Source organism: Peromyscus californicus, unplaced genomic scaffold (assembly GCF_007827085.1).
Source record: "Peromyscus californicus insignis strain IS unplaced genomic scaffold, ASM782708v3 Scaffold_18__1_contigs__length_77618521, whole genome shotgun sequence".
In the NCBI taxonomy this organism is placed as follows: Eukaryota; Metazoa; Chordata; class Mammalia; order Rodentia; family Cricetidae; genus Peromyscus; species Peromyscus californicus.
The window spans coordinates 36,141,462-36,213,550 of NW_026294480.1; positions in this window are offsets into that span (position 1 = coordinate 36,141,462).

The following is a 72,089-nucleotide window of genomic DNA, read 5'->3' on the forward strand; positions in this document are numbered from 1 at the left end:
GCCAAGTGAGTACTTGTCATAAACAGCAAGAGAGGAATTGGCATGCACATCTGTATCAAATGACACCAGGATGTAGTTGTTTCTGTAGCATATGTGTCTAGGTATGGGGCTGCTGGCTTTAAATGCGCATTTTCAGCTCAAGTACTTATTTTTATGTTTTCTATCTCCAAAGTAGTTGTACCAATTATGTCTAATTTAAGTCTTTTCCTTATGGATTTACAAGAGTTATTTATATATTCTCAGTGAGATCTCTTTCAGCCATATTGCTACAAATAAATTATCCATTATATGGATTGTTTTTAACAGTCTTAGTAATGCTTTTGGTAAAATGGAATATTTAATTTTATGGAATCTTCACAATCAGTCACTTAATTTATGATCATTGTAGTCTACATCCTACTTACTCAGTCTTACCATTCTTGAAGTCAAGAAGATGTTTATACTTCTCAAAAATTTGTTTCATCTCTCAAGTTCTACCTGGTTCTGTTTCTGAGTATGGTATGAGTAAGGAAGTAAATTTTAACTTCTGAGTATTTAAATGTTTCAACTCCATCAAAATAGTTATATTTTTAGTTGCAAAATAACTGGACTATACATCAACAATGCATAAAGCAATCATGAGATTTTTCCAACTGGATATTATTCAACAATTAAAAAAAATCTATTACGTGCAACAGTATGGATGGCTCCCTTCCACATGTTGATCCACAGAAGCTAGATTGTGAGGAGTGCACACTGTTAACTGGTGAAGCATCTATATGCTGGGCTTAGTAATACTATGACCTAAGAAAGGAAGTGATTAAAGGTTGCCGTGCCAGTAGGAAAACTTAACAGAGAAAAGACACTGAAGGTTCAGTAGAGAAAGGAGTAGTGAATATCATTAAATACTTTTAACCATAGGGAAAGTGAACCTAAATGTAAAATGAAGACTTCGACATGTAGTTTCAGAGGTACCAGATCAACAGAAAAGGCTACACAGCATGGAGGCATGCACACATATGCTGATACATCAGTCAACATGTCTTTTAGTTCTTTGGTTATTTTTGGGATATCCATGTACTGCCTATATAGTGTTTAAAAACTATTATATATTATATGTATATTAGAACTTTAGCAAACAAATATATGGGGATGATTAGAACTGAATTTATAAATGGTTACATCTGGAAAGGGAAAAATTGGAATGAGACCATTAGGGGTGTAAAAAGAATTTCAAATGTCTAAAATGGTTGATAGATATCAGAAATATTTATTTTTTAAAAGAGAAATCCATGTTCCAAGCTTCTAAAACATTAAAATGAAAAGATACCAGGTGAGTGTTGTGTGAGTTTTTGTCAAGTTAATTCCTTTGCTGTGGTATTTTTTAATATTTTTTAAGACCACAGAAATGCTAATTCAGAGCATTGAACTGTGGTGTCGACTTCAATGCTCCTGTCTGATCTGAAATACATTGCTTACCTTCTCTGTTCTCAAACAACTCTGTCAGTAAAATGCAGATGTTAACATCTCTGCTTCCCCACTTTACACAGATGGTAATTTGCTATAAGGGACAATAACGATAAAGCGCCTCAACTTCTGTGTAGAACTAAAACTCGTAAATCAAGAAAAAGAACTTTCCTCCCTCCAGGAAAGAAAAACCTCTCTCATCTGTCAGAACAGGGAGAAAAATCAATGGAACACCATATAAGTTCAAAGTAATTCACTTTGGCTTTTGTTACTGTTCTCTTTGTTAAATGAAGTGAAACGAACATTCTGCTTATTGATTTTTTTTAATTAAGAAGAAGCATAAAATGCTATCCAGTAAATAAAACTGAAAAATAAATTTCCATTTTGTATTATTTCTAGATAAGAGAAACAGCAAGAAGAGAAAGAGATGATGAAAGGGAATAAGAGGGAAGTGTGAATAGAAAGCAACGGGGGGTGGAATATGTCAGGTAGAACAGCAAGATGATGACACAAAATGGGAATTGTGCACAGATCTGTTCCCATGCACACTCACAGAAGCACCTATCAAAGTAATCACAGGTGTGAGAGGCAAGTCTTTCCCCTCAATAATAACAAATTCAAGAGACTTGCTAAAGTGAGGCACTTTTTGTCTTATGATCGTGCAGGATCAGGTGTCAGTCTAGGCAAAAAGCAAAACTGGCTGGGGCATTAATTTTACGCAAAGCAATTCTCCTATTGGCAGGGTACTTTAGAGAGTTATAATCTGGCCAAGTCCCCACTCCAAACTCCCCAACCTCCTGGAGCTGGAGATCTTCCCACACCCTTTTGTCTGAAATATGGGTTCAGTCATGTACCATCTGTAACTTTTCAAACCTAAAATATTAACTAAAATAATCCCAGGCAAGCAGAAATCAGCTTCTAACTAGAAAGATAAGCACCTATGACCTCTTGCTTACTTGTGATCTTTGGTGGGTTCTAAACACATCTTATATAGAAAATGGATCATAATGATTGTTTCTTATACGGGGAATAATGCACAGAGACTCATGGTTTCCACAGTTAGAAAACATGAATCACAGAAAGTCCTCAGATTGTTTGTAGTGTCCCTTCCAGGGTCCCTTCAATAAAAACTTCCCTTTGCTAATCCACAGGCCAAATCTGCTCCTGTTTTCCTCGACCAACCATAGCTTGAAGTATTAAAGATTAAACAGATTTTGCAGCCTTGACCTCAACAACCAGGCACATTTACCATGTCCTCTATGTAATTTACTGGGATGCTACCCTTCCTAAAAGTTCAGCTTTTGTTTTAACAGCATAGCTCTGACTGCGACATTTGTTATGAAGTGCATTTTATACCGATCTATCTATTTATTGTCAACTATTACTCATCTGCACTTCTCAATTCTGTTTTCCAGTCATGTGTTTTAGAAGTTAATACTTTATATTAGTCTCTTACCATCCATGATCTCTTTGCATAGGAAATATTATTGCTTCACTATCTAGATGTTATACTTTGCTTGTCAAACTGATACTTTATCTCCTCAACTAAGGCTGAACTCTGAATTAGTGCATAATCTGATCCTGGATCTTCCCAGACAAGGCCAAGCATGTCCTGAGGCAGAGGAAAATACAACCAGATGTTTAGGAAGTAGATTTTATATAGGGAACCTTTACATAGGTTCCTTCAATCTGATTTTTCTGAGACTATCCCAAAGGAATTATCAATACTAACTCCCTCTCACTATCAGAGGCATCATGATTTAGACAATAAATTATCATGTGTTCTAGAGCTGTTGCCACTTAAAATTTCTAAGTCTATGTTTCATTTTTACAACTATAAGTGAGCTATCCGTTTGCAACTATACTTGGATAACAGATTAATAAAACTATGTAGCATAATTGACTAAAGATTTATTGATGAATTTCAGAATGAAATAAGAAAATTGGAAGGAAGCTACTGAAGGAAGACAAAAGCAGTTGAAATGACAGTAACAAAAGGAAGAAGTATTAGTCACAATAGAGGAAATAAAATTAGAATTAGTGTGTGCATTAACACCCAAATACAACCCTTTCACAGGGCCTTGATGCACTTATTTCATTGGATTAGCCTATATCAAGATCTTCTTCCTGTCTAGTACATGACTCCAAGGTGCCAACACAATTTCATCCATACATAGAAATTGTGGCAATACCTAACATAAGTTTACAAAAACTTCTGTCATATATCAACTGACATCTGTCTGCATCTACGATATTTAGGAGATGCCTTTCCTACCACAATAAACCTCTTAAGAACATTCATGTTCTACCTAAAGATATTAGCTCCAGAGGTTCAGTGATGCAAACACAAACTCTCTAAGCATTGTTATAGCATTCAGATTATTCAATGCACACAATTCATATTTTGAACAAACAAATTTGGGGGAAATGTTCATTTTTTGTCATACTTTTTTGACAAATTTTTATTGTTGATGTACTGTGCTGGCCACAAGGGGCACAGTGGCACAGTTTACAAACAGTAATAACTACTCACAATACAATGGCAGTTTATTGAGAAAAAAAATATCTACACACACACACACACACACACACACACATATATATATATATATATATATATATATATATATATATATATATATAAAATCTGGAAGACTTTACCTGCATGTTCTCTTTTATCATTACTAGAGTAAGAAATAGGTGCAGGAGTCTGTGCAACCAGCATGGCCAGCAGAGTAACAATCTGTGGGAGGCAAAGGGTAGTTCAGCTCAACATCACTAAGTACTTAGTGTTGGTTCAAATTTTGGGAGTCTGACACAAGTATTTTACTTTATGAATATTTAATAATAGCACAATTTGGTGAAAATTTTTCCTGGAGATAATTAACTCAATCCCATGTACACAATAAAACTTATGGCATGACTACACTAAAACTCTTTGTAAAGTACATCTGACATCTTCCATAAAGATAGGTTCTATAGACTGACAAGCTGATGTTAAGGATGAGGGTGGGGATCTATTGTGGTCTCAGACACACAGATAGAGCAAAGGTCACCAGGGTATTAACCCCACCCACTTCCACTCCCAGCCCTCTGGGCCAAAAACAGGTTATGCATCCCTCACTTTGAATGGACAACCCTGTGTATTTAATATTCCTGGTACCCCTAGTGCTTGTCTGTGAGCACAAGGACCTCTGTGCCTCCCGTAAATGGGCATTTTTATTGCCATAATTTCATTGGGTGTTGTGGTAGGCTGAATAATAGTCAGTCAAGGATACCATTTCCTAATCCCTGAAGCCCAAAGTGTTATATTTAATAAAGAAATATTTAATAAAGAAAAGCAATCTTTGTAGATATGATTCACTCAAGGATCTTGACATAGAGAGAGTACCCTAGATTATCTGAGTGGATCCTAAATCAAACCACAATAGAAGAGAGAGGCAAATGAAGGAATAAAGAGAAGGGGGAGAAAGGGGAAAGGATGTAAAACAGAGGCAGAAATTAGTGAATCAGCTGAAAGTCAAGGAGATACAAGAAATACAAGTAGCCATCAGGTGCTGGAAGAGTTAAGAAAGTCTCACTCACAGTCTATAGTCATGGTGTCTCTTCACAGCAATAGAACAGTAACTAAGACAGAAATCTAAGTACTTCTCTTTGCAGATAGAGTATTTCTACACACAAGAACCCTAAACATAACACCCAGAATCTTTAGAACTGCTAAACATTTTCAACAAAGTAGCAGAATACAAAATTAGCACACAAAATATCAGTAGTTTTCCAATATGCTGATGATAAACACACTGAAAAAGAAATCAGGGAAATAATCTCATCTACAATAACCTAAAAAAACACCATGGAATAAACCTAACCAAGGATGTGAAAGAGCTCTACAATGAAAACATGAGAACACAGAAGACAGAAATTGAGGAGAGTACTGGAAGATGGACTTTCCACACTCATGGGAGAGAATCAATATTGTGAAAATGACCATCCTACTCAGTCTATAGATTCAATGAAATCTTAATCAATGTTACAGTAGCATTCTTCAAAGATACAGAAAAAATTTCAAAATTCAGATGGACGAAAAAAAAAACTGAGAGAAGCAAATACTACTGGAAGTACTACCATACATGATTCCAAATTATACTGCATAGTAGCCAAAACAGTATGGTGCTGGCACAAAAACTGATGCATAAATAATGGAATACAGGACCCCGACTTTATCCATCTGAGTTTTGACAAAGATTCCAAAAGTAGACATTGTATTAAAAAAGCAGTATCTTCAACAAATAGTGGTCTGAAAACTGGATATCTACAGGTAGATGAATGAAATAAGATTTTTGTTTCTCATCCTGCACAAATATCAACTCCAAATGATCAAGGACCTCAACATACACCTGAAACTCCAAATCTGCTAAAGGAAATAATTAGGAAGTACACTTCAAGATGCGAGCATATTTTTTGAATAGGACTCTGATCACTCAGGGGAAAAGATCAGTAGCGGACAAATGGAATCTCATGAAACTAAAACTCTTCTGCACAGCAAAGGAAATTGTTGATCAAGTGAACTAAAAGATTAAAACTACTTTGGAACATTATCTCATCCTGGTCAGAATGAATGTCATCAAGAAAACAAACAACAAATACTGGCATAGATGTGGGGGAAGGGAAATCCTGATCCACTATTGATAGGAGTGCAAATTGGTGCAGCCATTTTGGAAATCAGTGTTAATGTCTCTCAGCAAAGCTACAAGTAGATCTACCATATGGTCCCGCTATGCCACTCTAGGGCTTAGTCCCATAAGACTCACTTGTACATTCATTGACAATAGCTAAGAAAAGGAATCAGCCCAGATGTCCATCACAGATAAATGGATAACAAAAATCTAGTACATATACACAAAGGAATTTTATTTCCCTTTAAAGAAAATTAAATTATTAAATTTTCAGCAACATGAATGGATCTGGAAAAACTATGCAAAATAATAGGCTGAGAAGACAAATGTTTTTGCTTTTTTGGCTCATATGTAGATGTTGACTTTGAATGTTTGGATTTGGGTGTTTCATTTGGAGTATCTGTAGAGTCCATAAAGCTGGAAAGGTCTATTAGAGGAAAAAGGAAAAGAAGCTTGAAAGGATAGGGGGATAGTAGATTATATGTGATGTGGAAGTAAAGTGAAGGATTCTGGGAGCTAAAGGTTTAAGTGGAGATGGAAGTAACAGGATGGAGGAGAACAGGGACTGGGGATGGGTTCATTACAACTAAGAATGTATGTAAAGGGCTTATTCAAACCCATTGCTTTGCAGTTTAACTTAATAATATGAGTAAAACAAAAAAGTTTGAACAGAGGTACTCTGTGAGGGTAGACAGTACTTCTCAGAAGACATGGGTTATTAAATAAAAATCTCAGTGGTAGGCAAGAGATACCTCCCTATAAGTTATTGGTTAAGTAGACCCAAAAGTATCCCCACAAAATAGTGCAATATATTGTTATCAGTTCCCACAACTAAATTTTTAGATCTTAGTATGGAATTGAGAACTACTTACATTGTAGCACATAAAAAAAAAAAAGAGTTGGAACTGACCTAGTAGTTTTCATTGTGTTGAAAAGTCCTAGGAAAGCCATTGGGAGAGAAAAGTTATCAATGGACTTACCCAGCAGTGAACTCTGAGTGCCACAGTACTAACCCGCATAAGTAAGATGTACTCACTGATGCAATAGTTGTATGATTTTGATGGAGGTAACCAACCACTCATTGATTGGATTTAAGGACTGTTCCATGGGAGAAAATTCATGTCTGTTACTGTAAACCTCTTTGAAAGTTCATGGTCTTAAGAGAGGTCTTAAGTGATAGGCATGAACCTATTACTGTCATTTTGCTAAATGGATATGCTTTAAAACTCCTTTAAACAAATGTTAATGCTTCTACTCATAGATTAATGCTGTTCTCAAAACTGGCCAAAAAAACAACTTCTTTCTTGTAGTGGGCATCAGTCAGTGTTAAGGCTCATAAATAGTCAAGGTGTTGAGAATAAGTGGCTAAAAAAGTGGCTTAGTACTAAATGTGACATCTATATTGATCTCCTGTCCCTAAGACTCATAGGACACCATGGGAGAGGGATGGGGAATGAATCATGGATACAATTGCAAAATTCAAATCCTTTAACAGTTCCTACAGATAACACAGCAGAAAATAGTTGTGATCCACTATTTGGGTTCTGGGAATCGAGCCCACATCCTCTGCAGGGGCAACAAGTGCTCTTAACCACTGAGCCACCTCTCCAACCCCACTAAGTTTAATATTACATGATGGATCTTATACATCCCTAAGAAAATACTAGCAACTTTAGAAAAATCAGCAAATAATGCATTCTTTTCCTAAGAGAATATATTTTATACCTGAGTCAAAAAAATTATTCATAAATTTCAGGAATTACTTTATCTTGCTAATTAGAGCACAGATGTATGGATGAATTTGGATCAGCATCTATGAAAACTACAGATACACTGAACATGTGGCACAGGCCACAATATTAGCACTTAAGAGGCTGGAGGCTGCCAGATCACAAGTTCAAGGCCAGCCTCGACCATACAGTGGGACCCTATGCTACCAGGGTTGTTAGGGTCAGAGCTTCATCTCTAGAACTTCTAAAACTCTATGCTCAGCCACACTAGAGGTTCAAAGACCCCATGCTACCTCTATCACCAAGTTCAGCTTTCTGTGTGAGGTTTAGGTTTAAATAGAAGGGAAGAGGTATGCATAGATATGCCATCCCTGTTCAAGTGTGGCCCTGCCCATCATTATTGTCTCAGCTTGTCTCTCCTGCAAGGTGGATTGACAAGTTGCCAGAATGGTATAAAATCTCTTTCTGGGAGGGAAGCCCCCCATTCTACCTAGCACCAGGCTCCCAGACTTTTCCTTCTCTCAGCATGGGATTCCTAGGGACATTCCAATTCCTTGGGAGCTATCCTTTCCATAGGATAGTCAGAAGGATGGGACTCTTTAGAAGAGCTTCATTCCTGCCAGGGCTAGTTACAGTAGCTCAAAAAGCAAGTGAACAAAAGGCACAAGTGCACTTGTCCTTCAGTAAAGCAATTTCAGTTTTAGAAAATGATTCCATATAAATACAAAAACTCTACACGCAAATGCATAGTCTACAGATATACTTATGCAAAGCCGCAGTTATGTATTTCAATATTTTTTGAAACAGCACCAGAACAAAGCAATGCAAATGTCATCAGAGAGAACTGGATGAATAAATAGCAGAGTAATATGAAGCTGTAAGAGTAGTATAACAAAATGGCTTTTTATGTACTGATAGAAATTGATACAAGTCTATGTTAAGTGGTAAAATTGGCACAGAATGGTATAGACAGCGAGTTTCTGTTTGTGTCAGTGGGGAAAGGGTAATAAAGGTTTGACTGTACTGAAAATATTTCTATAATCACGAACAAAACAAGATGAAATTCTGTCTTTGGGAAACTGGAGACAGCATGAACAATGTTTCCTCTTTACCTGTTGTTCTGTATACAGATGGAGTCATGTGTATTTATAATCTACTCCAAAAAGTAAACAAACTACCACACTTCACAACAGAGGTTGCTGGATGGGAAAACCGCTTCCCAAATCCTTAGCCTCGTGTTAGTTTCTGTTCTGCCTTTTCTGTCCATTTAAAGAGTGTGGGGCAGGGACAATTAATGAGAAGACATGCAGCTGGGATGATGAGGGTCCTGGTACAGCTGGGGCACATGTGATTCTCATAGATGCCATGGACTCAGAAGGCAGCTTTCCAATAAATAGACAGCAGTCGACAAGCATCTGAAAAAGGAGAGATCAGAGGCTGTCCGCATCTTCAGAGAATTGTGCCAAGGGACAGCTCAGGCTGCCCACACAGGGTCCCAATCACAAAGCAACCTCTAAAGAGAGTAACGATGACAGTCTGTCCATCTTAGTCTGTGAGCAGCAACGGTTACAAAAGACCCAAGTGCCTGGCTAAGTCAAAGATACTTTCTTTCCACCCTTTGCAGTATGACACCCTGAGGAAAGATGGTAAAAAAAAAGGGAGCAGTGAGAGATGAATGTCTCTCTCCATTTCTGACCCTTCAGGCATGAAAGTTCAAAGCTGTATCACTCTTTGTATCCTTCTCCTCTCCCCTTCCGAGTCTCTACCTCCAAGAAATCAAATTTAGCTTCCATAGCTAATGAGAACGTGCAGTGTTTGTCCTCCTGTGCTGGCTTACTTTGGTTAGTTTAAGACGCATGAATTTTTCATAAACCTTTTATTATCATTTTCAATATATTTTATACCTTTTTGGTAATAACAGTTAATAATACAACAAATACTTGTTGAGTCGCTATCCAATTCAAGAATAAAAAGCTAAGAACAGCATTTTTAAGTGCAGTAAACTACAAATAACACAATTTCTACCAGCCATTTTCAATCATGATCTTGGGTACCCATCACCATTGATCTCCAGAATTTCTTCATTTTACAAAGTCAGTTCCTGGTATATAACAACCCCCTACCTCTCTCTCTATTTCTGATGCTGGCAATAACCTTTGTATGTTATTTCTCCACGATTTACTATTTCAGATTCCTCCATTCAGGGAGCTCCTGTAACATGTGTGACCTTTTGTGGCTGCCCTTCTGTCTCACTTCATATCATGTCCTCAAGGTTCATCTATTGTGTTCCTCAATATAGTGCACCCTAATAAGCTTATCTGGGAGTCAGAGAACAGAACAGCCACAATATTAAATACAGAGGTTAGGCAATGGTAGCACATACACCTTTAATCCTAGCATTCCAGGGGCAGAGATCCATCTGGATCAAAGCCACACTAGAAACAACCAGGCATGGTGACACACACCTTTAATCCCAGGAAGTGATGGCAGGAGGCAGAAAGGTATATAAGGCATGAGGACCAGGAACTAGAGCCTGTTAAGCTTTTAGGCTTTTGAGCAACAGTTCAGCTGAAATCCATTTGGATGAAGACTCAGAGGCTTCCAATCTGAGGAAACAGGATCAGCTGAGGAATTGGCGAGGCGAGGGAGCTGTGGCTTGTTCTGCTTCTCTGATCTTCCAGCATTCACCCCAAGACCTGGCTTCAGGTTTGATTTTATTAATAAGACCTGTTAAGATCCGTGCTACATTCATCCATGCTGTAGCATACAGCAGAGTTTAGGAGTCTGTCCCAAATGATAACAAGTGATCAGAAAGAGAGAGTCAACTCATATAGCTGGTTTTAAAAGTAAAAATGTTTCCACTGTATGCCCCAAATAAACTCAGACCCTTCTCAATAAACATCTGCGGCTGGTATTTCTTCATTAATCCTTTAATGAAGGATTAATTAATTCATTCATTCATTAATCCTTTAGTTGCCTGAACTGCCAAAGTCCAAATTTGCTGGGTTCTAAGTCAGTTGCAGTGCTATTCCCATCTTCCTCTAGCATTTAAAAAAATAATAATAAATAAATGGCCCTTGCTTTCCTAACTCAAGACCTATATTTGTGGCTTTAAATTCAGCCAGCCTACGCATATTATATATAATGTCCAGAATAATTTTGCCTCTAGTCTGCCCAGCTATGATGAGTTTAAATAGCTCTCCCTAAGGAAACATTCTTTGACCTCAAATTGCTCCTTAACTCGAATTTAATCTCAAAGTGAATGGGGATCCTCTCCCAGAGGAAATTTGCAGGAACCTTGCAGATGCAATCTTCTCTTTCCCCAGTCACTGTCGTATTCATAATGAAGAGCCTTTCAACTTTATGTCCATCAATAAGAACACAGGGACAGTGGGCTACAGTGCAAGCTTTATGTGCTGTGTACCTCAGTATTGTTCACTGCATGCTCTAATTTTGCATTTACACTGCGAGCAGAACCACTAAACAGCAGAGAAGTGAGGTTATGTGTAGAAAAGTCGTTTTTCAAAGGAAAATGTTAAGAATTCTTTTGGTTTTTCTGTGCTATCAGAGATAGAAGAATGCCATTCAGGAGCCACCTACCCCTGAAGAAATGTGTGGCTTTATTTTTTTTCTCTGAAAAGTTCAGAAAAAGAAAGATCAGGGCCTGTCATTTTTCTAATATCATAATATGCAAAACACAAGAACAATTGTAAAAGAGGATTACTCCAGGGAAGGAAAAAGATCAAATGGTTAATTAAAATTCATTTTATAAAACGATACCTTTCACAGATACTAACTTCTGAGCAATTTAACATCCTGTTGAGATCACAATTATTCCTAGGGCAGGAGAAGAACAATCTTACATCAGAAGAGAAAATGGAAAACTAACTATGACTGAATAATGAGAACTTTTCAGATACTTAATGTAATTTATTATTCATATCAGATAAATGAATTTTTGATGTGGTGAGCTAATGCATAATTCATCTCTAGGCACTATATGTATTTACTGAATTTCAGAGAACACATCTACCTGATTCAGTCACTGGAACTATTTCCTTCATGTCTCCGTGTCTCTAATAGATTGGACCACAAATGTCCTAGCTTCCTACACTGAAGGTTTTATAGTATCAACGATATACCATTAAATGTGAAAGAGGTTATCCTTTAGATACTAATTATTGAGATTTTATTGAAATGCAGATAGGGAGTGAATCTATTTTCTGCTTTAAAAGTTGCTGATAATTTGGTAGAATACCTGAGAATATAAGAACTATAGAAGCTGTAGATACACATATTTATAACTTGGGTGGACATTGTCTTCTTCCCTCAACACCAATCATCGCCCCTGCCATTCAGTAAACAGTATTATCCATGCTCTGTCCATTTTGCATACTATCCTCACATATCTGCACTAAATCAAACTGTCTCTTGTCTTAGCTGCATCTGAAAACCCCAACAGCATTTGGTTATACAACCTGGATGGCCTTGTCTTTTTAAGTCCCCCCTAAGGATTCTAATCAACAGTGAACACTGAGAATGACTGAAAATTCAACCATCCTAAGAATCTTTGAAGAAGATGTCATTATTCCCTGGCCATCATTCACACTCAAGTCTGCTTTAACCTAAACATTGCCTTTTAAAACTATTTTTTTGTACAGCAGCCAAACAGTACCCAGTATTTTGGGAACCTAAACTACAGTAACTCACATTATATTCTCCCTAACTGAGAGACATAATACAACTAGAAGTTATGAAGCACAGGAAAAAAATAATCACAAGTGAACCAAAAGGGGTCAGTTCTTCAATGGTTTTAAGAAAGGAAAAATGGTCATACAATAGGTTTTAAATTAATTCATCAGAGAACCAGCTAATGACGTTAGCAATGACCTGGACTCCCAGTTCGATGAAGGCTTGGATTCCAGTTTCATTGTGATTGTCATTCAGTATAATTAAGGTCAAATTTTTAGTCACATAAAGCAGATAAATGATGTTGGCTGCAAATAGCTAACTGCTACAGGGAAGCCAAGCAACTATTGGAATGCTGAAGCTCTATGCTCCATACCCCTACAGCTACCCTGGAAATGTGCATGTCTTCAGCTATTCACCCTGTATCATAAGACCCTCCTGGAAAGAATGTGTCACCTCTCATTAGAGTCACCTCCTCAGTGATGCTTCCTTGGCAGCCTGTATCTCATGGTTACCTTTATCTGATCCCCACAGTAATACACCCTTCCCTGGTGAAATGCTATTAATTATTCTTACCTTGAGATTTTTGTCTGCAGTGATCACTGAGGATACACACAAGCACACACACACACACACACACACACACACACACACACAGAGAGAGAGAGAGAGAGAGAGAGAGAGAGAGAGAGAGAGAGAGAGAGAGAGAGAGAGAGGCGGGGGAGACAGATTCTAAGGGATGGTATCCTGTTTTCTCCTTTCTTTGAATGTAAGACACATTGGTTTACACATAGCTCATGAGAGACCCTGAGGGCCACTTTCTCAGCATTCTGCTAGAAAATAGAGAGGAAACATATTTAACATATTTTCCTATTCTGACTATCTTTGAAGTATATAGTCTTAACAACATGATCACTGCTGACACAGAGAATCTGGCAGCAGATTCTCTACCCCCTACAAGCCTGCTTCATACATGAAGTGTATGACGGTGTTCAATACGCACTCATTGACCCGGATGCCTGCCGAGCATGGGCAGCATGCTTGATTCCATTCACAGAGATGCTCTGTTCTGCAGCGGTCCTTCCTCATTTCTTTGTCATCATCACTTTGGAGTTTCATAGGGTAAAGCTGTGGAGCTGATTAAAACTGTTTAGCACTGTTTGGATTGTTTTGGGTGTGTTTGTGCTTTTATTTTTTTTTTCTTAGAGATCTCTAATGGAAGAAATAGTTGTGTACCATGGTTGGTCCCTCACCAGCTGCATTTCCTATCTGTCCAAAACAACAACAAATGCAAGGAAAACATATCAGCAATTGTATAGTTTTTCACCCATAATTCACTGAGTGTTGACCTTGCTAATTGACTTCCACCATTTTATCCACAGGATTGGTAAGAAACTTAAAACAAAGTTTTAAAGACTCTGCATCTCAAAAATAAAGTTTAAGTATTTTCACATCATTGTAGTTGCAAGTGTTTTGAGTAGATACTAATCAGAACCAAACTCAGAACCCAGTGGGTCAAAACACATGCACTAAGAGTGCAAGGTGATTTCACTTGGTGTTCCTGGAGGACTTATAAAAAAGGAAAAGAAACTTCTGCTGTGAAACCAATTTGTTCGTAGAAATAGTTCGGTAAAGAGGACAAATTAGTCACATACCTGATCCTTTTTCATTATTACTAAAACATGTCTGTCAAGGGCACATAAAACAACTAAAACTAAAAGAATGATTCGTCTTCCTGCAAATGCAAATCAACTTCTATCAGGTCGGTAAAGACAGGAAATGATACCAGAGTATCATGAAGACTGAGTAGATACATGGTTTGGGGGGATGGTGATGGTGGTGGTGGTGGTGGCAGTGGTGGTTTTAGGTTCTTGTTTTTTTGTTTCGTTGTGGTTTTTTCTTGTTTGCATATCACATGTACAGCATGTGAAACCTAAGGTTATGATTTTTGCCAGAATTCCCAGAATCATCACTTCCTAAGGCACTCACATCATTCTTTCCTGCTAGTTATACTCCCAAAAGTTTTCTCCATCTTCCCAATTGCCAAAGAGAAAAATGGGGCCTTAATACTGAGGGTCACTCATTGATGCATGGATTTTGTTTGAAGGTCTATTAGGGAGCCAAAGCTCCTTAATAAATAAATAAATATTTATTAAATTGGACAATGACCATGGAAAGAAAAGAAGGGCATTACTTGAATGACTTTAAAGCTTGGGTCACAGAGCAATAACAGCCTCAGGTTTCCAAATGCAAATTAATATAGATCTGTCAAACAGGCAAGAATCTATTTGCTCACAGGTTAGGGCTGCAGTGAATTAATTTTAGGGAAATATGCTCGTGAAACATTTGTAAAGAAAAACAACCTTGAATGAGATTTTGAACAATTATAAAGTAACTTTGTAGGAGCTGCAATTAGACTCTTTGCGTGGTATGTGATTAAATACTTCAAACCAAAATTCCACTTTGCTGAAAGTTCACATTCCTGGAACTATTCTATGAACTCCTTTCAGGAAGTTTCAGATATTAATCTGTTAACTTCTGCTAATTAGACTATAAAGGAAATTAGTGAATTAACTGTGGCTATTTTACAATACCATTCTTCTAGGAGATTAGGGTGAAAAGGAGATTTGATTAAAATTACTTACTTCAGGAACAGCTAAAAGAGTGAAACAGTCAAATTAAACAGGGAGTCTGAGAAAGAAAATAAACATTATTAGAGCAAAAACAAACTCATAACACCTCTAGATGTGATTTACAGAAGAATGTTAAGTTACAACACAATAAAAGCAGATGCTTCATTCAACTGAATTCTTTGTAGTATGCTATATACTATTAAAATTAATGACACAAAATTCTATAATTTCATCTCTGAAAGTGTTTTTTATCACTCTACTGGATTGGATCTTGGGATATTTTCAAAGTTTTCGTCCTTCTCACTGAGACAAGCTTTGACCTTATCCAATCTTGTACAATGACAAAAGTCGCCACACAAAGTATGAATTCTTCTTTCTGCTAGTGTTATCAGGATGTCCACTGTGCCAACTGACTTCAAGAACTGTGAAGGGGTCTCTGGAAGCAAAGGGTTGATGGTTGGCACAAATCACCTAAAAGGATGTCCTTTCCAGAGCTTGGGGTTGGCCTTGGGACATCCATCAACCTTACAGTGTAGCCATCTTATAGCTCCTTCTGCTTGTGTTCATGGCTGTTCTTTTTAACACCAATATGGAATTAAGCTAGGCTTCTGAGAAGAAACAACTGTCTTTATTGCAGGAATTGGCATACATGTGGATACAGGATATACATAAGAGAAAATACAATCCCAGAGGAGGAGTCTAAGGCCAGCTTTGTTCTCTAAACTGGAAACAAAAATCTATTAAGTCAACTTGTCCTGGCATTTCACTAGTCAGAGTAAATGGTTCCACTTGGGACCTAGTTGTACATGGTTCTTCTCTCTCTCTCTCTCTCTCTCTCTCTCTCTCTCTCTCTCTCTCTCTCTCTCCCTCCCTCCCTCCCTCCCTCCCTCCCTCCCTCCCTCCCTCCCTCCTTCTCCCTCTTTCTGTTTCCAGACCAGCCTGCAGCGACATAGACCTTCTGGCTGTTCCACAAAATGCTCTCCTCCATGTCATTCTCTCACATCCCTGTTCTAGGCAAGAGCTCCCTCCTTCAGATAATAGGGCTTGCTATCCCCATCAGGTTTCTGTACAAATGTCTCTTCTTTGAACCCTTCTGAGACTACTCTGTTTAAGGCAGCAAGCCCATTCATTGCCTTATTTAAGCCACAATACATATCTCTTCATTCCCTCTCTCCTCCCTTCTTTACACATATGGAAATCAAAGTAGATACATTCTTGTTTTTGTACAAATGAATCCCAAGCACCTAGAGTAGTGCCTTGTACAAGTAAATATTCAAATTATTTTTGATTGATCTACAAAGTGTTATTTTATTTGGAAAAATCACAGCTAGCATTCATGATCTCCTTGATGGAACTCCCTTGTGTATAGGATGATCATTTTCTATCTGTTCAGCCCTTCTTCTGGTACTAGATAATTCTGAAAATACTCAACTTCCTTCCTCATTAGTTCATTAAAAAATATGTAATGTGTACTGAGACATCTGGGGATTATCCACATCTATGTTATTAAAATTACTCAGCACTGCTCTGGCTTCCTGTTATTTTCTATCTGTGGTGGCTTAGATAGGAATGGTCCCCACAGGCTCATATATTTGAATTCTTGGCCATTAGGGAGTGGAGTTACTTGACAGTGATTAGGAAATGTGGCCTTAGTAGAATAGGTGTGGCCTTGTTCAAGGAAGTGTGTCACTGGGTGTGGGTTCAAGGAAATGTGTCATTGGATTGATGGGGGAATATCTTTTTGTATGTTGTGAAAATATGTTGCTCTGATTGGTTGATAAATAAAGCTGTTAGGCCAATGGTGGGGCAGAATAGGGTTAGGCGGGACATTCTAACTAGAGAGGAGGAAGGAGAAAGGCAGGACAGAGGAGACTCTACCAGCTGCTGCCATGAGAAGCAGGATGTAAAGGTACTGGTGAGCCATGAGCCATGTGGCAAAGTATCGATTTATAGAAATGGGTTAATTTAAGATGTAAGATCTAGCTAGCAAGAAGCCTGAGCCAGTAGGCCATACAGTTCGTAATTAATGTAAGCCTCTGTATGTTCATTTGGGTCTGAGCGGCTGCGGAACCGCAAGGATTCAGAAGCCGGGTGGGCACAGGAAAACTTTCAGCTACACTGGGTGTGGGCTTTGGGGTTTCAGAAAACCTAAGCCAGGCCCAGTAGCTATATATATATATATATATATATATATATATATATATATATATATATATATATCCATGCTGCTTGCAGATCTTGGTATAGAACTCCCAGCTACTTTTCCAGCACCTTGTCTGCCTGCCGTAATGACAATGGACTAAACCCCTGGAACTGTAAGCTGGCCCCAGTTAAATGTTTTCCTTTATAAGTGTTGCCATGATTATGATGTCTCTTCACAGCAATAAAACCCTGAGACACCATCATTGAGCTTAAATCATTCTCTCAAACTTTCTTTTTGTAGTGTTGGCAATTTTCTAAAGAGCCACTGTTGTCAACAATCAATGGGAGTCACTCTTCAGTGTCTGTGTTTGGGAGGTAAGAAATGCTTAGCTATTTATTTTAGGCGATTTCATGGAATTGGGAGCCCATTTTACAAAATCACTGCAGTCTCCTCCCAGCATATTTTCAGAATTAAATTACTTATACTTCATTTGATTCTGAAATAGTGTATTATCACAAAGAAATTCTTTGAGGCTTGGACCTACATTTTGTCTGAAGAGAAAGGAATATAAGGCCTTATTTGTTAAATCTGGAGCTCTTTGATTGGGGGTGTGTCAGATATTTTTCCAGAATTATAGCTTAATGTTAAACTTTGAAATACCATCTCTTCATTGCCAGATAGCCAATGCTTTACCCCAGAAAATTGCTAGTTCTGGACTTGCTCATTGTATCTTTTCAATTGCACCATATTCCAAATACAAAATTTTAGCAATTGCAACTTGGCCAGAATGAAACAGAAGTCACAAAGTCAAGCATTTTATAAATTGTAGATGTTTTATAATTTAAGAGAAAGTAAAGCCTGTCCTCCACACTCAGAGCACATAGATCAAAGTTTATTTCTGATTTTTTAAAGATTTATATCCATGTATGGTAAGTTCCTTTAAAAAAAGACTATGAATTTACTATCTTACAAAAGGAACCTGAGATAGTTCATTATTGTTCTAACATCTCACAATAAGGGGACAATTTTAAGGAAGCATTCTTCTTTTGACTACAGCCTCAAAATGGTGCTTTATTTTATCCGCAAAAAAACTAAACATGTTCACAAAAAAAGGATACAGAAAGGATCTGAAGAGATAGTCCAGTGGTTAAGAATACTAGCTGCTCCTTTACAGTCTTGGATTCCAGTCCTAGCACCCACATGGTGGCTCACAACCTTCTGTAATTCCGGTTCCAGAAGGTCAGTCATCCTCTTCTGACCTCTACAAGCACCAGGCACACACTTGGTACACAAAAGCAACATACCCACACATATAAAAGAATAATTTTTAAAAGCTAATGTTGCAGAAAGTGACAGTTCAGCTCCTTCAAACTCCATTAAGCAGTCACACAAAAACATAGGAGGAAAGCTTCATGACATTAAATTTGGCAATAGCTTCTTGGATATAACACCCAAAGCAAGGCCTATGAAAGCAAAGGTAGATAAATGAAACTGTGACAAATATGAGATATTTGTGCATAAAATGACAAAAAGTGAAAATATATTCTTGGATTAGGAAAAATATATTAACATATTTCATCATGGGCTAACAGCTAGAATTTATGAAACTTATCTAGTGCTCACATGCATGTGAGCATGCATACACACATGCACACACAATCTAATATCCTGGTTCAAAGCAGACAAGAGAATAGATGGAGAAAATGTGGCATATATATACACAGTGGAATTATTTCCAGCCATAAGGAAGAATAAATTTAGATCATTTGCAAGAAAATGGATGCATTTGGAGACAATCATATTAAATGCATTAAGCTCTCTCACAAAAAAGACATAAAAATATCAAATGTTTTCTCTAATTTCTCCTAGATTGTACACAAGTACAAAAAAATCATGCTCCAACTATATGTGAAATATATAGAAGTAAACTCTCCAGGAGACTAAAGAAAGATGATAGGAGAGGAAAGAAAGGGAAAGGGTGGAAGAGATGTGCTCAACATAAAATATATACTTGTACAAAAAAAAAAGAATGAACTTTCAGAACAAGCAGCAGACTGGAATACACTGTTTTGCAAGGATGCTTAATAAATAGCTCTCAAGTAGATGAGAAATACTCAGCCTCACTGGTTACTATGGAAATGCAAATCAAACCCATAATGAAGAAAATCACTTCATACCATTAGGATGGCTACTTTCCAAAACACAGAACATGATCAGTGTTGGCAAGTTTCATCAGAATATAGAAGTTTTGGGCACTGTGAGTGGGACTGGAAAATGGTGCAAACTGTTGTGGACAACAATAGGAAAGCTCTTTAAAAATTAAAAATAGAATTACCATGTGACCTCGATATCTAAATTTTAGTATACTAAAGAGAATTTTTTAAGATTTACCTATTCTATTGTATGTATATAAGTGCTTTTGCCTACATACATGTATGTGTAACATGTATACCTGGTACCCAGGGAGGCCAGAAGAAAGCATCAGATCCCTTGGAATTAAAGTTACAGGTGGTTGTGAGAAGACATGTGGATTTTAAGAGTAAAATCCAGATCCTCTGCAAGAGCAGTAAGAGCTCTTAAACACTGAGCCATCTCTCTAGCCCCTGAGAATTTTTTTATTAAGGACTTTTAATGAGATATTTACAGTATAATGTTGACATTGGTAATATTCACAGTTGTCAAGAGGTTAAAGAAATCCATGTGTCTATCAATGGACAGATGAATAAACAAGATGCAGTAATCGTAATCTATACAATGGAATATTATCCAGTCTGAAAAAGAAAGAAATCCTCCATAGGCTAAAACACAGCCTAGCCCTAGAATACCACTTTTAAAAGGAGGGAGAACAGGGGAATCCATGGCTGATATGTAAAATAACTAGAAAATCTCTTACATAAAATTAAAAAAAGAATGATAAGTCCGGCTCTGTAGCCCAGGAGGAGGGCAAAACCCAGATGCTGGAGACACTGCAGTGAAAAGCCCTGAAGAGGATGAACAGCTCGGGTCAATAAGTTACCCAGATGGACATCTGGAAACGCATTGAGACTATTCGGCTCTCTGTCCAGCGACTCCATTTTATACAGGCTAATAAAACATAGACAAGTCTAGATTACAGAATGGGCAGTCTTTATTGTCTAGGCTTAATAAGACACATGAACTCATGGCTCTGAGCATACTTAAACACAATATTGCAGTCAGTTTTACTCTAAAAATGGTACTGATGAGGTATCTATAAACAACAACAAGAAAAAGCCATATTTACCGTCATCATTTTATGTATTGCAGGCCTCTCTAAGCCACTCCACTTACACACTACATTTACTGTGATACAAGTGATACAGCTAGAGTGGGCATCAGAGTCCCAGAGAGAGTTTGCTGAAAAACTGGGCCCAAGGGTCCAACTCAGTAAGTCAGGCATAAAGCCTCAGAGTCTGCATTTCTAGCATGATCCCAGGTGATACTGCTAGTGGGATGTCTGGGGAATCTTGTGTACAAATTGTTATTTACACATAACAAGATAAGACAATGCCACATGAGAACTTTTTTATTATTTTTACTTGATTTTATTATAACATTTTACAGACACTCAGTGTACTTCGTTCATAGTCATCCCTGCCTCACCGCACTCTTGAACTGATCTGCCCTTCAGGTTCCCCTTCCTGACCCCCAAAGAGTATGCCTTCTGCTTCATGGCAAATGTATGTATACTCTCCACATATGAAAGAAAGTGTTCTCCACATTCGCATTACTTTTTTTGTGCCCTCCCCTCTCCATTCCCTTTAGAATTCATTTTCCCACTTCATAGCCCCCTTGTATTTTTATAAAATATAGATGTGGAAGTGTTTAAATCTGGATTATGCATGTGGTGGTTTGAATAGGAATGGCCTATAGACTCTAGTGTTTGAATGCTTGGCCCATAGGGAGTTGGCAATATTAGGAGGTGTGGCCTTGTAAGTGTGGCTTTGTTAGAGGAAGTGTGTCACTTGGGGGTGGGCTTTAAGGTCTCAAATGCCCAAGTCAGGCCCAGTGTGGCATTCTCTCTTCCTGCTGCATTCAGATCCAGGGTTAGAGCTCTCAGCTACCTCCCCAGCCCCATGTCTCCCTGCATGCTGCCAGGCTTCCTTCCATGATGATAATGGACTAAACCTCTGAACTGTAAGCCAGTCCCAATTAACTATTTCCTTATAACAGTTGCAGTGGTTATTTCACTTAAGATGATGACTTCCAATTCCATCCATTTTTCTGAAAGTAGAAGAATTTCTTTCCTCTTTACTGTTGGATGAAGCTCCATTGTGTAAACACATGACATTTTCTTTATCATTCAGCTATTAATGGACATATAGGTTGGTACCATGTTTGTGAATAGTGCTACAATCAACATGGAGGTGTAATATCTATGTCACAAAGACTTAGAGTCCTTTGGGTAATATGTCCAAGAGTGGGATGGATGGATGGATCCTCTAGCAGTTCTATTTTTCAGTTTTTGAGGAACCTACATAAAGAGTTGCATCGTAGTTGCACCAATTTACATTACTGTGGCAGTGATTAATGGCTCCTCTTTACCCACATCCTCACCCCCAGCATTTGGTTTGTTTGGGCCATTTTGGTGTGATGGTCATTCTAACTGGGAAGAGATAAAACCTCAATGCAATTTTAGACTGTATTTCCCTGATGACTAAGAATATTCAGAATCTTTTTCAAATATGCATTATCCATTTGTATTTCCTCTTTTTAGAAAAATCCACTCAATCCCCTTGCCGTTTATTGATTGGATAATTTGTGTTTGGGTTTTAAATTTTTTAATTTATTTACAGATTCCAGATTATAATCCCCTGCCAGATGTATAGCAGGCAATGATTTTCTTTCTTTCTGCAGGTTGTGTCTTCATCTGCTAACTGCTTCTTTGGCTCTGCAAAAGCTTTTGAATTTCATGCTGTCTCTTTTGTCAGTTCTTGGGACTATTCCCTGGACTATTGGAGTTCTTTCTTTAGAACGTCATCTATATTTTCAAGTTTTTCCTATGTTCTACTCCTGCAGTTTTGGATTTTCTAGTCTTACATTAAGGACCTCAGTCTGTTTTTGTAACTGATGTTTGCACAGAGTGAGAGGTGTGGAATTAAGTTTGTTCTTCTCTATGTGGATGCCATTTTCTCAGGGCTATTTGTTAAAGTTGGTGGCATTTCCCCAATGTATGTTTCTGACACCTTCATCAAAAATTAGATGGCTGTAGGTGTGTGAGTTTACTCCTCAGTCCTCTATTACATTCCATTAGTCTGTATATCTTGTTTTGTATCAGTAGCATAATGTTTTTGTTACTGTGAACTGTAATAATTTAAGACTGGACTTTATGATACATGAGGCATGGTTCTCTTAGGACTGCTTGGACTACTGGGGGGTCTTTTGTGCTTCCATGTAAACATTAGGGTTGTTTTTATATATCTAGGAAAATATAATTGGGGTTTTTATGAGGACTGTGTTGAATCTGTAGACTAATTTTGGCAGTTTAGACATTTTCACAGTATTAATTCTGCCAACCCATGAGCATGGGAGATCTTTCCACTGTCTAGTGGCTTTTTCAACTTCTTTCTTCAGTGTTTTAATGTTTTCATTGTACTGGTCTTTTACATCATTGTTTGGTTTTATTCCTGAATATTTTATAATAAAGACTTTTAACAGACTTTAATATCCCTTCATAATAAAATCCTTGATGAAAATATGAATAGAAGAAACATACCTCAACATAATGAGTGCTACATAAAAATCATAGCCAATGTTATATGAAATTGGGAAAATTGAAAACACTCCTAAACTTAGGAATGAGACAAGAGTATCCACTCTTGTTCTTATTCAATACAGTACTTAAATCTTAGCTATGACAATAAGACAAGAAAAATAAATAAACAGGGTAAAAATAGGAAAGGAAGAAGTCAAATTACACACATTTGCATATGACATGATCAAATACTTAAAATATCCTAATGATCCCACAGATACTCTTAAATCTAGTACTCTCAGCAAATTAGCAGTTAAAAAAAAGTCAGTAGCTTTTTCCACATTTCATTAAGGACCCATGAAAGAAGGTGTGGGATCTAATTTACAATAGGTTCAAAATAAGGGGAGAGGACTTAAATTAAATCTGTTTTTCTGATTTAAAGGGTATTGTTTGTTTCAGTTCATTACTTGTTAATAGATAAGATAGATGTTTTGTTTCCTGGGATTTAGCTCTGTAGATAGATCACTGATTTGTTCATCATAATAATTTCCAAAATGACTCCATTACTATATGAAGCTTTGTTCCATGGCATATGAATATAGTAGATTTTTACATTGCTACTTATCTATGACAAAGTATACATAGAAATACAATAAAATAATGTCATTTCAAAAGTTTATAAATGAATAAATCATGAAATGCAACTGAAGAATATTTGTTCATAAATGCAAACTCAAACCACACTACTAACAATAGTAGTTACTGTATAATAACTATATTATTATAATACATAATAATTACATTATAGTAATAGTCTGCTTAATAGTGCCTTGAAATAGATTGAAACAGAAATTTGCATTTATTTCTTAGATCATATTGAAGTTCTCTCCAAACTCATATTGTTTGGCATAAAGTGATTTATGAAAAACAGAGGAGGCACCAAAAGACAAATGCTGTTTATAAACTGTTGCTAGAGTTTTCCTGCCTGGCCCACAGTCAGGGCAAATCTCTCTCACCTGCCAGTCCCACAGCCGCTCAAACCCAACCAAGTAAACACAGAGACTTATATTGGTTACAAACTGTATGGCCGTGGCAGGCTTCTTGCTAACTGGTCTTACAGCTTAAATTAATCCATTTCTATAAATCTATACCTTGCCACATGGCTCGTGGCTTACCGGCATCTTCACATGCTGTTTCTCATCATGGCGGCTGGCAGTGTCTCTCCTCAGCCTTCCACTTCCCAGCTCTATTCTCCTCCTTGTCCCGCCTATACTTCCTGCCTAGCCAATGGCCAATCAGTGATTTATTTATTGACCAATCAGCAACACATTTGACATACAGACCATCCCACAGTATAAACAATGATTCACACTTATCAATGCAAATGATTAACAAGAGACCTGATATATGCTGATAAACAATTGTTCTGCACAAGTGAAAAAGGAAACAAAGCTTTTGTGTGTGATATGTTGTTTGCATTTTACCCTGACAAAATTAAAAAGAAATGATCTGAGAATGTGTAAGTCACAAATCAACACCTTTCTGGACTAGAGTTCTCATTTGTAAGTCCGCACCCCTGCTGGCTCTGAAATGACCTCTCACAGCTCTGTCTGACAATCTCTCCATGTCTCTTCAAGACCAAGTCTGGCTTTCTCCGTGCTGTACAAGCTCCTGACTGGCTGCTTTTCCTCCACGGGGAATAATGTGAAATGAGGAACTTAAGAGATGGTGGAGTCGGATTGCTGAATAAATGGGTCTCAGCTTCATTTATTAGTGGTTTTGAGTTGGAAGGAAGCACTGGACCCACAGAGGAAATTCTTCTACAACTCCGGCTAATTTGGTCATACTCTACCTGACCAGTTCTAGGAGGCAGTACAAATGTCTTCAAGAAGTGCCCATTGATGGAGGCTGAGGACAGCTCAATAGGTAAAGTGCCGGCTGTGAAATGTGTATGATTGACTTTGGATCCTGCACCCACTCAGAAGTGGAGCCTGCTAGCCCTGTCTGTGACCTAAGAACTGAAGTGGGGGTGAGATAAGCAGATCTCAGGGGTTCACTGGCCAGCCACTCTAACCTAAATAATGAGCCCAGATTCAGTAAGAGTCACTGCATCAGAAAATAGAGTGGAAAACAATAGGAACAGACACTGAATGTTGATCTCTGTTCTCCACATATATTCACAGGGGTGTGAGTATGTGTGTGTGCGCGCACATGCACACACACACACACACACACACACACACACACACACACACATGCTACTCATTGATGGATGTGGCTGTTTTTTGATTATCAGATGGAAACTCAAAATGTGCCAGACAGAGTCCCGTGGAGTCATTCCACCTGTAAATGTTACATGAGGTGCCAAAAACTTCATTCATGTGACTGATTTCCTCACAAACCCAAACTTTCTAAGAAAGGAAGCAGAGTGAATGCCAAGTTCCTGCTTTCCTTCATAATCTGGAAGGCATTTTCTCCAATATAAAATGTAAATGAGACTTTAAAATATGTCATCCTACATCTATCTTTAAATTTTATTGAACAAGATAACCAATTTGACTTACATTTCTAGGAAATAGAACAAATGAATTGGATATTTGGACACTCACTGACAATTTGACCAAATTACCTAGTAAGCACAAACCCAGTCAGTGATTCTAAGTGAGTACACAGTCCTCTAGTTAGCTGTAAGCTATCTGCAACACTCTAATAATGATGACTGGCTTTAAGTTGTTTTCTACTTGCCGGGCAGTGGTGGCCTACGCCTTCAATCCCAGCATTCAGGAGGCAGAGGCAGGCAGATCTCTGTGAGTTCAAGGCCAGCCTGGTCTACCAAGTGAGTTCCAGGAAAGGCACAAAACTACACAGAGAAACCCTGTCTCGAAAAAAAAAAAAGTTTTTTTCTACTTAGTTTGAGAAAGTTCTTAGGAGTACACTGATTTTCAGTACCCACCATCTCAAACAAATGTGAACACAATGGCATCCACTGCATCCACCAGTGACTAGTGCTGCAAAACTAAAGTCGAATTGGAGACTCAACAGGACCAGGGGCCTCAAGGTTACATTGTTCAAGAGTCCTTTGCTGGCATCCTGCCTGAGAAGCTATTGTTTGGCTACCTCAGGGTACAGAATCCAAAGCAGGGACAGAGAATCATTTTCATCACTATCACCAGATGTCTCAGGAGACAGATGTTCTCAGGACCAAATGGGGTCTGTTTGCATAACATCCTTGACCTTGACCAAGCTAAGCTGTCTTCCTGAGAGGAGAGGAAACATCTTACCTGAGAGATGCATTCCTTGAACCGGTGGAGGCGCTCCTTCCAGGGCCAGATGGGGTTCCAGCACTGAGAGGGGAGAGTGAATAAGGGGTCCCACCCTTAACAAAGAAGTTATCTGCAAATGATACCTGCTAGCAATGGGAAAATTAGTTTTTTTCCAATGGAGGAAATGGGTATACCAGCCACACTCCAGGGCAGGGCCCAGGCCCAGGATAGTTGGCCAACACAAAACAAACTCCATGGGTTTTTGTGGACTTTCATTTTGTTTTGCTTTCCCTGGAAGTTTTTGTCTAATTGGCCTTTTGCCTGTTTGTTTTGATTTTCATTTTTGTGTTATTGTAGAGCTTTCTTTGCTTTTGCTTTTTACGTGGGGTGGGGTGGGGGGGTTTCTCTTGTTTTTCTGTTTGTTTTTAAAGACAGAAAAAGAACATAAAATTGGGTGAAATGGGTGGATAGGGATGTGGGAGGGTGTAGAAAAAGTTGGGAGGAGAAATCATAATCAAAATATATTGCATAAAAACGTTTAATAAGTAAACTGAAAAAAAGATTTTAAAATGTTCTATGGAAATAGAGTTCATAAAGCAGGACAGTGTGGGGAATTTTAGTACACGCATGTACAGACTTCCGAATGCTTCCTATGTCTGATAAAATGCTGTGGACTTTCTTGCTATGGCACTTCTCACCGCTCCCATCAGCAGGCTCCATCTGACTTGTTTGACAATATTAAGGTACAAAATAGGATACAGAGTTATGTATTGGTATACAATAACATAATGATGAACAGTAAAATTGGACAATCCTTACTCCTATCATAGAGATAGGTGGTAGTCAATTTGTCATCAATAGGATGTCAAGCTCCAATCATAACAACTGCTAAAGAAGTGAAAGGCATGGTTTTGTCAAATAACATACTAAGAGGAGCTAATATCTCTAAGGAAAACAAGTTTGAGCTGAGATTTAGAAAAATAATAGTAATATTCAAATGCGGGTAAAAAAATGACATACCCTGAATTAAACAACAAAAAAAAAGCAGGCCCTATCTCCAATAAGAAAAGTGTCAAGGAATTTTTGGTTGTCTCTTTAAACCACCATCACGGTAGCTTTAGTAGTAAAGAACATAATAGCATTTACAAAGGCCCAGAACAAGAATGGCCTTAGCTCATGAGGAACAGAGGCATGAGAGGCATGTCTTCCATGCCAAATGCAAAATGAAGCTGGAGTGGGATATTCAGGGCCCTCAAAAGTCAAGGTTCATGACTGGAAACCTCATATTTTTTACATTGCCTGTACTAGCCAAAGCATCTGCAGATTCAATGGAATCTCTATTAAATTCCTAACAGTAGTCTTTACATAATTCACACAGAAGGCCCACACCAACCAAAGATACCTTGAGTAATAAGAACAACGCTGGAAAGATCAAAGTGTCTGATTATAAAATATTGCAAATGTGAAATAATCTAGAAGGATACTATTTGAATTATACACATATAAACCAATGAAAATGATTAAATCCATGCATTTTTGCCAACAACATGAATAGTCAAAAGAGAATCTTTGATAAATTCTGTTGGGGAAAATGAGTATCTTCATGGAGAATAAAATAACTTGAAATGAGTCTAGGACTTAGATCTGAAGCTATGAAGTTACTAGAAGAAAAGAGAGGACAGATAAATCCTTACACCCCTCATGGTTTCAGTGTAAAATGTCTCCCATGAGCTGATGTGTCTCAACAGCAGGTTCCCAACTTGTCACATTGTTTAACAAGTTCTAGAGCTTTTATGAGGTGGGACTTAACTGAAAGAAGTGTGACAATACAGGTCTGGCTTTAAGCCCATCTCTCTGTCTTTTCTTTTTATAGTCCATCTCACTTCCTGTCTTTTCTTTTTATAGTCCATCTCACTTCCTGTCTTTTCTCTGCTTCCTGGTCCATCAAGATAGAAGCAAGCAGCCTCATGCTTTCACTGCCTCAGTTATACTTCTGTACTGTACTCATGAAACATAAGGAAAAACGAATTCTTCCCCACTTAAGTTGCTTTTGTCAGGAATTTGGCCAAAACAATGAGAAAAGTAACTAATACAGAGATTTAGTACCAAGATGTGGGGTTGTTACTGTGCCTAGGGGACGCATAGCTATGTGGCTCAGAGGCCTTTAGAAATGGCAACTGGGAGAATATGGAGGCATTTGGAGCGGCAGGCTCTCTGAGAGCAAATGCCCAGAAGGGCCTAGAATGATAAAGCAGAGACTAATAGACCATTCTGATGGAAGTGGAGATGAGAACGCCAATAGAAAACACCACAGTGAAGTCTGGTTCATGACGTTTCAAATGGGAAAAGATCCGATTAGGAACTGGACTGTGGCCATTTATGTTATATTCTGGCCAAAATAAAAATAAAGGAGCTATAATTATCCTGCGTCCTGAAAAATTAAGCATAGATGAATTTAAAAACAGCACACTAATTTGTCTCATGGTGATAATTTCAAGACAGTATAACTTAGAAGTTATGACATCTATTTGTTCCTTGCATTTTCTCAGATGTAGAGAGAGGAGCACAGATGAAGCAGAAAGATAGAAAATGTGCAATTTCACCAAGAAATGAGTTGAAGTTGAAGGCTGGAAGCAAAGAAAGTGACTTTGATTGTTAAAAAGGATTGGCACCATTAAGGAGAAATGTGGGACTTCGTACTGAGGCAGTAGGAAAAACACATCAAGATGGTCGTGGGGTTAGGCTACACCTCAACCTGGCAGCAGAGCTTGGTGTTGTTCACCTATGGCTACTTTTTTAGGCATACAAGATTCAAGCATGAGGGCTCATAGAGACATCCCGCAATGTTCCAGAAAGCCACTGACACCAAACAATGGGTAGTAAGATCAAATACCCTGCCCTGTTTGTAGCTGTGAAAGTTGCTTAAGTTGCCGTAGTGACACCATGAAACTAGAAATGCTAGGGGCATCTGTCAGGAACTGCCTTAGGCACCAGGTAGAGTTGGTCTAAAAAGAAAAGCCATGAGTACCAAAGCAACAGAGGGAAATCTCTGGGAATCTCCACGTGTGCTGGGACTCACATGAGGCCACCAATAAAATAAAATAAAATGTTTATTATATATCATTGTTTATTGGAAATATGTAACTTGGTTTCATTTTACAGGGAATCAAAACTAATAATAGCTGTGTCTCACAGCAACTTTGGACTTTTAAACAGTATCGGTATTGATAAAGTGTATTAGGACTTTTGAGAATAGACTGGGTATGTTTCGCTTTGTATCTTGAGCTGAAAAATGAACCTATGATGTCTGGGACAGAATGTCACAGTTTGAATGTGAAATGTCTCCTGCAAGATCATGTGTTTGAACATCTGGTCTCCCACTGTTAGCTGACTTTGGAGTTTGGAGAAACTTTAGGAATGGGGACTAACCTGTAGGAAACAGATCCTTGGAGGGGAATCAGTTTTAATGTTTTAAAGTCCAGCCCTGTTTCAACTCCTGTCTCTGTTTCCTGACCCATTGAGAAGCAAGAAAACAGCCTCATAGACCCACCACTGTAGCCACTGGCTATCCATTCTTGCTGCCTTGTCTTCCCGACCATGATGGACTCTACCCTCAAACCATGAGCCAAATAAATCCTTCCTCCCATAGGTTGTTTTTGTAAGGTATTCGGTCATAACAAAACCAACAAAACCCTAATACAACATCAATCTTTGCAATAACTTTTTCTTTTTCTTTTTTCTTTTGTTGTTGTTGTTGTTGTTGTTTGTTTTTTGTGGGTTTTTTTTTGAGACAGGGTTTCTCTGTGTAGCCTTGCACCTTTCCTGGAACTCACTCTGTAGACCAGGTTGACCTTGAACTCACAGAGATCTGCCTGCCTCTGCCTCCAGAGTGCTGGGATTAAAGGCGTGTGCCACCACTGCCCAGCAACTTTTTCTATAGGATATCAAAAGCAAAGAAACAAAAGCAAAAATAGTTCAATGAGATGGAGTAATTAAAAAGTTCTGCACACAAGGAAATCATCAATAGAGTAAAAGGGCAACTTATAAAATCAGAGAAAATATTTTCAAAACATAACTGATGAGAACTAATTACTATTCAGAATATATAAAGGAATACATACAGTCCAATAGCAAAAAAAAACAAAAAAAAAAAAAACCTTAATTTTAAATGTGCCGAGGATCTAAATAGACATTTCTCAACAGAGCTTTGAAACAGAATATGGGTATATGAAAACAGCCTAACAGTTCTAACTACCAACTTCTTCAGCAATTAATCATCTTGGGTATCTGATATAGTGATTAAAAAGCTGACTAACACACGTGGTTTAAAAAGTTTATTTTCACACTGATAGTAATTAAATAAGTGTCAGTGGGGTGTTCAGCCGCAAATGGGACATCTATATCATCCCCACCCAACCCCTGCTGCCAGTGTTCAGGAATCATCACCAAAAAGGGAGCAGATTGTAAGAGCCAGAGATCAGAAAGGACTGGAGCAGAACAGTGTCTTATGGATGCAAAAGGACCTCTGCCCTCACAAGCACACAGCAATTGTAGTTGCCTGCTCAAGACCTACACAAGATCAAGCCAATTAACATGCCAGTGTGGAACTGGGAGGAGCTCATGAGTCCCACCGCCTAGTGGAGGAGTTATTGACAGTTGATGGCTTCCAAGGAGGGAACGTCAGTCTTATTTAAGGCTGTGGCTACTGGTAGGTCAATCATGATGCCGTGGATGGCTCCACAACCACAAATATATATGCAACACAAATTAGATGCAAGCTGGGCCAGGTTGGGGTGGGGGGTCCTAATTTGCATCTCTGTTGCTGTGATCAACAACACGATCAAAAATTATCTTGAGAAGAAAACCATTATATCACCTCATAGCCCACGTTCCATTGACAAGGAGAGCGAATACAAGAACTCAAAGCAGGGACCTCAAGACAGGGAATGAATCATGCTTACTTGCTTGCTTCCTGTGGCTTGCTAAGATTGCTTTCTAATATGACCCAGGACCACTTGCTGACCAGTGAGCTGAGGCCTCCCTCACCAAACCTTAACCAAGAAAATTCCCCACAAACATGCCCATAGGGCAAAGGGATGGGGACAGTGTTTCAGCTGAGGTTCCTTCTTCCCGGCTCTTCAGTTTAAGTCAAGTGGACAAAGACTAACACCAGTGAGGGGTGGTGTTGAAAAGGCAGGGTGAATGTGATCAAAATACATTGTATGGAATTCTCAAATAAATAATAAAATATTTCCTTTAAAAAATACACTAACATATAATAAATATCATCTGACCACAATCTTTAATTTTTTTTTAATCAATAAGGTTATTAGATCTAGAGGACTGTTTCCCAGTGCCACTCCTGGAGCACCTACACATCACCTCAGAAATGCTTCCAGAGTCTGAAATGCCACAGTCCAAGTCCTAAGTGACAGAGAAGAAAAACAGTATCTATATAAGTAATATGAGAAATCAGACTCTGTTGTACCTGCTCACTTAGAAGATCTTTTTTTTTTTTTTTTTTTTTTTGGTTTTTTTCGAGACAGGGTTTTTCTGTGTAGCTTTGCACCTTTCCTGGAACTCACTTGGTAGCCCAGGCTGGCCTCAAACTCACAGAGATCCGCCTGGCTCTGCCTCCTGAGTGCTGGGATTAAAGGCGTGCGCCACCACCGCCCGGCTCACTTAGAAGATCTTATTCACTGTCTAAATGTCAGAGAAACACACACACACACACACACACACACACACACACACACACACACACACACACACACACCAGGGAAGGAGGGAGAGGGAGAGAGAGAGAGAGAAATGAGATTGCTTGTCATATCCAAAATATCACAATGAGGAACATTATTCAGTGTATTTGACTACTTAAAAATTAAGAGACATGTGTATTTTGCTGTTTCTCAAATAAAAAAAATAGATTCTAAGCTACATTTTGTCAGTCTAAAACACTGGACAGAATTGACACTGGAGTGCCTGAAAAATGAACTATTATTATTCTCTGAAGAGTTGTGAAAAGAACAAAGATCATGTTTTTGCAGTAACAAAGCATAGGAATTAAGTAGACATTTACAAAACCTTTCAACCCAGTTCTGAACTCTGTATCTTTTGAACCAATGGGGTCCAAAAACTTCCAAAAAAAAAAAAAAAAGCATAAAACAAGAACCTGAGCTTCAAGAACCAGCAATATGTATATATTTTTAATGACATGTCAAGTGCTCAAGTAAAGATGAGTTAGATTAAAGAAAGGGTTTTAAAAATGTATAACTGTGAGCTCTGGGAGAGATGCTGTATGCAAAGGCCAATATGCAGCCAGTAAGAACCAGTATGATTACTAATGGGGACCTAATTGCCCTAGATAAGAGAATAATTTAAGTAAGATAACTGCTTCAGAAGAAGACTGGAGTTGGCTTCCCTACCTTAGAAAGGAGACTGAATTGTGGTAGCCAAGAATACTGCCTGAGGATACCTGTAGTCTCAAGATAAAAGCAGGCAAGAGAATTTTCTCCACCAGGATCCAAGCCCTTGTTTACAGGATCAGTGGTATATCACAGAAAACAAGGAGCTAGCCTCAAATGTGCTAGGAAGGAACTGTGTGAATAAAGAGAAGTGAAAGAAAACTAAAGTTGAAGTTACATACTAAAATCCCAATACGTTAAAATAGACAATCAATAAATTGGAATAATGATTTGGCTCCAAGCAATTGAAATGACAGGTAAGGTGATTCAATGTTGATACTGACTAGGAATGGACAGGGATTTTGCCTTGGTTATCCTATGACGTGAACATATAGGTCACCCATCCTGGGATGAAAACACTGTTTGTAGAAGAAAAGAATGAGAAGAAAACCAAGTGTCCAATAATTTGGGGTAAATAAGTGAAATGCGGTGTTAATATCTGAATATGAAATGTCCCCTGGAGGCTCAGGGGCTGAGCAGTTGGCTCCTAGTTGGTAGTGCTGTTCTGGGAGCTCTGGAAACTTTAGGAGGCCAACCCTATTCAGAAGAAATACATCACTAAGGATACTTCCATGAGGTAAAAGGCCTTCTTCCTCCACCACAGGTCCTGTTTCCATGATGCTCTGCACACACACTTTGAGCCTAACCCTCTAACACCATGAGGCAAAATAAGTGTTTCCTTCTTTAATATGTTCTTTCAGGTACTTTTGGTTAGGGTTACATAAAGTAACTGAGACATGTTGTATACAAATACAGTAGAAAACCACATGGATGTACAACATGGTTATAGGTAATATGTAATTCATGTACATTAAAGCACACACAAATCAACATTAAAATTTCAAAAGCATATACAGATATGTAAGTGTATACAATGTGCTGGAGGCTTTTGTGCAAGAACAAATGCTTTCAAAAACCAATTGAAAGATGAAGCCAACCATTAAAAGACAATGAAACTGAAAACGAGGTTTGAACAATTGGTAATAACATTGCACCATAATGAGAGACCTATAGTCAGCTGGTCTCCCCTACCTGAGGCACTTAAGATGTAAACAAGGATGGAGATTCATCAATCATAGTTTGCCATTCAAGAGTCCTTCCCTTCTGTAAAATTTCAACTGAGAATAAATGAGACGCACACTTTTGACAACATTTTAATGTGGAAAACAAATTCTTATTCAACAACTGAACATAAAATATAATGAAGGGAAAACTGGTTCTCTTCAATGTGCAGGATAAGTTGTTTCTGTATCATGTATTAGCAACAAAGAAACACTACTCAACAGGGTGTTAGCTCCAAATGTCCGGAAATCCCAATTTGAATACCCAAGTTCTACATTCAAAAAAAAAAAAATGAGTAATTACCTTCCTGAAAAGTCTTATCTATCACCTTTAAAAATCTGCTTGATCCCTTTTCTTTCGTAAAGGCGATGAAACTAACATGGCTTCTACCTAGAAAAACTGACACTTTCCCTGTGGTTTTCTAGAAAATATTTGTTCACTTAAAAAGTAAAAGCCATATCCCTGGGTAGCTGAGGACTTTTTATCTTGAAATATCTTTCATGATTATTTTGCTCACAATGATATGCTTTGCAGAATCAAATCTATTGCATATTCCTCCAGGAAGCTACAATGTGAATACCTAACACCCCCAAGAGAGGAAACCAGACATAGTATTAAAATGAGAAGTCTTTCAGAATTCTGCTTAGAAATAATCTCACATATCATGGAAATACCTCTGTGAGTGTATGTCTGCGCTGCTGCCCAGAAAAGGAATTTTCCAGACTGAGTATGAAGTTCATCCCTGAAAACTGGAAATATATTTTGGCGGAAAATAATCTAATAACAATAGCTTTCAACAATATACTCTCTACTGAATTAGTTTGTGTAATTGCTGCCACAATTTAGTCTTAACTAATAACGTCTAATATTAATAACAAAGACAACAGATAGAAAAATTTTAGATGATAACGAATTACTCAGTAAAATCCTGCTTGACCAGATGCTTGAACAAACTGCTCTGATAGTAATACCAAAACCACTGCATCAGTCAGGTCTACAATTCTCAGGTCCACCATTATTACCAGCTCTTCATGGCAAAGGTTCTCCAGCCAATTAATCACTCTCAGTGAAATTCCCAAGCACAGTCTTAGTACCTCACTTTCAACTTAACACGTTATTCCTTACCTAAAATAACTTCACGCCTCTCCATTCCTCTGAGCTGTCTTCTGTTGAGGTTTACCCTTTCAAAAGATTTTGATGAACGAAAAGTACATGTATTTCCTTGTCATGAGGTTTGGCCTTCATAATCTTACTCTACATAAAGTATACATACATCCTTATTGGTAAAATCAGTTACAGCAACTTGTTAGCATAGATCTTGCTCTCCACAACTGGGGATGTAAGAAAAATCAATGGCTCCCTGAAAACTGACAGACTAACACTGCCTCTCAGTTCTCTGAACTGGTATGTGTGGCTCCATGCTCTGCCCACCTTTATCAACAGTCAGGTATTCCAAACCACACTGTGCCTTGGGTATGTTTTATGCTTTGCAAAGTGTGTTCATAACAATTATTCTATAGGTTCTTGACAATTAACTCTGAAAGTAGATAAGGCATTTTTTTTATTCTCATTGGTTAGATTAGGAAAGAGATAAGGAGACAAAGTATCCATTCACTCAACAAATCCATAGAGGAAAAAAGTAGAGGTATAATGTATATAAAACTTGATTCATACTTTCTGTATATTTGTGGAAAGGAAAGAGGAAATGGGTCTGCATACTACAAACAAGAAAAGTTACCATCAGGAGTGTATCTCTGGGTAACTATACACGCTCCCTCCTTTAAGACGACCCAGGAAAGAAAGAATTGAAATTTGAAAAGGTTAGCAATTAGCTGTAAATCTTTGAGCCGAAGACCATATTTGAACCTTCACGGCATGATTCCAAAGCCTGCCTTTCAGAATAACAATTAGGACATTAATGAATGCTGTGTTCTGAACAAAGAGCAGAACGCAATGGGTCTCAAAGGTACAATGACTGTTTATACTTAGGGTCTAGCGGCAGAATGAGCAAGAAAAGGTGGGGAGCGGTGGTTGGGGAGGAGGAAGCTTTCGTCGGTGTAATAGGTGACATTCTTTTTTAATAAAATGGCCCCAGCCTAAAATTCTGTATCCTAATCTCTAGAGCCTCTAAATATAATGAGATACTTCCACAATGATTGGACATATCCTACAGCTCAGCTGTCCCTGATGAAGACTACCTGAGCAGGCAAGATGTGATATTGTGGTTCTGAGAAGCAGAGGCTAAAGGGATTCCGAGTATGAGAAAGGTGTCGTCTTTCGAGTGAGGGAACCTTTGTGAGGAGTGTGAGCTGCCTCTGGAAGCTGAAGGGAGCTCCTTACCCCGGCACTCAAAATTTCAATCATAAACCACGAGGAACTGAATGTTCCAACAATCCAAGTAAGCCCACGGCAGGATCTCTCCGAAGCCCCCTGTGAATAGAGCCTGGATACCTTGACTTCAGCCTTTGCTACCCTAAGTACAGAGCTCAGCCCGCCCATCCAGGCACTTAGGACTGTGACTGAAAATGTGTTCACTTTGAATCCACTAAGTTCACGGTCATTTGTCATTCAGCAGTAGAAAACTAACATATCAGAGAAGCAACTCCTCCTTTCATGATTATAAAAATTTCTGTGTGTTTCCCAGGACTGGTAGAAATAAGAAAATAGTTTTTCATAAGAGTAGTATGTAGAGCGGGTACATCAGGTACTCAGCACCTCTTTGGCCCTCCCTACTCAGTGGCTTCCAACAGAGTCTCTGCCAAAAGGCTCTTAGAAATCCAGGAAATTAACTCTGCCTGTGAAGGGAGGGTCTTAAAAACCTGGGAATCTACAGTGCCAGGAAAGAGGCCTCAGCCAATGTCTTCTGTGGTTGTGTATAAATCCCTCTGCTCCTTTGCTTTTGATAAAAGAATCCAAAGATGTCTTCCAAACATCTGTAAGTTCCAGATGTCCACAGGTGTAGCTGGTCTGATCATGCAACCTTTATTAGATGCTTTCTCTCCTCTGTTGTACTTCCCTACTCCCCTACAGCGCCTCGCAAATAAACCAACCGCATTTAAAACCTTGCTGTATGCCTGATTCTAGATCAATTCAGATTAAAGCCAAATAAAGGCAGAGAAACCTGAATGGCAGCAGGGGCTGAGGAGAGGTGTGATAGGAAGGCAGAAGAAAAGAATGCAGAGAAATGTGGAACACTCTTGGGGTCTTGGAGACCATTTCCAAAGTAATCAATGTGTCATAAAATACCTAATATCTTATTCCTTATTAGTCAAGCTCTAGGTTGTGTGCCCAGCTGAAAAAGTCCAGTTTCTAATCTCCTTTGAATACAGAGTAGCCCAAGAAATAAAGCAAAAACTTCTTTGTGGAGTTCCTTTATGGCTGGGCCTCAAACAGGTAGGAAACTGAGGCAATAGAGTTGTGCATTCTAGGGCAGCCTGGGATGCAAAGCAACACTCTCTAAAAGACAAAGAGCAAACAAAAAAGCACTCCGTCCCCCTACACACACTCACACCTCACCCCACTTCCTCCTCACACACATACCCCACCCTCCTTTTCTGGTCACTGGAAAGCAAGTGTGGTAGCTAAGGCCAACAGTCAGCTGAGCATGAAGGAGTGACTAAAGCAGCCACAGATTCTTTGGCCAGAACATTTGTGAGCCATGAGGACAACACCAGTAACTGCCTACTTCAGATTTCTTCTCACGCTGGGAAGGTGGGGGAACCTCTCAAGCTGTTTGCAATCAGGCCTGTCTCTAGTACTAGCTGCTGAACACAAATCCCAACAGATAAAGTAACAGGCCTGGAAGTGGACCCTCAAGTGACCATTGGATGCCTACTTCCCTGATGTGTGAACAGAGAGGTTATCCTCACTTGCTACAAAGTTAGAGAAAAGTCACTATGGTGTATCAGAACACAGTTTAGGACCAGGGCAAACCTACCAATAAGTCTCAGGACATGGTGCACAGACATCCATACCTGCCTGACTCTAGTTCTGGAACTTCCACCTCAGCATTACTTCACATTTACTTAGATGGACCCTCTTGTGTTTTCAAAGTCACTTCAAGGATGTTAATGAGACACTAAGGATTTAGCATTGGGTTGCCCCTGCATTGCTTGGTAATGCCAGCAATGCAAATGCCATTTCAACATCATTGAAACCTTTTTCTCACCAAGAATTAAAATCCTTAATAACACTGAAAAGAACTCTACAATGACAACAACAACATAAAAGAAATAATTTTTATTACTGTTCTTAAAAATGTAAATATATATATAAGTCATGGTTTCTAATGAATACAGAGACTTTCTACCACAAGACCATACTAGCATCCCCACCAGAAGAGTTTCAGAAACACATAAATCTTGAAACACATCTTATGTGATGATGATAGATAGAGAGATGGATGGTGGAGTTTGTTCTATCATTGTGGATTATCACTACAAAACAAAATGCCATTTCACTAACTCATGCTCAGAGAGGCGTTTTGCTGTATTAGTGTCACCAAATTAAACAAATGGCTCCAGATCTTGTCTTTTGGCTTGCTGTTTTCCCTGGTATATCTGTTTCTGTGACTTTAGAGAGATCTGACATGATAGGGAAGGAGGAAAAATGAGCAGAGGGGCCTTCAACCACCCAGAGCAGATATCTGAAGCTCTTTCATATTAAAAGATATTCATCAAATATATTGCCAGTAGGTTTAGAAGCCATCTATGTAAATATGCTATCTATTGATCCAAAGGCATTTCTCATGTGTATGAGATCATTTGTATAAGTGACACTTGGACCGGCATAGACTTATTTCTAGTCTGCCTTACATATTTATTCAATTTAGAAATCCCAGCAAGCCTTTATTCTTTTCAACTTTGCAACATTAATATTGATATGCCAAGATGTGGCAATATTTCTGTTTTCATGCTTTGGCCCTGAGAAATGGTTTCAGAGTTATATAAACTTTCTCTATCACATTGCAACTTTAGGTAACATCAGTAAGGAATCCCAGAACTTCTAGGGGCTGTCCCTGCCCCACACTTGAGCAAAGTCTCTGTTACATAGGGGAATTCTCTAAGGCACAAGAAACTGATAAAGTGAAGAGGTAGAGGGAAGCCAAGGAGATTTAAGAAGAAATTTGGTGAATGAAATCAAGTCTAAATTGAACTATATTGAATTTCTCTCAAGAATTCATTTCCTTGAATCTAAACTAACAACATATTTAAGAAGTTATTAACAATACTCTACTACTTCAGGGTGGGGAATAGGATATATTCTATAATTCTACTATATTTAATTATAACCTGTATTTTTTTTGGAGGGAGAACACATGATGAGGGGGAGGCTTAACCAAGAAGAAATGTGTTATTTGCCAGGTTTTCTCTTCTTGTGTTAGATACAGATACTGATGTGTCCAGTCTGCTTTCTCAGCTGCCTGTTGCCTTTGGCAGCTATCAGAATTCGACATCCTTACCCCATTGTAGAGTGCCCATGACCTGAGCACACCTTCTTCCTCTTCCAAACACATATGACTTTTCTCTCCAAATTTGCCCTCCAGCTCCACCACATGACAGACACCTGTTCTGAATTCTACAGTTGGCAGAGACCCACAGGCTAGCAACTTGCCTGCCTCTTGCCTCCATCCACTCTTGTGTGGATGCTGCTGGGAAAGGCCTTACAAAGTGCGCCTGTGACCAGCAACATCAGAATTCACCAGGAACTTGTTAGAAATACAGCTTCTCATAGTGTACCACCAGTGCCTACTGGATCAGAAGTGGGTGTGTGCACTCCCACAAGCTGGGCGGAGACAGCTCTTCACATAATCCTGATGTAGGCTCATGTTGGAAAATTGCTCCTCTGAAGCATTTCATTATTTTCCAGGGTTTGTTATCAGATGAGAAATTCTCTCTATAAAATAAAATGAATGTACTAGTATACATTAGCAACGGCTGTGAACAGTGAGGGGTTTGTCCAGGCCAGGTACTGTATGAAGCTTTGTACATATTTTAGGCTCAATCAGTCCCCACAGGAATCACATGAGCAGGCATTCCAAACATTATTCTCACATTCACACAATGAAGTGAAGAGGTTGAGTTGTCCAACAGACGTGAAATAGAGAAGCAGAGTAGGGTACAGGTTGTCTCCTCCAGAGGTGGGGTTCTCACATCCTTGTTTCACAGCCTCTGAACAGTTTGTGCCCTTCCAATTTGTATCAGAATTTACAGAAAGGGGACTGAATGCTCCCACAAGAACTTTAACATATTCAAACTCCTTCTCAAATGAATTATAACAAGGTAAACCTCATGAATCTGGACTTTGTTGATTCAAAATTAAGATTTTGTTATGACATATCCAGTAATTAATGAATGTAAAATAGTACTGTCACTTATAAATTTTCATACTTCTCACAAACAATGGAATCCAATCTAAAAATTAGCTATATTCTGCAACCCCAGAACCCACTAATACAAATCATCCTCCATATACCTTTGGTCCCAAAAGAATAGATAAACCATGAGCTGTCTGCTATTCACGCTGAACTCAGCAAACTTAGTATAAGAAGTCATAGGCAAAACAATGATCTATGAGGAAGACTTCAGATGAACAATCTGAAGAATGAAAGGCTAGAGACCCACTGGAGGTGGGCTGGAAATGGGGCACCAGATAGACAGAAAAGCTAAAAGTCATTTCCATTAACAATCCATAGGTCACTGGAGACAAAGTCTGATTGACACCAGCATCAGAATGAGATGAGACATGTTCCCCGTTTCTGGGTAAAGTACATGGTTCTAGAAACACTATTCAATAGTGTAGTACTTGTTAGGCATGGCAATTCTGAGCAGGGTGGCATTGCTTGGTATATCAATCATGCTCTGTGGATGTCAGTGATGAGGATCCATTATGGATTCATTCAGGTAGACCACCTGAACAGGAATGGCAGGGGTTACCAGGAATGGAAAAGTGAAACATTAGCTACCACACCTGAGCCCCCCGACTAAATCTGTTTCTAAAAACTAAACCACTCTAGCAACTGTTACAGAATTTATGTAGGGAAGGAGGGAGTCAACAAATTCAAAAGACCTCACATTAGCAAGAAAAGATTATGACTCAGGAAATTTCAAGTTACAAATTCATATATCTGTAAAGGTTATATCATATCCTTCTTGGGGGTATTTCAGGGACAAGGTGGAAACCTAGTGCGATGGAAACTCCATGGAACCTATGGGAGTAACCCTAACAAAGACTCCTGGTAATGGGGAACATAGGGCCTGAACCATCTTCTGTAACCAGGCAAGGCCTCAAGTGGAGGGATTGGGACAGCAACTCAGCCACAAGACCTTCAACCTACCGTTTGTCCTGCCTGCAGAGTGTTCTGGGACCAGAGCCTAGCAGAATCCTCATCAAAGAGACCAGAGAGACTTCATCCAGCAACTGATGGGAGCAGATGCAGAGTCCCACAGCCAAACATTAGGCAGAGTTTAGGGAGTCCTGCAGAGGAAGGGGAGAAAGGGAGGAACCAGAGGGGTCAGAAATACCACAAGAAACTTCATTTGTTCACTGACTTGGCTGAAATTATTTTCTTTTTTTTTTCTGCCCATATCTTTTTGAGGTATGTAGGCATTTCTTTGTGTCTCTTCAGAAAAATAAATAAATAAAATAAAACAAAACAAAAAAAGAAATACCACAAGAACACAGCCTATAGAATCAACTAACTGACCAATACTCATGGGGGGCTCACAGAGATCAGGGAGCCTGCAGGGGTCTGACCTAGGTCCTCTGCACATATGTTATGGCCAAGTAGTTTGGTGTTCTTGTAGGATTCCTAACAGTGGGAGTGAGGGCAGTCTCTGACTCTTTTGCCTGCTTGTGGGACCCTTTTCCTCCCACTGGGTTGCCTCGTCCAGCCTTGATATGATGGTATGTGCCTAATCAATAAGATAGCTTGTTATTCAGTGTGTGGTTGATGTCCCTGAGAGGCCTGCTCCTTTCTAATGGGATGTGGAGGGGAAATGGATGGGGTGGGGGGTGAGTAATTGTAGTTGTGATGTAATACATCAGAGAAGAATAAAAAGTAAAAATAAATAAATTTAAAAAGCATCTATTTTCAAAATGCGTAAGACGGGGATTGGGGAGACAGCTCAGTCTGTAAAGCGCTTGCTGCAAAACCATGAGGACCTGAGTTTGGATCCCCAGGCCCATATTAAAAGCCTAATGTGATGGTTCCTATAATCCCAGTGCTGGAGAGAAAAGACAGGATGGTGGCACTCACTGACCACCAATCTAGATGAATCAAAGAGATCTAGATTCAGTATAAGACCTTGCCTCAAAACATAAACTGGAGAGTGATTGAGGAAGACCCTTGATATCAACCTCTGGCCTCCAAAAACAATGTACAACCTGGGCGGTGGTGGTACATGCCTTTAATCCCAGCACTCGGGACACAGGGGCAGGTGGATCTCCGTGAGTTCAAGGCCAGCTTGGGCTCTACAGAGTGAGTTCCAGGAAAGGCACAAAGCTACACAGAGAAACCCTGTCTCGAAAAACCAAAAAAAAAAAAAAAAATGCACATGTACAGCCATATACTCATGTGCATGCACTTCCATGCAAACACACACACACACACACACACACACACACACACACACACACACACACACACACACACACAAAATGTTTGAGTTCTAGTACCTTAAAAAGAGAAAGTGAAAATTGAAAATTGAGATTTGTTTCAATGACCTATTTACCTTTCCCATCAAGTTGAATTATTCAGTGAGCATTTTTCCTATGTTTCATCATCTTATTCTACTCTGAAAAAGACTGTGAATCTCATAAAACAAAGGATAAGTGTTAATTGGTAATACACTAGACAGATAAGCAACTTGTCACAAAAAAAATTTTTAAATCCCACAACCTTTAAAAAAAAGAGGCTGTTTCATTTAATTTGCAACACACAGATGAAAACGATGTTAACAAACTTAAACGAAAAGAAAATCCTACAAAATGTACAAATGTATAGCATTATACTTACCATTCTGTGCAGAGAACCATGGGGCATTAGTTTCAACATGAAATTTTTGTTTTCCCATCTTAGGACCAAGTAAGAAAATTTGGATATTTCAATGTTCCAAATTAATTTATGTTTTCTAGTTAATTTCAAATTTTTTATTCCCCATGTCATTTCTGACGCATGAACAAGACAGTTTCTGTCATCCAGAGCTGCTGTTCTTGGAGACAAGATCGATTCCGAGGCTTTAGTTAGCTCCATTGGTTCGCAAGCGCAAACAAGGAGGAAGTGCGTTTCCCTGTTCCAGGTTCAAATCAGTCCTTCGATGCGTTCAGGTCGGTCATACATCTCCACCTTGAGGATGTACGATTGCTTTCCTTTTCTTTTTCACCCCCAGAATGATCAGTTTTATCTAGTCTTTCGTCTATCGACGTTGTTTTGGAGAGGACGTCTTGGTGCCTTAGATGGATACGCTTATTAACCGCCTCTATTTTAAGTCTGCAGACCAGAATGGATGGGGTTTTAACTTAAAGAAGCCTTTCATACAAAAACCAACCTTTTTATCAGCAGTTTTTCCTGTGCCCTAAGAATTCCAGAGTCCCGCGTGTTGGCCTAGCAGGCAGTAGGCACTGTGTGAGCACCTACCTGCCCGTGCCTTCCAGCCCAGGCAACTAAGAGGACACAGGCAAGCACTCAACTCCGACCCAGACCCAATTGTTATATATTTTAATTGTCACCTGGGTTAGTGCTGGGTTCCAAATGCCCTTTCCTATGTTTGGGGCTATTTGATCACTAATGTTTGAGGCTGCTTGATCACTTGGCCTTGCCTCTTTTTACATGGTATCAATCAAGTCAGTCTTTGCCTTTCCAAATCACTTCTAGAGCAGAAGCATTGGTCCAAAGCACCAACATGCATCATTTCTTATCATATTCTAAATTATTTCTCTCCTTTCCTTTTGGTCTTAACCTTTATACCAGGATTGCACATTGTTCTTTGACACTAATAATTATTGCACTCTTCAGACACGTGGAATCTAATGCTTTAACTCAGCTCAAAACAAAGCACACACATATAATCAGGTTCCAAAGTTGCTTGCAAAACAAACAACTAAAATTGCTTTTTTTGTGATGGCTGTCAGAGCTGTTGAACTTTCTCTGGTGAATAGCTTTATTCACATCTCTAGGAACTATTAAAGAAAAAATAATATTATTATTCTATCAGCTAAGTCCACCTATGCCATAGGTTAAGCTATAGGCTTAACCTCTGTTATGCTTTTGAAATTCGCCACAGTTCCAAAAGGAAGCTACTTATTTTGTCAGAATTTTATACAGTTGGAAACTGTAGCGCAAAAACATCATGGCTGTGGATATGTAGCTCAGCAGTAACGCACTTGTTTAGTGTGTGAGAGAGTCTAGAGTCAATCCTTATTAACACGAGATGGACTCTGACCTGCAAGATGCAATAAATGTTGTCCTCCCTGAGTTGCTTTGAGTCTTTTGTCACAACAATAAAAGGCAAACTAAGACAATTTTCTCACACACACTAAGGAAATGACTCAACGTAATGAAAAAGGCGAAGGCAGAGCAGATAGAGAACTATTTTAAAGAAAAACTTAAATATAAAACCAAAAGAAATTCAGTCATTTGTAAAAGGGGTTGTTATGGGGAGGGGGGAAGAAAAGGCCTTCAGGAGAGGGTGGGGCTAGTATAACACACTGGGCATGAAGGTGGAGGGGAGCAATACCAAGGGTAGAATGTTCTAAGCAGGGATGTGAAGAAAGAGGGTTTAAAGGTCTGGGGAGGAGGAAGAGGAACCCAAACCTAAGGACATATGAAAAAGGCATGTGGAAACCTACTATTTTATAAACTTACTAAAAATACAACCTGAAGGGGATTGCTGAACAGAGATACTCTTCATGGGGGGAAAACTATGAGTTATTAAATGAAAATCCAAATGTGAGGTGACACCTCCCTTCAAATTGTTGATAAGGGCAGCTCCAGAGGTCTGCAAAACAATATGGGCTATTGCCATTGAACTGGAAGATAAGACCTTGTTTCTGAAAATAATGCATAGGGTCACAGGACATAGAGAAATCAAGCTGGAACTGAGTTGGAAGCTTACTCTCTGCTGTCCAGCTTTTATAGTACCAGAAGATGCTCTGAATACTCTGGAATTTAAAATTCATAAAAAGTCTTGCCCCATTATGAATCCTGCCAGCTACAATAACAGCCTTCAAGGATGATGCAATAGTGGCAATGACTATTATGGGAGAAACCAATCATTTTTGAGGGATTTGAGGCCTGCTCTAGGAAGGAAATTTGAGCTTAGCTCCATAAACCTAGTCAAAAGCCCTTGGCCAGGGTAATAATAGGAAACTATGATTACTGTTTTGCATGAGACTAGGCCTATCATCATTTCATTATGGATGAGGGAGGTCCCCATGAGGCTCGGTCACTCTCTGAGGGATTATTGGCAGTGAATTGTTGCCAGAAAGATGGGTGTCATTTCCCTCAGTAGTACAGTCCTTAATTGGGTGTCCATGCTTCAGGAAGGAACCTCCCACTCATACTCAGGCTCTAATTAAACGGAGTGTCACACACACTGAGACATAGAAGTAGGAGAGGGAAATAAATAAATAAAATAAGTAAAACCTTTATTGGGAAGGAAGGGTTTCTGGAGAGTTGAAAGGATGAGAAATAAGAGGGAGGTAAAAATGACTAAAATTTATTATATATTTTCAAAGTGTGAAATAAGTAAATAAATGTATGAGGCCATTTTAAGAATTGAAAGGTAACAAAAATCAACAAGAACTTGTGCATCAGGTGTAGCTGGAGTTTTCCTGCCTGGTCCACAGTCAGGATAAATCTTTCTCACCTGCCAGTCCCACAGCCGCTCAGACCCAACCAAGTAAACACAGAGACTTATACTGGTTACAAACTGTATGGCCGTGGCAGGCTTCAGGCTTACAGCTTAAATTAATCCATTTCCATTAATCTATACCTTGCCACATGCTCGTGGCTTACCGGCATCTTCACATGCTGTTTCTCATCGTGGTGGCTGGCAGTGTCTCTCTGACTCAGCCTTCCACTTCCCCGCTTTATTCTCCTCCTTGTCCCTCCTACACTTCCTGCCTAGCCAATGGCCAATCAGTGTTTTATTTATTGACTAATCAGCAACACATTTGCCATACAGAACATCCCACAGCAATCAGGACCTGCACATGTTTCTGACATATGTTTCAGACCTCTTTAGCAAATGTGTTTGGACACATGGGCCTCCAGAGTGCTGGGCATATCTTTCAACTCCTATCTACTAAACAAATTTTCTCTAAAACATATTCTATGTGTGGACATCAAACACTTGCTTATGAGCCAGTGACCTGGAAGGCACTGTTTTTAAGATAGTTCATCTTTCATCTCTTTTATAAAAGAACTGCTAAAAGTTCTCTCTTACAGTTAGCTGGAAATTACTCTCCTGAAACATCTACTTACCTTGTTCTATCCTTGAGGGCACCAGAAATAGACTGCTGTGTGGAAAAAGGTGGATGGGGTCCTTGTGGTGAAGAACAGAAATTGAGTCTGATCAGTGAAAACACCACTCACAGAACACAATATCCAGTGTGTGATGAGGGCAACTGAGTGCATCTCACCACCATGATTAGCCTCAGACTTTACATGCCATCCCATGTTTAAAGTCATCAGATCTGCCTGGTTCTACTGTATCTGTAGACATGATGTAAAGCTGGCTAATCAAAACACACTGTCCTCTGGAATAGAAGTCCATTTGAATGCTGATGCTGTGGGGAGAGGAGGAACCTCTGCTAAATAGGAAGCTGTGTGAGAGGATGATGGTCTGCAGAACCCAACTGTGCGTGCAGCATAGAGTCATCTGATCCCATCATTCAAAATCTGAAGTCCTCATCTTTGCCTTCAGCTATAGCAGGCTTTGGGCTTTTTAACTAATAAGGTCCTTTTGAAAGGTACTTTAAGTTATCAGCTTTACTCACGTACAACCAGAATAATATTGATGAACACACAAAAAGAATAAACTTCTCCCTCTCCACAAGTTTTCCTAACACTGGGTCTCACTGGGGGAAAAAAAGGCTGATGTTGTGAGCATTAGAGGGAAGATATTACATACTTCTTGGAGAAATGAGCAGTTAAGTACATGGTGCAAAGAGAAACTTAAAGAGGGGAGATAAATAACCCTTGGACCTTAACTTATGCTGAATCATTCCCGCAAAAATAGGATTTGGGGGTTTTGAAAAGAGACTATTGTTCCAAAAAAGACCCTGTATTAACAATACATGATGTTCAAAGTCCCTTTAGAATGATAAAGGTTTGCATTACAAGATCAGAAACATGATTTACTATCTCCAACAGACTCCAGTAGGAAAAGGGTAGAAGCCACAAAATCATCAAGAAGGGGCCTATTGCCAAGTATGGTGGTTTGAACAGGAATGGCCCCCGTAGGCTCATATATTTGAATGCTTGGTCTTCAGAAAGTGGCACCACTTGAGAGGGATTAGGATATGTGGCCTTGTTGGAGGAAGTACATCACTGGGAGGGGGTGGGCTTTGGAGTTTCAGAAGCCAAAACCATGCCCAATGGCTCTCTCTCTCTCTCTCTCTCTCTCTCTCTCTCTCTCTCTCTCTCTCTCTCTCTCTCTCTCTCTCTCTCTCTCTCTCTCTCTCTCTCTCTCTCTGCAGACTATGTATCTGAATATAGAACTCTTACTTCTCCAGCACTATGTCTGCCTATGTGTTCTCATGCTCCCCACTATGAAGATAATGGTCTAAACCTCTGAAACTGTAATCAAGCCACAATTCAATATTTTCCTTTATAAGAGTTGCCATGATCAGGTTGTCTCTGCACAGCAATAGAACACCAACTAAGACACCAAGGTATCTCAGTATTGGAAGAGACTCCAGTGACAGTCTCTGCCCACTTCATGATTCTCCTGAAGACAAGCACTGTTGCCACAGTTCAACTCTATAAAATAAGAAAAGAGGAACTCCTGCTTCTGTCTTATCACCACAAAAGGATTTATTTCTGGCAGGTGCCACGGTGTTAATTAAAAATGTCTACACAGACTTCTAGAGAGATTTTGCAGGACAAAAGTCATATCCCCTAATATTTCACTCTCTAGTCCCAGAAAAATGTACAGTGATATTTAATAAGACCAATCTGATCCATTGGCAACAATTAAAGCCAAAATATAGGTAACTAAAAGTATGATGTTTTCTTCAAGGTAATGTCTCACCTGATACTATTGACCCCATTACATCTTCCTTTCTCCCTGGAACTATGCATACTTTGCTGTGTGTGTATCTCAGCTGGTGAGTAAGCTACGAAATATATGCTGCTAATAAATTGCCTTCTACCACTCAAGCAGTTCCATTTCCCGTCTCAGCTCTGTGCTGGAAAGTCACATCTACAAATATCTCCATGAAATGTAGCACGGAAATGACATTTCACTACCAGTGAATCAGCACCTCCTCTCATTGATGCAGCTTACATCTTCAGAACATCTTACTCTTCAGAACCATGACATAAGTGCTGACATCCATGGAGAAATAAGAAATAGTGGCCCCAAGTGTGGGAAGCATATTACACCTTCTCCGGACTAATTGACTTGCCATGGAACACTTCAGGGTGTTTCCAAATGGAGAAAATCCTTGGTCAAGCCTGAACATAATGGAAACACGATGTGGCCTTGCCAATAGAAAGAAAAATCTTCAGGCATTTGAGAGGATTTCCAGATCTATCAACTTAGTCTCAGCCTTCTTGTGGAGCCTGTATTAGGAAAGTAGCGTAAGTCAATCTGTTGTAAGAGAAAAAGTTTCAGCCTGGGCTACAGTGTGAGACTGTGGATATGAGGGGTGGTATAAGAAAGAGAATTGTCTGTGTGTGTGTGTGTGTGTGTGTGTGTGTGAGAGAGAGAGAGAGAGAGAGAGAGAGAGAGAGTCTGTATGTGTCTGTGTGTGCAGGGGGATAATTAGTTAATTATATTATAATCTTTGAATGAAAATACATAATGATTACAGGAATTGAGGACTGCCAGGTTCCAGGCACCAAGCCAGCCTTGCATACATTGGGGTGAGCAATGGAGAAAGGGTCTTTCTACTCATATAGCATATGTTCTGCAAAGGTAAACTTCAGCACTGAACAATTTAGGAGTGTATAGAAACATTAACCTAATCAAAGAGATTAGGAAGATTTCTTTGAGAACCTAATCACTGAGTTGAATCTTGAAAGACTAGGGATTAACTAGTTGAGGAAACTGGTATAAGAACAGTATTCTTGCAAGGCAGAAAAAGTGTGTGTAGTAACTACAATAGAAATGGGTCCCTAGACATCCAAGAAGGTAAGAGAAATTGGTTTGCCTAACAATAGATTATAGGAAGCATGGATTTTATATAGGGTTCTCCAGAGAAACTGAACCAATAATAGATAGATGATAGATATAGATAGATAGATAGATAGATAGATACATACATACATACATACATACATAGATACATAGATAAATAGATAAATAGACACATAGATAGATATAAATGATAGATAAATTTGGATTAATTACATGAATTGGCTCACCTAATTATAATAGCTAACATATTCCATGACATGTCATTTGCCACCTAGGAAACCAGGGAAGATGGTAGTATGGTTCTAAGTCTAAAAGTTTGAGAACCATAGGATCCACTACAGATCTTAGGACAAGACTGCAAGGCTGAGAACTATGGGATCCACTACAGATCTTAGGACAAGACTTCAAGGCTGAAAAACTGGAGGTAGATGGAGGAGACTGATACATTCCCCAGAGTGTGAAGGCCAGAGAAGCTGAAGCCCTGGTGTCCAAGGTGAAGAAAAAAAAAAATGAATGACCCATTCCCAGAAAAGAAGGATCAACTTTGTACCTCTTTGTGCTCTATCCAGGCCCTCAGCTGATCAGAGAGTCATCACATACTATGTGATGGAGGATCTTCATTATCTGTCCACTGATTCAAAGGCTGGTCTCTTCAATATTCATACCCAGAAATAACACTTTACCAGCTATTAGGATATCCCATAATCCAGTCAAGTTGATCCCTAAAATTAAGCATCACAGCATTCAAGATCATGTTAAACATGCTTTAACACACCCAAACTGAATTGTCTTGCACATCTGTTCTGCTAGAAGATTCCTCTGTCTCAATAAATGGGAAGTCTATACTATAATATGAAATTGGAATAAATCACTCTTCTCTAAGTTAACATTCTTCTCCAAATGGTCTCAACTGTACTTAATCATATTACAAAGTGAAAAATTAAAGTCCTTACAAAGGCCCTCAAGTTCAGACCACAGTCTCATCTGCTATTAAATCTCTGTCTTCATCCCTCATTATTCATATCCTCACTTCATATGCCTCACACCTGATATCCGAGAATTTCTTGTGGGGAAGACAGGCTGTCCTTTCCATGTACTTACTCCTCTCTCTGCATGTAGGCTTTTCCTTGCCTATATCTACAAGGCTTATATCCTCACCTATTCCAAGTCTCTGCTCCAGTATCTTCTAAAGAGAGGCTTCCTCTAACTATCCTTTTAAAGTTTCAATCTTCCCTTCTTCTTTACCTTGTTTGTTTATATTCCTATTATATCTCGTTAATATTTATACATGATTGCCTGCATGGGCACATACACATTTACATAGACACACTAGAATGCAAGCCTTATAAGGACTCAAATTGTCATCAGTTTTTGTCATTGTAGTTTCTCTGAACATGGAATAGTGCTTTGGACATAGTAAGCATGCAGCAAAAGTATCTGCTGGATGAAGATATTTATCCTAAGATTATTCATTGAAAGCCTGAAATATGAAGTCATAATCCAATAGAGAAAAAATTTAAGTTAGCTTAAGCCAATGGGGGAAAAAACACTAGATTCTTCATGATGTCAGAAGGAGGGTGCTTTGGGGAAGAGTAGCTTCCCTGAGCAAACAAGCTTTTTATTTATTTATTTATTTATTTATTTATTTATTTATTTATTTATTTTTTGCTTGTTTAGTGAAGAGTATAGTGAAGGAAAGAAGTAAGCCTGCTAGCCTTGACAATGACTTGGTGTCATAGCCAGCTTCTAAGATGCCCCTACCATCTATTTGGTATTCCATACCATCCAGTTTTGATGCTCAGGGTTAAATCTCTCTTCTATGCCATAAGCCAAAATGAGAGTCTGGTCCTGACATACCAAGTGAATATTATGGAGTAACACTGTACTACTTGCCAGACATGTTATAAGAGATCACATAACAATTCATGCTACACTACGCCCACCATGCTAGTAAAATCATATGAGTGAGGACATGGAGAAATCTTGATACTCTCAAAGGGTAGGATGCCCTACCAGTCCCATTGTCCCCATCTTCAGCCATTGGTATCGCTCCAGTTAAGTAGAAACAGAGACAGGTCTTTACACTGTATCAGAGCTGAATTCCAGAATCTCAGCACTCAATAAAAGCAGTCTTAGCCACTGCCATAGGTAGTGTGATCAGCCCCCATAAATAACCAAACATTTGGTGAACATTCTGCACAATATGATCTCACCAAGAAGGCATGGGTTCAGGATTTACCAGCTTGAAGGACAGCATATCTCAAGGTATCTACTGTATCTCAGAGCTTGGTTAGGAAGAGCTGAATGTAATGTTCCAGCAAAATCAAAATGCAGCTAATCCCAGGCAGCTCCTAGCCAAAACTTGTAGCTGGAAGTTTCTAGGTCCCACCCAGCATCACAGTCCTGCAGCCACTGATAAAGGCTTATATTATATCAGAGGCTTATATTAAATACCACTACAAAAACTATCAGATTTTCCTACTTGCTTTTTCTCCAGACATACTGTTATTACACATAACCCTTCAAAGGGATGGTAATTTCTTTTATTAACTCAGAGAGCATGTATTCCCATGATACTTTCATCTTTTCACCACTGGAGACATTTAGAGTAGTATCTCCCACTACAACATAAACTGAAATAAACACTATCTTCTCCCAAGGACAATGAATTAATTGCTGTGAAGTTCATCAAAGAACTAATTGGATCTGTTACTTAAAAATATTAATGTCTGTACTCTTTATGGTTTTCTATACAAAAGAAGTGATGAAATTACATCAGAGACATGAAAGTATAAATGTAAATACTAGTTAAATTAAGTCCTCTTTTTTAATCACAAACAGGATGTATGAAATAGATAGCTTAAAGAAAATCACCAAAACCCTAATGATGGTTCAAGGAAATGTAATACAACATGAGGTCAGAAGATTCCTAGAAAGACAAAGCAAGTACTTGCAAGTACATTTCTACCATGAATACTAACATGTCACATAAGTATGCCTACAGAACTTCAGCAAATCCTACATTCAATGAACTGTAGACAAATTTCTAAACAGTCTTATAAAATAAGAAACACAGAGCCAAATACAGAGGTAATAGCCGAAGAGATCAAAGCAAATTGCCATGACTAGTCTTAGCATACCATTGCCAATAGTTTTCATAGAGAGAGAGAGAGAGTTTCTTTCTGTCTGACCTGTGCTTTTATTGTCTTTCTGTTTTGTCTTTTCATAGGCTCTAAGCCCAGCCACATGACTTTCTCATCACTGTCTGTCTGTACAGACCTCTAGGTCTCTATGGTTGGTACTGGGATTAAAGGATCATGTCACCACACTTGGCTATGTCCTTGACCACACAGAGACTCCACCTGACTTCTGTTTATGGTTTGCTGACCTCTGATCTCCAGGCAAACTTTATTTATTAACATACAAATAAAATATCACATTTCAGCACAAATAAAGTATCACCACATTTCCCCTTTTTATTCTAATAAAAAGAAAAAAGTTATAACAAATATAAGAAAAACTATATACAATAAGTACAAAAACTATATACAATATATACAAGCAATAACTAGACTGTTGTCATGCTTTTAGCCCTTGACACAAGAAGTGTGTCCAACTGACAATGCTCCTCCTGAGAGCCATAGACCATCAAACAAAAACCTCAACAACATGCATGAGAAGTCATCTTTGGAGTTGTCAGTCAGGGCTGTCCAAGAGGCTCCCAAGCATTACAGGGTATTGCTATTGTTCTTGACCATCTACTAGAGATATAAAGTAATTTATTATTGTTGAAGATGCCTTGCACTTCAGATACAAGACCCAGAGGACCAAAGCTGGTTTTAACCAGAATGCCTCCTCCCTGAGGACTAGCTTTCATAGTACCAGAAGGCACCATGAGAGCTTCCACAAGAGGAAAACAACCTGTAGTTCTACCCAGCTAAGATGCCTATGAAGCACAGCAGTGATCAACATGGCCAATAACCCGAAGAGCACAGTACTGGCACTCATACATTGGGGACAACCAACAGCTCTCTAATTAGACGTAAGACCTGATCAACAAGGGGAAAATCAAGCCTGATCCTGGAAACCTGCCTAGTACACAAGGCTAGTGAAGTCATGGATCTTAGAGGAGAACCTACAGCCACCATTTTACTAAATAAGCAGGATCCCTAACTGTATTCTAAACATTTATGCTTATACCCACAGATAAGTATAGTTTTCATCCTTCATTAAGGAAACTTCTCTTTGCAACATACAGAGACCACTGCAAAAAAAAAAAAAATCAACCAATCAAAATTCAGAACCCATTCCCAACTGATACATCTAAACCACAATTCCTTAACCTAAGGCTTAGGAATCATTACAGAAGTACAGGCAGAAACATTGTTTCTGAGTTTGTGTCACCTAGAAATGTCAGAAGCTACACCCATGAAGTCTTACCAGCATGGCTACCTAAACATGACTTAAACAAAGACAACACAAACAGACACCTCTACCATGGAAGGGAGAAAGCTCATGAGGCCTCAACCCTAGACAAAGAGTTATAGTTAACTAAGGAATACTCAGAGTGGGAGAAATAGTCTTCCCCAAGGAAGAACACACCAATTGGTTATTCAATACCAGATGGTCATCCTGAAAACATATACATACAAGTAACATTATACAAATTAGCCAGTTGTATTTATGTATTTAGGAATATACATACATACATACATACACACAAAAAAACATTAATTAAGAGGGCATTAATTCGAAAGAGAACAAGGAAGTATATAGGAGGGGATTGGAGGGAAGAAAGGGGAGAGAAAAATGACAAAATTATAATTTAAAAAATTTTTAAGTTATTTTTTTAATCCAGAAAAAAAAAGAAATGTACCTAAAGCCTAAGCTTAACCTACACTCATCCCCGTACACAAAGAAGCATGGTTATAAATGAATAAACACTTCACATGGCTTTGAAAACTGTGAAACCTCCAAAGATAATATGGGACTTCTCTATGATTGTTTGGGCTATTGGTTGAAGTTTATGATATAGACAAAACAATTTTAAGAAGCCAACACCTCCAAATTTCTCTATCATCTCCAGAATAAGGTTCTTCTTTTCCTAATAGACAAACAAATATCTCTTACCCTATGTTTGTGCATAGTGTCATAATCATTTATTATACCTTCTTTAACATTACCATCTCTATTTTGCTCTCCATGACACATGTACATACATGCTTGCTCACATCTGTAAACACACATTCTAGCAAGAAGGAACTAGTTGAAGTTCAGCATATGTACTAAGCTGTTTCAAATCTCTGAAGTTTTATTCATTTCTCTCTCTGTCTACCCTGTGCTTTCCTCTCCTTTAAAACTCATATGAAACACCACCTTGCCTTTCCCCCTCTGTAGATTTGAGTCATTTCTTCATTGGGAAGCCTCAAACATGGAAAGACTGGATCCCTCCTTCCTTTTGTGTCTCTACCCTTACTTAACTGGGAGCAAATAGCCTTGTTTGATTATTTTCTAAAATGCAGGGTTGGTCTATCTGTGGTAGGAATGGAAGGCAAAGTAATAGCCCCATAAATTAGAGGAAATATTTAAGAACTGTGACTGTCGGTGGCAGTGGTACTCACCTGTTCTTACCATGGATGAATAATATACCCCATTTGCTGCCATCAACATCATTGTTAAATGAAAAGAATCTAAAGGTGACATTTATCAAATCATAAATGTGACATTTACTAAAATTTTGATTGACAAGCAAATAAAATCATGTCCTAGAATCAAGCTTGGGGATCATATAAATGTTCAGTCTACTTTATAAAAGTTCCTGCAGAATTTCAGAAGATAAAGTCCACAAGCAGCAATTCAGCACAGTGCATCACTAGGTGGTCACCATGTACTCTATAGCACAGAATTCTCCAGGAACCTCCTTGCATAAGGGCATACACACATAGTATTTCATAAAGGAAGTATCTGTGAATCAGTAAGAGTCTAAAGGGGATTAGAAACCCAAGGTGCCAATCTGAGGCATACGTAAAGAGAAGACAGATGTGTATTTAGTGGGGATAAATGAAGAACAAAGTTACTCACCTCTCTCCCTGGGGACAAGATGAAAGCTGAAAATAGTCCAAGAGAAAAAAAAACTAATGCTTGCTTAGGTTTTAGCTTTTTGTCTTGATCCATTTTTAGCCAGAAACTATTATCCCAGCTCCCAGGGATTTTAAAGTTTGAACATTTATAACATATTTGCTTCTGAGTGGAAAATGTCACAAAATATTTAATTTTATAGAAATTTCTAAAGTCATATTAATGATCATCTAACTATCATCTTATCCTTAAAATGCTAAAAACAACAGCTATCATATAAGAATTAATTACACTCTATATTATAATATAATCAATTATTTTAATAATTGTCCCTTTATTTATGTAACCTTGTAACTATGTAACCTTGTAGAACTCAGTGTAGGAGATAGAGCATTTTATATATTTAACAATTGGGAATTTTTGTAATTTCAAGGATCCCTCATTCCATGGATGTTATATGAAGTAGAGATTGAACAAAAACAGTATCTGGAATTATAGAATGGATTTTCAGAAAACAGACCTAATTCTGTTTGAGGATTTAAGAAGGAAGGCCAATAACTATGTTCCCCCATTTTAATTTCAAATAGTAGCCAGTGGTGCTCTACCTGCTGAGGAGACAAGAGGATAATCAACCTCATGAAGCGACGACAGAAGAGCTCCTCAGACACACCTTAAGCAGAAAGGAGAGTCAGCATGGCTTCATCCCCAACTGTAAGTGTTAGTGACATTCTGCAGTTCTATTTCCAATCTTTCTGTTTTGTTTTTTTTCCTGGTGCCACTGCCAAACATCACATCAGTCTGTTCCTAAATACCTGAGAATTCATCTGGTAACAGGTAAGAACATTTGAAAACATCCATCGTACCAATTCATAACCAACACAATTTCTAATCAACCCTTGAAGTCACCTAAATTCTGCTCCCTCCAAATATTTCATTTCACCTGCTTTTATTTTCTGCTATTCTTCTATGTAAAAACAAAACCAAATGAACAAGAAAGAAAAAGTTCTCCCTGTATAATCTCTGAGAAATCGCAACCCCTAGTCTCTGGAAGCTCGATTAACACTCACACCCAGGATGCAGAATTCTCTCCTTAGACAGAAACAATCCATGGAACATCAATTCACCTTGTGACTGTGAAGAAATAAAAGGGAAATAATGCCATTCCATAATATTCTAGTCTGAAGGCAAAAATAAAGTCACTCTTCGGACTACAAGAAGAGCAAGCATTATTCTTTTCCAGATAAGTGAATACAAGATATTCAGTAAATCATGTAATTTTAACCATACTTAGCCTACACTATGACATTTATTAATTACAAAAAAAAATCCTCTTTCCCTGATAGCATTACTCCAGAGCAAGGCTCTTCTCCCTTGAATCCTTCCTGTCATCATGTGATGACAGCCCAAATCCTGAAGGTCCTTCCTTACATCTGATAAGGAGCTACCCCACATTTCTCTATGGGGTGCATTTTCCTCTGCACCAACAAGTATTGCCCACAACTTACTGAGTTACAAGTATAATCTTTATGGTACATGGCTTAACACACAGGAGTGTGAGAGGGAGAAATATGGCTGTTGTGAAATACAGTCTATAGGAGAGCTGATTTTTCCCTTTAATGATGGCTCTTCAGAACAATGAGTTGTGCTTTGGAAACCTAAAAGGGATGCCAATATGGTATACCTTCATCTGCTTAAAATTATGAACTTATGGGTTTTTTATTATTCCAAACTATGACAAAATTTTTTTCTGTTCAAATATTCCTATCTTTAGTCAAAAGAAGCTCTTTAAATTCTGTGTCCTGTTTGAATGACCCTAGAAGACTTTGATAGCTTATACTTTCAGACACAAGTGTATGTCTCTGCCTTATTTATCCCCCTAAGATTATGATGATGATGATGATGATGATGATGATGATGATGTGTGTGTGTGTGTGTGTGTGTGTGTGTGTGTGTGTGTGTGTGTGTGTGTGTGTGTTTCTGTGTGAGTATGTGAACTGGGAGGTGTGGGGGGGCGGTCCTCTAATGAATTATCTCTTGCAATCCTGGAAGCTGGGGAGTTCCTTGTTCTACGGTTCATAAGAGAGAGATTTAGGCAAATAAAGTTCTTGTCCAGTCTGAATCTGTATCCAAAGGGAAGGGAAGACAGATTCCTCAGCTTAAAGATGGTCAAGAGGAAGAACTGTCGCTCAGCAGACTATCTAGTCCCTCAGCAGACTGGGTGAGGAGCAATCTGCTTTACTCAAATTGTCAATGCCCATGTTAATCTTACTGAGGAGGACCACGCTCACAAAAAGTCAGGAATAATGGTTAGACAAGCATCTGGGCGCCTCACAGCCTGGTAAGCTTGACACAAAACTATTCACCACGAGAAGGCAGCTATGCTCTTCAATGTTCAAGTTAAGCAAAGAATGAAAGTGGCAGTGTCGAATACACAGTTCCTGTACTAACCAAGGACCTGCAAGGTGTCATGGGTGTTTCCATTCTATACCTTTATAAGAATCTACAGACAAGGAAAAGCTTTAGGAAAAATGTGAACATAAGTAAAGATAAAGAAAATGGATCTAAAGAGAAAAATAGGATGCATTATCATCTTCAAATAAACATCTTTCAATGTTTAGGCAGCCAGCCACGTTATACAACTCTCTCCTGGAAAAAGGAAGCAAAGGAAGAGATAAGTTGGTTATACATAATGTCACCATCACCTAGATTTATGAAAAGGTCCACTCAAGTCTGAAGATGGGACACAGAATATTCAGTTGTTTATCTAAATGCTAAAGACCACCTGCCCTCTCAGGGGATGTACTTTGAAAGACACAGATCTCTGTTGTTTCATTTAAATACAATCCTTTCCACCTGACACTGTGGAAAGTAGATTAGTTTCTCTCTAATCCATCCCAAATGGCTCTTACAGAAAGCCGCTTTATGGCTGGCTCTAAACAGAAAGGGAGGTGGTTTTGGATGTGGACCACAGCTCCCTGTCAGCAGATATAGCAACTGCTACGAAGGTAGAAATGAGCAACGATCTCCTCAGCCAGCTGACAGCCCACAAGGAGTCTCCCCACGCTTCTCATGCACTCCTCCTTCATGAAACAGCTACAACCATCCTCACCCTCAAGGTGAGAACTGGGCCTTGGAGAGGCAGTCTTCACCATCATGGACACTATGAAACACCCCACAGACTACAGAATAAACAAAGCTGTGTTTAACCTAAAGTCAAGTCAGGAAGGGATGCAAGCATGTGGACAGTGCCTCTCACAGGAAACAATGACAACATTTTTAGTCATCCCAAAATAGGACGTCAGTAACAATCACTTAGAATAATTCAGCATTTCCAATGAACAGCTGTGACTAGGACTGGGTGACTGGATGGGAAAGCCCTGAAAAACATAACTATCCAAAGGAGGATTTTCTCCTGGAAGGTCAATGCAAGGACAGCAGTGTGACTGCTCCCACCAGCCCAGGAAGCGAGATGAGGGAATTTCACAAGGAACACACATTGTGACCGAGGAAATAACCAACAGCCTTAATAATGCTGCAGACTTTTTTTTTTCTTATCCTCTCCTAAGCCTAGAAGCTACATTCTATTTTTGTACATTTTTTTTTGTTTTTTGATTGACAAGAAAGGACAGCAAGGTAAAAGCAGATTGCTTCTTTAATAAATTGACTACACTTCACAAATCCTAGATTAGATGGAAAAATACCTACATAGACAATATCTCTCCCATTTATCTGTTGCTTCCTTTCTGTGAGCATAGATGCCCAGCAAAAAGAAAACAGAGTTGATTCAAATGCATTCTTTAATCATGTAACCAAAATGGTACAATTTAGGCTATTTCTCGGTAGAACTGGCAATCAATACACCTAAGCTACCATAAATCTTTTTGATGAGACAGTCATTCAGAGATTGATTTAACCAAAATCTTGAATCAATACTTGCATTTTTTGTCCCATTTTTTTCTTTGCAAAATATATAACAAAGGAAAAGCTTTAGAAAATATTTTCAAGTATCTATCTATGATGGGCTAAATGGTGATCCCAAAGGAGAGATAGAGATCTACATCCCAATCCTTAAAACCTGTAACTATTGTCTTATAGGAAAAATAATATTACTTTGTGTAACAAACGATGCCATTAAAGATTCTGAGGACCTCTCTGGATTGTATAAGTGACCCTCGGTGCAACTACATACACCTTTATATGGGAGAATAAAAACAGGATTGTGAGGTGTCAACACACAGAAGAGACCCACTCCTGCCACAAGCTAACAAATGTCAAGATATGCTGGCAGTCCCCAGAAGCTAGAAAAGGTTAGAAACTAATTGTCTCCAAGGGAATCAGAAGAGAATATGCCTGTGTCAACACCTTTGTGTCAACAGAACTGTGGCAGAAAGAATTCCCAGTGTTGTTCTTTTGTTAATGTGTGTGTGTGTGTGTGTGTGTGTGTGTGTGTGTGTGTGTGTGTGTGTGTGTGTGTGTGTGTGTGTGTTTGCAAATGTATGCAGCCAGAAGAGGGTGTCAGATCTCCTGGAGCTAGAGTTACAGGTGGTTGTGAATCACCTGACATAGGTACTGGGAACTGAACTCAGGGCCTGTAGAAGAGCAACAAGCACTCTTAACTACTGAACCACCCATCCAGGCCCCAGATTCCCATTGTTTAAAGCCACCATATCTGAGATAATTCTTTACAGAAGCCACATGCAATGAAAACTCCATTTATTCCATATTATCTTTTTTAACCCACAATAGAAGACTAGACTAGTCTACATGTTTGTGCTAGCAAGCCAAGATTAGCTAGAACTATCATATCAGAAATAGATACTGACAAAAAAAATCAATAAAGCAACCTAAGCCAGCCTGACATTTTCTGTTAAGAATTTATATATAAGAGATACAAGAACCACGGCCAGTTCATGTTGGCCCCTGAAGCTATAGAATCTCACACACTGTAGACCAAAGACAGTCTCATAGTAGGTGCAGACTAAAGTCCCAAGAGCGTGAAACACTGTCTTGTAATCTGCAGAATGGGAAAATGAAGGGCTGAGTGGCTCAGCTCAGACTCCATGGAGAAAAGGTGCAATAAAATAAGAATGCTTTCATTTCCCTCTAAGTTATAGGTGCCAACAACTAAGTTTCTTCAAACCTGAACTTCTACAGGGAACCTTTCTCTCTTATATTTGCCCCTTTTCCCTTCTGCTGAACTTTGCACACTGGTGTGCCAAGCTGCCCTTGTCAGCCCTCCTGTAGCCCACATCCTCCTCCTTGACTGTCAGACTGTCCTTTCAGCTTCTCAGTGGACTTGTCTACCCACTCTAGCTCCGCTACTTTGATTCCTATTTTCTCAACCCAAAAGCTTTTGTCCCCAGTGCATCCTGAGACAGCTCTTATGAAAGGTACAGATGACAGCAAATGTCCTCAGGTACCTGACCGCTCAACAGCACTGGCAGAGCCAATGTTGCCTCCTTCCCGGTCTTGAGACTCCTCCTCCTTTGTCTCCTATGCTGACGTTTCTTCATGGAATCCAGCCTTGGACTTTTTTCTAACCTCAATTCTAGATGGTTTCTTCTAATCCCTTGGTTTCAAACACACTCTGGTAACTCGCTTGTGAACCTTCAGTTGAAATTTGTTCCTATTCAACATCTCCTCGTAGTTGTTTACTAATTTCCTTACCCTTCTCTTGGCCGAGTGATTTTTGATATCTTAGTCCACACCTTCCTAGTCTACTTCTTTTCAATAAATAGAACCACTATCTACTCAACTGCTCAGGTTAAAGAAAGAAAAAATAAAAAAGAAACAACTTCGCAAGTCATCTCTAATTCCTCTCCTTCCTTCATATTCCATATCTAATATAACAGCAAGTGCTATGAGCTCACCTTTAGAATTTATTCTGAACCTGACCAACCCTTACCACTTCACTATCATCCCATCATCATTCCCACAAAATGATTATGATGGCCCTCAGACTATAAATAATAACATCCAGTTACCATCTCGCTGTATCATGTTGGATAAACTACCACATCAAATGAAAATAAAAATCCCAAAGATCCAGGTTGCCCTGTGTGATCTCTTCTCTTCTTATACTTAGGATCATGTCCTCCTGCACAACTAAGCTCTGCATTGGAGCTGCGCCAGGCTCATTTCCATCCTTTGTGCCTCTAACTTCAGCTCAGTTTCATAGCCATTCAGTTACTGTTCATCCACTTGAAGTATCTCCTCCAGATCTTCCTGTGCCTACCTTCCTCTTATAACTGAACATGACCTCAGAGAAACCTTCCTGACCACCTCACCCAAAGGAAACCACCCTACCCTATCACTGCTTGCTATATTTCTCTATTTGAAAGGTACATTTCCTAGCATTCCCGAGTGTTTACATCCATTGTATTACCGCATTTGAATGTTTAATGTCTGGTTCTCCCACTGGTATATTAGCTCTTTCAGACAATGACTTTGACATTTTTGGTCCTGTGTCCCCAAGTACTTAGTCTGTAACTAATATTCAGTAAATATTCATTGACTGACTAACTGTAAGGCCCTCTGAGAAGTCTTTCATTCCAATCTCCCTTAGGCTCAGTGGCACATGGTTCTTTGTCCTTGATATTAATCGCTATATTAATAGCCTTACATTAACTGCTATATTATTTTAATAATCTACTTTCATATGTGCCAGTCTTGAACTTCTCATCCATACAACCTAAGGACTTTAATAAAAGTTTTGAAATGATTCTATATGATGAATTTGAACATTTATCAAAGATCCATGAGCACAAGAATACGAATCTGAGAGGGAGAAGCAATTTCAGCCCTAACATTCCCTTTGTCTATGCTGACCCAGGTTTCTCTGATACAAGCTTAAAGTCTGACCTCCAAGTCATATCTGAGGAAGTAAAAGCAAAAGTAATCTGGGTCCCCTTGCTTTCTACTTCCAGGCAAACCTGAATATGCTTCTCTCCCAAGAGAAGAGAAAAATCTTAGAGAGGGATCCTCTATTTCTGACTTGCTGATTATCTTGAACATAACTCAGGCATAAGAGCTGAATCACTAAGTATAAGACAGCATGAAAATAGCACCTACCCAGGAGATAGAAGCCCTGACTTCCAGTTCTGTATCTCCCCCTACTCAGCTCAATAACTTTAGCAGGTGACTTTGCCTCTCTGAGGCTTTCCTTTCTGTAACATAAGGAGATTAGATGCACGGGCCCCAACTCTCTCTTCCATAGCTAATAATCAACGATTATTTGTGCACCTGTCTCCTTTCTGTTAGTCCTATCTTAGAAGCCACTTTCTCCTCTGACTTTCCTAAGAGATCTGGGGCTTTGGAATAGCAGCTGTCTCAGCTTCGCTTGCAGCTCACTTCTGCTCACTCAGGAATGCACACGGCTCCCCAGGCAGAGAAATGTGTGATGGTTGATTTGCACCTTGCTGTTTGGATACGTGCAGTGGCAAGTGGGAGCTTTATTGGGCTCCCAACACTGAGGGATAGCAGGCATTCAATTCCTTTTAGCCCAGAGGTGGTTTTGCTTGCTTGTTTACCTTGACTCAAAAACACTTTTACTCGGGTGCTTGATTACAAAATGAAATGTGGCTCCACAGAACTAAATTGTGTGCAACAAAATTCAGACAGCTAGCCATATACCTCCCAACATCCAAGACTTTATACACAGATCTTCACAAATGAAATAAAATCTGATGATAGTCTTCATACACACTGTGCAACAAATGCATTCTTTAACTGACCTCTTCATGACTGGAAATTAATTTGAAGCCAAATGTTGTAGCTAAAGTTTTCCTGCCTGACCCACAGTCAGGACAAATCTCTCTCACCTGCCAGTCCCACAGCCTCTCAGACCTGACCAAGTAAACACAGAGACTTATATTGGTTACAAACTGTATGGCCGTGGCAGGCTTCTTGCTAACTGTTCTTACAGCTTAAATTAATCCATTTCCATTAATCTATACCTTGCCACATGGCTCGTGGCTTACCGGCATCTTTACATGCTGTTTCTCATCATGGCGGCTGGCGGTGTCTCTCTCACTCAGCCTTCCACTTCCCAGTTTTTTCTCCTCCTTGTCCCGCCTGTACTTCCTGCCTGGCCACTGACCAATCAGTGATTTATTTATTGACCAATCAGCAACAAAATGTAGTGATTTTCTGGGTACCAAGGTCTTACTCAGCAGATTTCCAAGCTGGTTTTCACTGTTCCTGATCCATTACTATGATCATTCAGCATCCTCTAGAAAAGGATGGTTGTGGACCAGGAAAACACAGCTCAATACAGGTCACTTCCTGGATACATTCAAACTCACCCTGTGAACAACCATGAAACTGAGCAAAATACCTCCTCCCAACTAAGAGATGGAATCACCTGTTGATGAACTGCTGGCTGGGAGTCTGTCCTCATGCCTCCCCAGTGTGACCCAACCAGAAGAAGTATGACTCAGAAATTCCTGGAAAATGAAAATTCTCAGGCACCACAAGGCATAAACCAGAAACTAAAAACAAGACCATGCAACTGTGGTTTAAAAAGCCAGCCAGGTGATGGCTCTGAAACACATGAAAGTTTGAAAATGGGTGACCTGGCATGACACTAACTATGGAGGTGAAAGTGGTTCGTCATCCTCCATCAGTGAGTACTGGTTCATAAGAAAATAAGACACCTGAGTCTTGCTTCAGATTGTTTCACATGATTTTACAGTTGCCAGCCAAACTGTCCACTGCCAAGTCACCGGTTACTTTCTGATTCCCCAGGATGTATGAAACATAATGCAAGGCACCAGAGTATGACAACAGAGAAGATGGATACTGCGGGTTACCCATGCTACATGGTTTTTAAATGTACGATAATGAGGTGGGGGGAGGAGCTGCAATGAAAGCATCAAATTTCCAGATCCCCCTAGATTCCCTTCATCTGTGATATCTGGAGAGGCTTCCCCAACATGGGAAACCAAGCAAGGGGGTTGACAGCAGAAGGCTCTTCTGGACAGAGGACACAGCCTGTGAAATAATGCTAAAGCAACTGAGATCTTTTTTTTTTTAAATTTTTTTCTTTATTAAGAAATTTTCTACTCACTCTTCATGCTATCCACAGACCCCCCTCATCCCTCCTCCCACCCCCCAGCCCTCTTTCCCAAGCCACCCTGCATCCCCACATCCCCCAAATTGAGGTATCCCATGGGAAGTCAGCAGAGCCCAGCTCACTGAGCCTAGGCAGGTCCAAGCCCCTTCCCACTGCACCAAGGCTGTGCAAGGTGTCACACCACAGGCACCAGATTCCCAAAAGCTTGCCCATAGACCAGGAACAGATCCCGATCCCCCTGCCTGGGTGCCCCCCAAACAGTTTGAGCCAAACAACTGTCTTCCGTGTCCAAAGGGCCTAGTCCAGTTCCATGGGGGCTCCACAGCCACCAGTCCACAGTTCATGGGTTTCCACTAGTGTGTTCCATCATCTCTGCCCATCCTCCCATCGTGATCTCGACGTCCTTCGCCTGCAATATCTCTCCTCTCTCTCAATTGGATTCCTGGAACTCAGCCTGGTGCCTGGCCATGGATCTCTGTATCTGCCTCCATCTGTCACTGGACAAAGGCTCTATGATAACAGCTAGGTTATTTGCTAGGCTGGTCACCAGAGTAGACCCGTCCAGGCACCCGCAACTGAGATCTTAGGTTTGCTTTCAAGAGACTAAAAAGGAAGATCAGACAAGACCAGAGAATTAATCAGAGACCCTCTTAACAAGGCCCTCATAAAACTTTTGACTTTGTCTTAAGAGCAAAAGAAAACTAAAGAAGTGTGCTGAAATAATTAGATTGGCATTTTTTTGTTTGTTTGTTTTGTTTTTCGAGACAGGGTTTCTCTGTGTAGCTTTGCGCCTCTCCTGGAACTCACTTGGTAGCCCAGGCTGGCCTCGAACTCACAGAGATCCGCCTGGCTCTGCCTCCCGAGTGCTGGGATTAAAGGCATGCGCCACCACCGCCCGGCTTAGATTGGCATTTTTAAAGCTAGCTCTGCATGGTGAGAATGAATCGGAGGGGAGCTGAGCACAACTCAGAGAAGCAACCTAGCAAGGCACCATAGTGTCAGAAGAGGAAACAAGCAGGCATAGTGGTGGTGCATGTCTATGATCACAGCACTCAGAGGCTGAGACCAAGGATGGTGAGTTCCAAGCCAGCTGGGACTACATAGTGAGATCCTGCAAACAAATAAATAATAAAAGAAGAAAATGGTAGTTTGCCCTTGGACCTTGGCATATGTGAATGAGATAAATACAGGTATCATTCTGGAGGCTAGATCAAATAGACTTGGCAATTGACTGGTTTGATGAGAAAGTTCTAAATTGAGTCTCTGGCTTAAGGCACAGAAATTTGAATTGAATATGACTTCATTTATGATCAAAAAAGGCACACTCAGAATCAGGAAGAGTATAACAATGCCTGGTTCACAGTAGATGCTGAATAAATATTGACTGAATGTAGAAATGGATTTAACTTTCCCTGAGCAGAAGTTGAAAAAGGATCTCCTTCCTTCATGCACTATCATTCAATTCAATCACAAACATGCACTAATTTAGCAGCACTTTCAGATTTATAACATGTATGAGATGCTGCCAGGGTGGCTTCTACAATGTAATATATCTCCAGATTGGTCATGTCATATCCCTGAAACCTGGAAGTCTGTGGAATAGGACACAAGCCTAGCTGGGGTAGTATTATGCTACAGAACAAAGGAGTATAACAAAATGAACTTTGAAAATGTTAGTAGACTAAAGATCTTGCAATACAGAGAGATCCCTGTGCTGTTAATGTGGCTCCTGTCCTTAGAAGGCAGATGTGAAGTCAGAGGAAAGGAGGCGGCAATGTGAGGTCTAACATCAAGTATAGAGTTTCATACTTTCAAGATAAAAGAAGGGACCATGAGCCAACGAATACAGGTGGGTACTAAAAATGGAAACAAATGACAGTTCTTTCCTCAAAGCTCCAGAGAAACCAACTTTGCTGACATCTCAACTTTAGCCTGGTGAAATTAATTTCAGACTTCTGAGCTCTAAAACTTTCAATGTGCACCCTGCCCAAGTGACCTAGCTCTTCAAGATATGCCCAACTAAACACCCCCAGACTTGTTTGCAGCCAGGATTTGTCAGTGACACTCGTGTGTAGAGTTTGTGGAATATCTTTGGATGCTCTTTAAGGAGGGTTTAAATAATGGAAGGTGGTAGAAAACATTTTTCTCTGTGGATGGGGAGACTGGGGGTATCCATGTTGACCCTGAGGTAGCCTTGAGCATGAAAGCCATCTGCTGAGGATGACAGCAGCATGGATTCAAGAAGACACTGTACAGCAATATCAGCTCTCAGCTGCCAGGCTCTTCTACATAAAAGGGAAGTAATAAGTCCCTATCTTGTTTATTATACTGTTACTTATTTTAGATTTTTCTAATACATTTAAGCAGACCTATTCTGAACTAGTACATGGAACATACTTCTTTGGGATGCTGAAAACAACCTTGGGCCACATGCATATATATACACAATTTTGCATTTAATTCTACATTTATAGAGCATTCCTACTCCTATTTTAAAGTCTAAAACATTAAACTTCAAGAGTCAGGAAATCCATGTTAAAAATTCTTGCCCTGGTAGCAAATACAATATTCAGCCAGTGCATCTTAGACCAAATCAAATAATTTTATGCACAAAACAACTTAAAAAAACAGATACCATAATTTCTACCTGTGAAAAGTATAAATCAAATATTGCACGCACATACTACTTCTACTTATTGACAAGTGAAAGGGTAAAACACATGCCTATACAACCTAAGAATCTCAGATCCATTCATCCAGTCCTCCCACTAGAGAAAAGGAGGCTACTGGCTTTGAAATCACTTAATCATTCACCTTGGGCTGGTCAAATGGCTCAGTGGGTAAAGGTGCTTGCTACCAAGGCTGACTACCTGATCTCTATTCCCAGGCCCCACACCACAGAAGGAGAAAACCACCTCCCATGATTGTCCTCCAACTTCCACCTGTGCGCCACGCATTCTCAAGTGCACGAAGGTGTGCGCGCGCGCGCACACACACACACACACACACACACACACACACACACACACGAGAGAAAGAGAGAGATAGATTATATTTTTTAAAATCAAAACACCTGTAGCACAAATTCTAATTGCTCTGAATAATAAAGCAACTCAGAGTCAGATATAGGAGTAAATGCTGAAAGATCAGAAAGACAAAGGAGCAAGCCACTGTAGCTTGAGTTTTCCTGCCTGGCCCACAGTCAGGACAAATCTCTCTCACCTGCCAGTCCCACAGCCACTCAGACCCGACCAAGTAAACACAGAGACTTATATTGGTTACAAACTGTATGGCCGTGGCAGGCTTCTTGCTAACTGTTCTTACAGCTTAAATTAATTCATTTCCATTAATCTATACCTTGCCACATGGCTCGTGGCTTACCAGCATATTCACATGCTGTTTGTCATCGTGGCGGCTGGCAGTGTCTCTCTGACTCAGCCTTCCACTTCCCAGCTTTATTCTCCTCCTTGTCCCGCCTATACTTCCTGCCTGGCCACTGGCCAATCAGTGATTTATTTATTGACCAATCAGCAACACACTTGACATACAGACCATCCCACAGCAAGCCACAGCCACTTTTTTAAATTTTCTTTTCTTTTTCTTATTAAGAACAACTTTTTATTCATTTTATATACCAACCACAGATCCCCGTCGTCCCTCCTTCTACCCCTCCAGCCTCTTCCCCCCAACCCACCTCCCATTTCCTCCTAAAAGAAGGTAAGGCCTCCTATGGGGAATTAGCAGAGCCTTGGTACATTTAGTAGAGGCAGATCCAAGCCCCTCTCCCTGCCTCAAGGCTGTGTGAGGTGTCCCACCATAGGTAGTGGGCTCCAACAAGCCAGCTCATGCACCAGGGACGAAACCTGATCCTAATGCCAGGGCCCCTCAAGCAGATAAAGCTACACAACTGTCTCACTTATGCAGAGTCGCTTCTTACCTTGCCAACTCCTCAGGCTGAAAGGGGCACCAAGCTCCTGTCTCCACCTGCCTTATATTCCTCTCTCCACCCAGCCATATCACTTCCTGTTTTCTCCTCCCTAGTGCTGGGATTAAAGGCATATGCCCCCCCCCCCAAGTACTGGGATCAAAGGTATGAGATCCCAAGTGCTGGGATTAAAGGCAAGCTTTATTTGTTAGAGCACAAACAAAATATCACCATAGACACCTAATCTTTGAGTCTTCCCATGTTTCGGTTTGGTTTTCTACAAGTTTTGTTGATTTGCTGAGCCTACTTTGAGCAGATTCCTTTGCTAAGTATGTCCTCCATACATAGTATTTCTTATTTGATTTTTCAGTGGTACAACTGAAGAATTGATAACTGACCCATAAGTACAGTTTATTTATAAATAAAGTTTTATTAACCAAATCTCTGTCCCTCTAAAGAACTCAATATTCAAAAATTAAGGTGAAATTTTGCTTCTCAGAGAGGCTGAATAGCAAGTAGCTCACCTCCTCTCCTTTCTCACATTCTCCAAAAAGCCCTCATGCATCTCCCCCCTACTTAAAAAACCCTTTATCACCTAGCTTCTCCCTACCACTTCCTAGTGGCTAGTTGCTGACTCAGCCTCCTGACCGCAGGTAAATTTCATTTTATCAAACACATCTTTGCATCATTAAACAAATGTTCCAGAGCATAAAAAAATAACACACCTTAAAATAATATTCTACAACAAGAGGAACATGGTGAGAGGTTACTTACAGAAACAAAAATTACTCAAAAATAGCTATATTACCCAAAGCCCACCCCAGCATGGATGATGGCTCACAATATCTCAAAATCTAGAACACACTGCACAGTTACTGGTAGCTTGGTCTGAGCCTCTTTCCTTCAGCTCAGTTGGTCTGTCTCTTCTCTACAGCCAAGCTGGTTTGAGAGTGTATCCCAGCAGGTCTTACTGCTTATGTACACTTGTGGAGGAAGGAGTCTGCTCAGTTTCAGGGACTTCCTGACACTATTGAGTTATTTCCTGAGTTTTAAAAAACTGCCCTGAAAGATGGACTGTTTTATATCAGAAGGAAGTCATTACACAACACACACAAAGAAAAATTTTAGTTAAGGCACTTAAAAAACAGTCTGAGGTATCTTTGTGGATTTCTGGGGACCTCTCTAGCACCCTGCTTCTTCCTATTGCCATGGGATCATCATTCATCATGGTCTCTTTTTCCTTGTTCTCCCTCTCTGTTCTTGATCCAGCTGGGATCTATCGCTTGCCTAAGCTCTCTTTCCCTCGACCCTTGCCCTTCATTAACCCCCCTCATGTCCAGTTTGCTCATGTAGATCTCATCCATTTCTCTGTCGTTGGGAGATCCCTGTGTCTTTCTTAGGATCCTGTTTTCTAGGTAGCCTCCCTGGAGTTGTGAATAGCAGTCTAGTACCTCCACAATAGACTACTGGCAATGGTCAAGAGACAGCCCGAACTGATCTACTCTGGTGATCAGATGGCTAAACACCCCAACTGTCGCTCTAGAACTCTCATCTAATGACTGATGGAAGCAGATGCAGAGATCCATGGCCACATCCCAGGTGGAGCTCCAGGAGTCCAATCGGCAAGAAAGAGGAGGGATTGTATGAGCAAGAATTGTTGAGATGAGACCATGATTGGAAAAAGCACAGGGACAAATAGTAAAACTAGTGGAAACACATGAACTATGAACCAATAGCTAAGGAGCCCCCAACTGGATCAAGCCCTCTGAATAAGTGAGACAGTTGATTAACTTGAACAATTTGGGAGGCACCCAGGCAATGGGACCGGGACCTGTCCTTAGTGCATGAGCTGGCTGTTTGGAACCTGGGGCTTATGCAGGGATACTTTGCTCAGCCTGGGAGGAGGGGTCTGGACCTGCCTGGACTGAATCTACCAGGCTGAGCTGAATCCCCAGAGAAGTCCTTGCCCTGGAGGAGATGGGAATGGGGGTTGAGCTGGGGGGAGTGGGGGGTCATGGAGGAGGGAGGACAAGGGAATCCATGGCTGATATGTAAAATTAAATTAAATTATAAAATAAATTTAAAAAAAAACAGTCTGAGAAACTCTCACAACCAAGAAGATGAAAGAATACACAGCAGCTAATATCCTGTCACCTCTGGGTAGGGTCCTGGAACAGAAAAAAAGGTATCTTAGAAAAACTTAATGAAATACTGACTTCAGTTCATGATGATGTGTCAATACCAGTTCATCATGACAACTCCCTTCTATTAATATGAGACATTAATAACAAAATTTGGGTATATACGCTCTACCTTTGTAAATTTTGCACATATAAGACTACTCTAAAACTCTAAAATTAAGATTTTCATTTAAAAGAAAAACTTGCTAGCTCAAAGTATTTTCCAAAATAGAAATGTATAGAACTATTTTTCCTCTTTGGCAATGGCTTCGGCAATGACATTTGCTGTCCTCATCTGGGTTAACCAAATACCTGAAATACACTCTGTTGCTTTTTCTGATGACTTGCTCTCTTTCTCTCTGGTCTACCACTGTGCAGCATGACACATGATAGATCCCACTCCCGGGCTAACTTTTTTCCCTACACTTTGTTTTAAAATCTGAAAACTACATGATATGTTCTGGTGTTGCATGATCCCATCTGCAAAGCTGCCTCCAAGTCTCCAACATCTTCCCTTCTCTCTTCTCACAGCTGTTTACTTCTCAGCTTCAGCTTCTGATTGATTGTGCAGCATGTTCCCTCTTCCAACCATCCAGAATTTTTCTCTTGGCTCTCTCTAAACACCAGGAGGAGTTGAGTTCCTTTATGTCTTCAAATCTTCATGAATAGAAAGGTCAGTTCTCAGTAATAAACACAGTTTGTATAATGAAGGATTTCCCCAACTGGGAAAAGCAGCTGATAAAACCATCTTTTAGTGAGAATGGTAGGAAAAGAAGACCTGCCATTTGTCTTTTCTTAATAGTTCAATCCTTGACATTTAGCACATTTCTAGGATTAGACTGAGATTGTCCTCAATTATTTGCTATCTTTGGAGAAGAACAAACATTATGTTCATGTTATTAATTTTCCATGCAAAGTCATATTTCAGGAATTTCTCCCCATAAACTCAATTTCTACAAAAAGAAATGTTCTCAAGTATACTACAAAAGTATGAAGGAGAATAAGGAAAGTGTGTGTGTGTGTGTGTGTGTGTGTGTGTGTGTGTGTGTGTGTGTGTGTGTTAACAGCAATTGACTTTTGCTAATCAAGGCTGAATTAGGAGCAGATCAAATCCCTGTTGCCCTTCAAAACCTCCCTATATACAGATAGAATACCACATCCAAAAATTTATTTCTTTAGTTAAAATGATTTTCCTAATCTGAGATTCTGATCCTTCTGGGATTCTAGAGCTCCTTTAACAACAAATTGCCCTTTATACATCACACATTTGTCTAAAACAGATACATGGCATCAAACAGAATACTTCTTAACCTTGTTGATTGTTCTCATGCCAATTCAGCACACTGACACTTTCTTCAGGTTAAACAAAAAGACTAATGATAGGAAAAACACATCCTTGGTTACATGTGTTCCTTGGGCAAAGTCTTACAAAATTTAAGGTCAAGGTAAGAAAACTGTTAAGACACTGTAAGTGGTAGAAACCCTGAAAAGGCTTAATTTGGGGCCACAGTAACAGAATTTGGCCTTCAGAAAGCCTCTAGCAAATTGGTATGACTTGGGAAAATAAAGTAGAGCCTCCTAGGTCTCGTCTAAGCTTCCCAATGAGCGTGGGTTTAACAAACTAATGAGTTACTACCGCCAGCAAAAAA